The 72,089-nt window shown below is 43.3% G+C and overlaps 1 protein-coding gene across 2 annotated transcripts; it reads left to right on the top strand.

The window, feature by feature from the left end:
• Window positions 1-19,643: 19,643 nt before the first annotated feature.
• On the top strand, window positions 19,644-67,091 carry NAMPT (nicotinamide phosphoribosyltransferase). 2 transcript variants are annotated; one of them, XM_040343528.1, is made up of 12 exons: window positions 19,644-19,819; window positions 37,653-37,809; window positions 38,035-38,138; window positions 40,101-40,229; window positions 41,916-42,074; window positions 45,353-45,489; window positions 51,772-51,997; window positions 52,085-52,204; window positions 54,363-54,503; window positions 54,620-54,751; window positions 60,488-60,619; window positions 63,107-67,091. In XM_040343528.1, the coding sequence occupies exons 1-11, from the start codon at window positions 19,742-19,744 to the stop codon at window positions 60,599-60,601; spliced, it is 1,497 nt and encodes a 498-aa protein (XP_040199462.1). In that variant the 5' UTR covers window positions 19,644-19,741; the 3' UTR covers window positions 60,602-60,619; window positions 63,107-67,091. The 2 variants fall into 2 exon arrangements, with proteins under 2 accessions (XP_040199462.1, XP_040199461.1); XM_040343527.1 differs by having other exon boundaries at window positions 60,488-67,086.
• Window positions 67,092-72,089: the final 4,998 nt, after the last annotated feature.

Here is a 72,089-nt window from a genome sequence, read left to right as displayed (position 1 = left end):
TGGTCTACTTTTAGGCCCCATACACACGATAGAATTTATCCGCAGATACGGTTCAGCGGACCGTATCCGCGGATAAATCCTCTCTAAGATTTCAGAGGATTTCAATGCGATGGCGTGTACACACCATCGCATTGAAATCCGCGCTGAAATCCTCTGCCGATGACGTGTCGCGCCGTCGCCGCTATTATGACGCGGCGACGGGCGCGACGCTGTCATATAAGGAATTCCACGCATGCGTCTATTCATTACGGCGCGTGCGGGGAATCCCTTTGGACGGATGGATCCGGTAAGTCTGTACAGACGAGCGGATCCATCCGTTGGAATGGATTCCAGCAGATAGATATTCTGTGCATGTCGACAAATATTTATCTGCTGGAAATCCATTCCAGGGGAGATTTATCTGCGGATAGATATCCGACGGAGTGTACACACCATAGGATCTATCCGCAGAAACCCATTTGATGGGATTTATCTGCGGATAGATTCTATGGTGTGTATGGGGCCTTAAACATGTAAGCCAACAAAGTATACACTGGATCACCTCAGCTCTGTGTGAAGCCCAAAATGGGTTATTAAAGGGGACAACAATTATGCAAATGAGTCCACATGTGTCACCGACTGCTGAGCAGACTCTCCTTTTACTGTATATTTAATTATTAAAAAAAGATTTGTGGTTTTAATAGCACATCTACATAATTTTCACGATTGATCTCACCACAATTTTCAAAAAATGTCATAATTTGTAGGATTTAAAACACAATATTTAGTCGTTCCGAATGGACGTCCAGTTTGACGACAAATTATTGTGCCTAAAAAAATATTACAGTACAACCTGAAATAAAAAACACATGGCGCGGAACAAATCTTACAAAATATATAACAAACTTACTTCTTCTAATCACTCTCCTGATCCTCTTCATTTGTTCCGGCTCACGTTTCTTAAGGTCACACCACCTTTTCCGGATCTGCTCCTTGGACCTTTTCACTCCAAATTTGCGATGGAGACTCCTCCTCACCTTCTCCATTATTGCGGCCTTGACCTTGTTCGGGTACTTATATGGCCCATGCCTCCCATCGTAGTCCTCTGCTTTGAGGATGAGGACCATCTCCACCATTTCCTCAAAGGTCATGTTGGAGGCCTTACAACTGATTTGCCGTGCTGCCATATTCTCCAACATGTGCTTCCAACAAAAAAAAGATGGAAAAGGGGCGGGGAAAATACGATACCATGAACGTCAGGGGCGGGGAGACGTGCGTAAAGTCCCACATGCGCGTGTATAAAGGGCTACCACGTGAGTAAAAGGGGCGTTCACAGTTTGTGGAAGACGGCGGAGATAACGATCGGGTCAAAGACCGGTATGTAACTACATTTTACATGTTTTTCTTGATTGAATGATTTTGTGGCCTACATCTTAGGTTCAGAAATTACAACATAGCCAGTTTGAAATTTGAAGGTAATGGTCCGCTATAGTGCCGTCGTACGTAAACAACGCTTTGATTATGCATTTTGATCCAACTACTGTTGTGTGGGCAATCTCGGTTCTCATCAGGATGTCTTCTAAAAACAAGTCGGTTTAAACATGATGCAAATGGTCGCTTTTATGTCTTGACCAAACTATATCGGAGTGCTTTTATCTAACTAACGTTTCATACACAAATGAGGATGAGATCTGGCTTATTAGTTCGACACAACTGGTCATCTGTTTCCTAGGAACTGACCCAACATGATCTGCTGCCAATTCCACCTTGTCGTTTTTTGCGACGGAAGATAAGGGGCGGGGGGGGAAACATCAATTTTTTTTAAGCATGGGCGGATGTCGTGTGCGGAGTGTATATAAGGCTCGAACACATGTAGCGTCCATACGACCGGGTTGCGTAAGAAAGACGTTTGAACGACAAGCGTGTAGGTATGCTTCGAACTTGGGACAGCAGTGGCATATTCAGGAAAGACAGACATTTAAAGGAGCACTAAGCCAAAATTGTTTGGGGCAGAAATAACTAACTTTACATTATATCAGTCTTGATTTCATGTCCTCATTGTCCCTTTTTGCTTTTAAGCAGCTGTAATCATTTGCATAAATCATCACTTCCTGGTTCTGCTCCCTCTCAAATTTATCAGGGGAGCTTGTCACTGTGGTCTAAGCTGTGTGTTTAAAAATCAACCAAAACAATGCTAATAATTTTTGAAATTAAAATATGCCCTGCTTTTATTTTTTTTGGGTTCTGTGTGTCTCTTTACTTCACAGAAACAATAACTAAATTTAAAAACAAAAGTGAAACTAGAGGCACATTATATGTATGCACTTGTATGTCTCTAGACACTGTAAACAGTAATTTCCTCCAAAAATATAGTTATCCATTAGTGACCCTTTAAGGGCTAGCTTGTGAGAAAGAGTAATTGACTTTCTAGATTGTGTAGTGACATTATTTTTTTATCCTTGGTTTTGGACAGGAAAAGATGAATCTCTTTAACCGACCCGACTTCTTGGAGATCTTCATTGATAGGTGGCAAGAACTTCCTGTTCTGTGGGCCACCAAAGACCCCATCTCTAGAAATAGAGAATTGCGCAAAACTGCACTGGAGAGCCTGCTCCCACTTGTGCGGAGACAGGTGGGGTTTGATGTGACAACTGACCAGTTGGAGGTCAAAATTGGGACCTTGAGAGGCACCTACAGGAAGGCACGCAACAAGGTCTTGGCTTCGATGAGGTCTGGAGCTGGAGCAGGGCGGGTATTTAAACCCAAGTTGTGGTACTACAGCAAACTGAGCTTCCTGGATGAACACCTGGAGGTTAGGGAGTCACTTTCTAGCCTTCGCCCCAGAAGCCACAGAAGCTCCAGCCTTCCCTCCAGCCAACCTGCTGCTCCCTCTGCAGAAGAACCCTCTCAGCAGCCTTCCATCCTGGATGAAGATCCAGATTTGCCCAGCTGGAGCCAGGTATATAGTACTTTCAATGTGCAAATATGTGGTGTTCAAATGTTGTTAAAGAGATGTAAATTAAGATATTAAAGGTAAATAAAAATTAAATCTAAAAGTGTTATTCCTAAAATTTGTCAGTATTGGCCATGAATTTTTGTGGTGTGATTGACCATAAAACATGGGTCAGAATGATTGGCTTAGCTAAGTCGTGACCAAAAAAAATGCTACAGTCAGGAGCTTAAATAAATAAACCAAAAATTTTAAAAAATAGTAAAACTTTACTTTTTTTCCATACACAGGACGAGACCAGGCAGCAGGAGGATCAGGAAAATGCCAGGCAGGAGGAGGACAGGGTGAGTGGCTTGGAGGAGGCTGCAGGCCCAAGTATCTTGGACGTGTTGGCAGGCCCAAGTATCAGTAACGTGGTGGCAGGCCCAAGTGGAGCGGATGAGGTGGCAGGCCCAAGTGGGTTGCACGAGGTTGCTGGGCCAAGCACGAGATGCCAGGTGTCTCCTCTTCGTCTGCGTCCGAGAAGGCAGGTGAGGGATACAAGGGTGCGTGACGCCTCACTAGCCCTCATTCGGGATGCCCATGCAACCCTGCAACAGCCTCCCACTGCTCAGGAGGGATTTGTCACAGTGGTTTTGGCCAAAATGTCAGAAATGACATTAGACCAACGCCTCCTCTTTGAGGGCCTCCTCATCACCCTGGCAAATCAGGGGGTGAGGGGTCTTCTCACAGAGGACACTGTGATTTGCCGCCATCCCCATCCTCACACACCACATAACTCCCAAGCTCCCCCACCTTCTTCTTCTTCTCATGCTCCTTCTCAAGCTCCCCCACCTTCTTCTTCTTCTTCTTTTTCTCATGCTCCTTCTCAAGCTCCCCCACCTTCTTCTTCTTCTCATGCTCCTTCTCAAGCTCCCCCACCTTCTTCTTCTTCTTCTCCTGCTCCTTCTCAAGCTCCCCCACCTTCTTCTTCTTCTTCTTCTCCTGCTCCTTCTGAACATTCTTCTTCCTCTTCTTCTCCTGCTCCATCTGAACATTCTTCTTCCTCTTCTTCTCCTGCTCCATCTGAACATTCTTCTTCCTCTTCTTCTCCTGCTCCATCTGAACATTCTGCTTCCTCTTCTTCTTCTACTACTCCTCCTCCTTCTACTGCTCCTCCTCCTTCTACTGCTCCTCCTCCTTCTACTGCTCCTCCTCCTTCTACTCCTCCTCCTTCTACTCCTCCTCCTTCTACTGCTCCTCCTCCTTCTACTCCTCCTCCTTCTACTGCTCCTCCTCCTTCTACTCCTCCTTCTACTGCTCCTCCTCCTTCTACTCCTCCTCCTTCTACTGCTCCTCCTCCTTCTACTCCTCCTTCTACTGCTCCTCCTCCTCCTCCACCTCCTCCTCCACCACCGTCGGCTACTCATCCTCCACCACCTTCGTCTACTCCTCCTCCTGGCATGAGTACTACCCCTGTGGCACCACCTCCAGCCAGGCATAAGAGGAAGGCTGCTGAGAAGGCTGCAGAGAAGGTGAAAGAGCAGGCTGCAGGGAAGCCACCAAGGAAGGCCTTGAAGAAATCAAGAAAGTGACTCCCTTACTTCCATGTGGTGTACCAGAGTTCAGGCTGCTGTAGTACCACAACCTGGTGACATCTGCCTGCCCTGCTCCAGTTTCTGACCTCGGGGAGTCCAAGACCTTGATGCGTGACTTCCTGAATGAACCTCTCAAGTCCCCATTTTGGCCTCCAACTGATCACCAGTCACATCAGGCCACACCTGGCTGTGCACAAATGGCAGCAAGCTCTCCAGTGCTGACTTTTGCATATCAAATTTTTTTTTATTACCAAAATAAATGGTACATTTTTTTTTTACAGTTCATACTTGTCCTTGTATTTTTTTACATTTCAATTTTGCAAGTGAGAAGGCAGGTTCTTATTTTGTAAAAATTGGATATAAGGTGTAATTTGAAAGGGACACATGAGATAAGACAAAGCAATAAGGTTTCTATGGGGGGAACTTGACATTACAAAAAATAAAAGGATTAGCATTTTTTAAAAATTTAAAAATAAGGTGATTAAAAGCAGGATTTAAAACACACGACCAAAATAAGGTGACAATAAAAAAAAAAAAAAAATATTGAGTCCAGTAAGAAAAAGGTTCCACCTAATTTTAAGGAACTCTGTGTGAATATCGTAAAAAAAAAATTAGTATATTGCAGTTTTGTGCCCTTAGGAAAAATTGTGTAAAGCGCTGCAAATAAACGATTAAATAATGTTGGAAGCGACACGAATGTGCTATCTCCAATCCAAACGCTAGTTTTACCTATGTTGGTCTCCAGTGTCTAAGTTTTTGACAAGTTTCTTAGCATACACACGACCGAGTTTCTCGTTTAAAAAACAGCCCGATGAAGAACTCGTCGAGCCAAAATCCACTGCCATCGAGAAAATAGAGAACCTGCTCTCTATTTGCTCGACGAGTTCCTCGGCGGCTCCATCGGGCCAAAAATGTACACACGACCGAGTTTCTCGACAGAATCCGGCTCTTCACCGAGATTCTCGACGAATTCTGCCGAGAAACTCTGTCGTGTGTACGAGGCCTGAATGTAATCAAACATCTTTTTGTAAGTGAGGTCTCCACTCAACCCTGTACTTACAATACTGTACTCTGTCAGAGGATTTTTCCCTAGGTGCAATATTTTACATTTAGAAATGATAAACTGTTGTTTCCATTACTTTGACTAATCTTCCAGCAATGTCAAAGCATGTTCCATGTTACAGACACCTCCGGGAATATCCGTCCTATTGCACAATTTGTCATCAGCAAATAAAAAAAAAAGGGGTCAGTTTCTATTCCATTTTGCTGGGTGGAAGGGAGTCATGCAAGTGGTAGATTGCAGACAGTGTGCCTTGTGTCCTGAAGAGCATAGTCTATTTATTTCTAGTAAAAGGACTTTGCTCGGACTATCCACAGAGAAAGAAAATTCTATTAAAATTGTTGCTGAAAAGTCCAGCCCACTCTTTACTTCTACAAGGGCTCATAGTTCTGTAAGAGAAAGTTCAGTGTCCTCAAATCATTGCTAAGGGATACTGGAGTAGTCTACCATTTCCCACTACCTATCCAAGTTCTACAATAATGCAGCAGAACTAGCATACCCATATACTGGTTAAAGTGGAGTTCCACCCAAAAGTGGAACTTACGCTTATCTGATTCTTCCCCCCCTCGGGTGCCACATTTGGCATCATTTGGCCACTTCTGGGAGAAAGGACCACGGCGAATTACGTGAGCAGCTCGGCCCCCCTCCTCCTTCCTCCCCTTCTGCTGGGCCAGTGAGAGAGCGCATGTGCAGTAGGGACCCGACCGTGAAGCCGAAAAAGGCTACACTGACAGGTTGCCTTGCCCGCAATGCCGACGGCAGCACCTGAACAGGTGCCAACATCGCTGGACTCGGGGACAGGTAAGTGTCCTAATGTTAAAAGTAACAGTAGTTTTAATTTTTAAAGAGGCAGGCAGAACTCCGTTTAATGAGCCTGAAGAGTGATTGGAACTGTGTGTTGTACTGCAAGCATAGGCGTGCACACAGGGTGTGCCAGGTGTGCCTGGGCACACCCTAATCACCCTGTGCTGCGCAGAATTCCCCTGCTGCTTGGCTGCAAGGAAAAAGGACAGTCCTCAGTCCCTTTCTTTTCCTCCAAATTGAGACATCATGGGTCTGTTTAGACTCCTGATATTTCACCAAAGCCCTTCCAACGGGGCTCAGAAAAAAAAGTTGTAAAAATAATAATAATAATAATAAAAAAATGTAAAAAAAATAATAATAGTAATAAAAAAATGTAAAAAATAATAAATAAAAAATGTAAAAAATAAATAAATAATAATAATAATAAAAAAATTGTAATTGCCCTATGTATATTTACACACAGGCATGTATGTTTGAGCTTTGTGGTGCACACCCTAGACTCCTGATATTTCACCAAAGCCCTTCCAACGGGGCTCAGAATTTAAAAAAAAAAAATAATAATAATAATAATAATAATAAAAAAAATTAAAAATAATAATAAGAATAATAATAATAATAATAATAATAAAAAAATGTAAAAAATAATAAATAAAAAATGTAAAAAAAAATTAATAATAATAATAATAAAAACATTGTAATTGCCCTATGTATATTTACACACAGGCATGTATGTTTGAGCTTTGTGGTGCACACCCTAATGCAATAAGCTGTGCACACCTATGACTGCAAGAAAACTATTGGGAGAAGGATCAGGGAAATTTACTTAGCGGCTCCTACGAGAGTAGCACTACAGTATGCTCCTCACCAAAAACGTAAATGTATTTTATTGATATTTTATGTGAGAGACCAACACAAAGTGGCACATAATTGTGAAGTGGAAGGAAAATTTAAATGGTTTTCATTTTTTTTTACAAATACATATGTGAAAAGGGTGGCGTTCATTTTTATTCAGCCCCCTTTACTCTGATACCCCTAACTACCACAGGACAACTAAGGGCCAGATTTTCGTAGATCGTCGTATCTTTGTTCCGGCGTAGCGTATCCTATTTACGCTACGCCTCCGCAACTTAGTCGGGCAAGTGCTGTATTCTCAAAGCACTTGCCCCCTAAGTTGCGGCGGCGTAGCGTAAATAGGCCGGCGTAAGCCCGCCTAATTCAAATCTGGAACAGGGGGGCGTGTTTTATGTAAACCGACGTGATTGACGTTTTTCACGAATGGCGCATGCGCTGTCCATGGAATATCCCAGTGTGCATTGCTCCAAAGTACGCCGCAAGGACGTATTGGTTTTGACGTGACTGTAAATGACGTCCAGCCCCATTCACGGACGACTTACGCAAACGACGTAAAATATTCAAAATTCGACGCGGGAACCACGTCCATACTTAACATTGGTACGCCTCATGTACGCCACATTATAGCAGGGGTAACTTTACGCGGGAAAAGCCTAACGTAAACGGCGTATCTGTACTGCCTCGGCCGGGCGTACGTTTGTGAATTTGAGTATCTAGCTGATTTACATATTTCTAGTCGTAAATCAGCGTACACGCCCCTAGCGGCCAGCGTAAATATGCAGTTAAGATCCGACGGCGTAAGAGACTTACGCCGGTTGGATCTAATAGAAATCTATGCGTAACTGATTCTATGAATCAGGCGCACAGATACGACCACGCAACTCAGAGTTATGACCGCGTATCCGGAGATACGCCGACGTAACTCCGTTGTGAATCCGGGCCTATTAGTTGTGCACTCCACAAATCTGGCCTTTATGGAAGAGTGGCAAAAAGAAAGCCATTGTTGAAAGAAAGACATAAGAAGTCCCATTTGCAGTTTGCGAGAAGCCATGTGGGGGACACAGCAAACGTGGAAGGTGCTTTGGTCAGATGAGACCAAAATTTAACTTTTTGGCCTAAAAGCAAAACACTATGGGCTAGATTCAGATAGCCCGCCGTAACTTTGTGCGGGCGTAGCGTATCTGAGATACGCTACGCCGCAGTAACTTAGTGAGGCAGGGGCTGGATTCACAAAGAACCTGCACCCTAAGTTACAGTGGCGTAGCGTAAATCGGCCGGCGTAAGCGCGCCAAATTAAAATTTTGAAGAGGTGGGCGTGTTTTATGTAAATAAAACATGACCCCACGTAAATTACGTCTCTAACGAACGGCGCATGCGTCGTCCGTGAACGTATCCCAGTGCGCATGCTCCTAATCACGTCGCAAATAGTCAATGCTTTCGACGTGAACGTAATTTACGCTGTCCCGACATCCATACTTAACATTGGATATGCCTCATATAGCAGGGGTAACCTTACACCGGAAAAAGCCTAACGTAAACGACGTAAAAAAATGCGCTGGGCAGACGTACGTTTCTGAATTGGCGTATCTACCTAATTTGCATATTCCTTTGGTAAATCGACGAAAGCGCCACCTAGCGGCCAGCGTAAATATGCAACTAAATTACAACGGCGTAAGAGACTTACGCCAGTCGGATCTTAGCCAAATTCTGGTGTATCTTGTTTTCTGAATACAGAAAAAAAATACGCCGGAGCATCCTAGAAGTTATGCGGCGTATCAATAGATACGCCAGCGTAACTTCTTTATGAATCTACCCCTATGTGTAGCAGAGAACTAACACTGCACATCACCCTGAACACACCATCCCCACCGTGAAACCTGGTGGTGACAATATCATGTTGTGGGGATACTTTTCTTCAGCAAGGACAGGGAAGTTAGTCAGAGTCAATGGGAAGATGGATGGGGCCAAATACAGGGCAATCTTAGAAGAAAACCTGTTAGATTCTTGAAAACCTGTTAGACTTGAGACTGGGGCAGAGGTTCACCTTCCAGCAAGACGTCAACCCTATACATACAGCCAGAGCTACAATGGAATGGTTTAGATCAAAGCATATTCATGTCCAGACCTAAATCCAATTAAGAATCTGTAGCAGGAAAGTTTGCAGATGCTCTCCATCGAGTCTGACAGAGCTTGAGCTATTTTGCAAAGAAGAATGAGCAACAATATCACTCTCTAGATGTGCAAAGCTTGTAGAGACATACCCAAAAAGACTTGCAGCTGTAATTTCAGTGAAAGGTGGTTCTACAAAGTATTTAGGAGGGCTACAAAGTACAAATGCACGCCACACTTTTCCCATATTTATTTGTAAAAAAAAACTGAAAACCATTTATAATTTTCCTTCTACTTCACAATTATGTGCCACTTTGTGTTGGTCTATCACATAAAATCCCAATAAAATGCATTTACGTTTTTGGATGTAACATAACAAAATGTGGAAAATGTCAAGGGGTATAAATACTTTTTCAAATCTCATTGGCGCTAGGCCTCCCAAACATAATCCACCCCAAGAACTGCCTATTAGGCATTTTTGGCGAATTACACCTATCATCACATGCCAAGAGACTGCTCCGTATACTCTTCTTCTATGTTAAAAAAGCTATTTTACTGTCCTGGAAGGGCGCACAGACCTCTCTGAAATCCCTCTAGTTAAAACTTATTAATGACGCTATCCCACTGTATAAACGTACTTTTGAACTCCGGAAATGGAAAAAAAAACTTCCACAAAATTTGGGGTGATGGTTGGCTAGTCCGCTAACCCTCTCCCAGCACTGATTGTACTACTCTTGCTTGACCATTGATGGGCCGTGCCTCACGGATCTCTAATGTCTGGACCTCCGCTTTTGCTATATCCCGGTATTATACCTGATCCTTTTACCACTGTGCCTACTTTATATTGCATTGATTACAGTTTATTTTTCTATGTTTGAGTGTATTGCCTAACGTTTATGACCAGGTTGTCTGGTGGGTTTTTTTTGTATGTTTTTCTGTTTGTTGGTTTGTCTTAAGCCTAATAAAAATATCTTTAAAAAAAAAAAATACTTTTTCAAGGCACTGTAAAGAGCCAGATGCCAGGAATTATCCACTGCCTTCACATTATTTTTGGAGATTTTGTTTGTCATGAGTGTTATTCTTCCTAGGGAAGACTCCGTTTCCGTTGGCTGTGTCCTCGATTGAGGAATTGATGGAGATCTGAGAGATTCATGTCGAGAAGCAGGGGGGCTTGTACAGGGCCAGATTAAGAACATCATGGGCCTGGTGCTGAGGATTTTGGTGGGGCCTTTTAGGCTGCATTCACACCTCCGCGACAAGTAACGCCGCGTACGCGGCGTATTTTGCCGCGAATAGTGTAACTTTTTTTTTACAAATCCTTCCTATTGCTTTGTATGGCCGAACGCCAATGCCGCCTGAAAAAAAGGGTCTGGGACTTTTTTTCATGCCGCAGGTGTACGGCGTCTATGAGATGTGAACCATCTCATAGACAGCAATGGGAATTCTCTCCTCCAGCGGCACGAGCGGCCGGCGTTGGGCGTTTTGTCGCGGAGGTGTGAATGGGGTGTAATAAATAATAAATAAATGCCTGGGAATGACATGAACGCAGCCCAGCCAAGGCAAGTGACCAAAGGCACAGAACCCAGAAGGAAGACCGGGTGAAGATGGAAGTGTCCAGGCCCCGCCTGATTCATCGCCGCACTGGAGGGCTCAGTCTGAAAATTGAAGTGTACACTAATGTGCTAATATGCTGTGCATACTTGCGTACGTTGTGGCATAACCTACCCCAGGGCCTCTAAAAAGTAGTAATGTCAGGAAAGTTTACTACCGCTTTATTATCACAGGATCCCAGGAGCCTCTCATGGGGCCCCTACTGACCCGGTGGACGGTGGCCCTTGGGCAGTGCCTAAGTGCACAGTTCCCAACATTTAAAAAATATTTTCAGGGCCACTTTTTTATATAAGTGCTATATTTAGAGTAGCTGAGATCCCCGATGTTCCTCTATACATCATAGTAGTAATCACAAAATTAAATGAGTACTAATAATGGGGCAGAACAAATATGAGAACTGATATTTCCTTTAGTTGAACTAACAAAAGTGTGTCCATTCTAGAGCTGGTAACATTGAGGATATTCAGTATAATTTTAAAGAACTGTTTTTGTGGGTAAGCGACATAGGGGAGGAGTATGGACGGTATATAAGTGGGAAGTATGTGCAGGTGAGGGAGAGGAATGTGGAGGGTCTAACAGTGAGCACTATGTACAGGAGAGGAGTACAAAGGGTACGGAAAAAAGCACTATGTACAGGAGAGGAGTGTGAAGGGTATGACAATGGGCAGTATGTACAGGAAGAGTGAGGGGGTATGACAGAGGGTAGTACGTACCAGAGAGAAGTGTGGAGGGTATGATGGGGCAGTATGTACAGGAGAGGAGTGTGGAGGGTATGACAGTGGGCAGTATGTACAGGAGAGGAATGTAGACGGTATGATAGTGGGCTCTATGTATAGGAGAGGAGTGTGGAGGGTATGACAGTGAACACTATGTATAGGAGAGGAGTGTGGAGGGTATGACAGTGGGCACTATGTATAGGAGAGGAGTGTGGAGGGTATGACAGTGAGCAGTATGTACAGGAGAGGAGTGTGGAGGGTGCGACAGTGGGCACTAAGTACAGGAGAGAAGTGTATGACAGCAGGCACTATGTACAGGAGAGGAGTGTGAAGGGTATGACAGTGGGCGCTATGTATAGGAGAGGAGTGTGGAGGGTATGACAGTGGGCACTATGTACAGGAGAGGAGTGTGTAGGGTATGACAGTGGGTACTATGTATAGGAGAGAAGTGTGGAGAGTATGACAGTGGGCACTATGTACAGGAGAGGAGTGTGGAGAGTATGACAGTGAGCACTATGTACAGGAGTGGAAGGATATTTAGGGACTGCGTAGTGGTTAAGCGGGTCATACATGGATTGAAATTACGCCAATTATGCAGAGACCAGCATTGTCAATCTATGTATGGGCTAGCTGGTTTTACACAAGTCAATCTATTAATCAACTTGAGTACAACCAGCCTGTTTTTTTTTCTTAAAACAATCAGTGCTGCCAGCTAAAGTTAGCAACACTGATCATTGTACGCACTGGCAGAACACAATAACACTGCAGGAGTGATTCCCCCATCCACAGGTCAGCAGGTGAGAGGGTGTGTGGGGACAGGCTGGGGAGAGATACTAGTCAGTGGCTGGGTAGGCACTGTTAGTATCAGAGCCAGATACACACAGGTTACATACGCCACGATCGTTAGAGCGAGAACAATAATTCTAGTACTAGACCACCTCTGTAACTCTAAACATGTAACCTAAAAAAATGTAAAGCATCGCTTAGGATACCAAAAAAAATTGTGCTAACTTAACTAACTAACTTTTTTTTTAATGAATGAAACATTTTTTTCCAAAAAAAACATGTTTGAAAAATTGCTGCGCAAATACCGTGCTAGAGCTGCACAATTAATCGTTTAAAACATCGTGATCTCGATTCAACCCCCCTGACGATCTTCAATGCAGAGTTTGCTGATTCTTTCATATAACAAGTGGAGAGACTTTCAGCTGTCAAAAGAAAATATCTGGGCAGTCTGCCAAGTTTTTAACAGGAAACATTGTAACTGACACTTCCTTCTTAGATCAAAGGGATACACTTCTGTGTGTAAAGAACAAATCTGGGCAGTCTCCCAAGTTTGTAAACAAAATGAAACATTGTAACTAACTAACATTGTAACTAAATTTAACCACTTAAAGTCCAACACTTTCTTAAGTTAGAAAGCAATATTATTTGCTAGAAAATTACTTGGAACTGCCAAACATTATATACATTTTAGCAGAGACTCTAGGGAATACAATGGCTATTGCTGCAATATGTTATGTCACACTGCATTTTCCCACTTCAATGAATAATAAAAACCATAAAAACAAAACAGTGAAGTTAGCCCATTTTTTTTTTTTTTTTTTATGTGAAAGATGATGTTACGCCGCAACAATCGTGAGAGAATCGTGATCTATCTTCTAAGCAAAAAAATTGCAATTCTCATTTTAGCCAGAATCGTGCAGCTCTATACCATGCAACATAAAAAGTGCAAAGACCACCATAGAGTAATTTTCTAGCAAAAAACAAATGATGATTTTTACATGTAGTAGAGAAGTGTCAGAATTGGCCTGGGTGGCAAGGGGTTAATTACCATGAGTAATATACAAATAATTATTATAAGCACTGTGATCCTATCAGTCTGCTGCAGTGTGTCAGCTTGTATTTATATTGGCCGCTCTGAATGTAGCTTCTGACAGGCTGTGCAAGCAGCCCCGTATCTCTGGAACCATAAAGCATAGCCGTCCCATATTTTAACCAGTTGTGGGGTAGCTCTTCCCATGCCTACCCCCAAATGTAGGGTTTCTGTGACCTCTGGTCATCGAGCTACAACCCCCCAAATTCGATCTTAGAAAACAAAAATTCTTTAAAAAAAAAAAAAAAAAAAAAAAAAATTTTTTTTTTTTTTTTTGGGCAAATGGGCCTATCTTGAGAAAGGGGCCTGGAGCTGCAGCTCCATCAGCCCCATTGTTAATCCGGCCCTGGGCTTGTAAGCCAGTGATAGCAGGACTTCATGGCAAGCACATTACAGTTGGGACCTATAATCACATATAGCCAGATTCAGTAAGACCTGCCTAACGTTAGGCAGGCGTAGCGTATCTCGTATACGCTATGCCGCCGTAAGTTAGAGAGGCAAGTGCTGTATTCACAAAGCACTTGCGTCCTAAGTTACGGCGGCGTATCGTAAATAGGCCGGCCGGCCTAAGCCCGCCTAATTCAAATTGTGTTGAGGTGGGCGTGTTTTATGTAAATAAACCATGACCCCACGTAAATGACGTTTTGAACGAACGGCGCATGCGCTGTCCGTGGACGTATCCCAGTGCGCATGCGTCAGATAAAATGCCTAAGATACGTCAAACACTGCCTACTACGTGAACGTACCTTACGCACAGCCCTATTCGCGTCCGACTTACGCAAATGACGTAAAAAGATACGCTTGTTCCGACGTCCATACTTTGCATGGGCTGTGCCACCTAGAGACCAGCTTTATCTTTACGCCGGCGTATATCTTCCGTAAACGGCGTAACTAATTGCGACGGGCGTACGTACGTTCGTGAATCGGTGTATCTTGCTCATTTGCATTGTCGACGCGGAAAACAACGGCAGCGCCACCTAGCGGCCAGCGTAAATATGCACCCTAAGATACGACGGTGTAGGAGACTTACGCCGCTCGTATCTTAACCTAATTTAGGGGTATCTGGTTTCCAGAATACACTTAAATTTACAACGGCGTAGATTCAGAGTTACGACGGCGTATCTACTGATACGCCGGCGTAACTCTCTCTGAATCTAGCTAATAGTCACCATTGCCCATGAATTGCCAAAAGAGCAGGTTATTAGTGCTCTTGGTGAGCTTGAGTGCTCAGTGAATTTTGTGGACGAAGTAGCTTTTGTTGTTATCAATGTACCCCTAGGGCAGTGCTGTATTCAGTGACAACAAAGGGGGCTATAAGACCCAGTCCTTGGTCAACAAACCTGTCCTCAATTAGGGTGGTCATAAGTGCCTGTATGATGACAAGTTTTTCCATCTGACCAGAAGTTGGATGTGACTATACCAAGAGACTCACACCTGGATGTCCTTAGTTTGCTGTGCAGATGGATGGTGCTCGCAGTTGGTTCCTGATTGCCATATAACAGTGTTCAAGTTTCATAGAGCAGCACACATCCTTGGAATGTCGAACAATCTTTATTGGTCATGATTAAAAGTTACATGTACAAACGCTAAGCACTTTTCCAGGAGAAATCAGTGGTTAGTCTAGATTTCCTTTTCATAAGAGGTCATGGCTCCGGTGTGTTCTCTCTGCTAGTTTGGCCCACTTCACATTCTAGGATTCAAGATTAGAGTTGAGCGGTAAGGACTTTGGGTTTTTCCCGAACCCGGACCCGAATAATTGGAAAAAGTTTGGGTCCGGGATCGGAGTTCGGGAAAAAAAAATGCGCAGAGGTCCCCGCAAATTCAATAACCAGACCCTTTAGGTCTGGTATGGATATTAAGGGGAACCCCGCCGTCAATTTAAAAAAAAAATGACGTGCGGTTCCCCCTAAATATCCATAACCAGACCCTTCATCTCCCAGGAAGAGGGAAGACTGGGCTTACCCAGTGACGTAGCAGAGGGTACGTCAGAGGGTGTGGGGTCACGTGACGGGTGGCCCTGCCTCCCCTATATAAGTAATGTCACAGCTTCAGCGCGTCATTCGCTGGGCTGTGTCCAGGGGTGAGAGGAGGTCGGCGATGCTGCTCTCTGGATGGATGGATCTTCTCATCGCTGAATCACCCGCACCCGTCGCTGGATCAGGACAACGTTGGAGCAGTAAGCCCGGAACGAGTGGATTATCACCGCTGGAGTTTTTTTCTTTTTTTTTTATTAATAAAGGACTTTATTCTACAGTGTGTGTTTTTTTTTTTACAAGAATTTACACTTCCTTCGTGAAATGGTAGGGGTACAGTGTACCCCATTACCATTTCACACAGGGGGGGGTCAGGATCTGGGGGTCCCCTTTGTTAATGGGGTCTTCCAGATTCTGATAAGCCTCCCGCCCGCATACCCCCACAACCACCGGGCAAGGGTCGTGGGGATGAGACCCTTGTCCCCATCAACATGGGGACATCCTCCCCATGTTGAGGGCATGTGGCCTGGTGCGGTTCAGGAGAGGGGGGGGCCCGCACTCTGTCCCCCCCCTCTTGTCTGCGGCCGGCCAGGTCAACGTGCTCGGATAACGGGTCTGGTTATGGATATTTAGGGGGAACCGCACGTCATTTTTTTTTTTTAATTGACCGCGGGGTTCCCCATTAATATCCACACCAGACCTGAAGGGTCTGGTTATTGAATTTGCGGGGACCTCCGCGCATTTTTTTTTCTAAAAGTCCGTGTCCCATTGACTACAATGGGGTTCGAAGTTCGGGTTCGGGTTCCCGAACCCGACCTTTTTTTTTTAAAGTTCGGGTTCGGACCCGAACATCCAGGTGTCCGCTCAACTCTATTCAAGATCCTTTTTCAGAATGGAAAACTTCAAGAGCGGATGTAAAGGTATGCAAGGGCACCTTTCTGAAGAACGCACAGCCATTGTCCTTTTCAATCCCTTCATCCCCCTACAGAAGTTTTGTTGACGGGGAGACCCCCCCCCCCCCCACAGGCTAATGTGGTGGGTGCCAGGGTGGCTGACTGTGCGCACAGATGGTAAAAGACATTTTTGGGATCCGTGGGTGCCTTCAGCAGTAAAACTTGGTTGCTTTTGGTGGTTCAGGCATCTCCCTCTAGAACAGTGGTTCTCAACCTGTCTAGTGCCGTGACCCCTTGATAAAATTTCCCAAGTTGTGGGGACCCCTAACCGTAAAATTATTTTCCTATGGTGGGTTTTTGGCACCCAAGGCAAGATAAGTAATTTGCGCCCCTAACCTATAGACATTTAGCGCTCCCTGAGTCCCTTCCACTCATACAATATTAAAACCCCTTATAGTACATTTTAGGATGTACCACTCTTTCTCTTTGTTCTCCTTTCTTTCCCTTTTACCTCTCTCTATCCTAATTTCTTGTTTGTTATCCCCATCCCTCTCTAGACGTCTTTCTTGTTCTTTCTCTTATTCTTTCTCTCCCTTTTTCTTTGTTCCTCCCCCTCTTTTCCTCTCCCTTCCATATATTCTCTATTTTTATTCCTTCTCTTACTCCCTTGTGGGGAGTATGGGATCAGTGGCAATGCTGGCGGGGAGTTGGGATCAGTGGCAATGCTGGCGGGGAGTTGGGATCAGTGGCAGTGCTGCTGGGGAGTTGGGATCAGCCAACTTAGGTGCTCTTGATCAAGGTCATCTGCTGATCTGAGAACTGTAGTGGGGACTTTTAAAGGCAACTCTAATCACAGGTAGTGTTACTCACGGTGTCTCTGACTTTGTGGTTTCTCGTAGCAGTGCCACCTATGCTGAAATAAGCATATAGGGTCTCCCACAGCCCCTCCCACTTCACATTCCTCACCAGTCAGCTGACCTCTAGTCTCTGCCTCCCAGCTATGCCGTGAACTGAAGAGGCTCAGTGGGCAGCCGCAGGCTTCAGGAACAGCCCAGGTTTTGGGGACCCCTGGCAAATCCTCATTTGACCCCCAAGGGGGTCCCGACCCCCAGGTTGAGAACCACTGCTCTAGAACATTTATTCATCCTGACCACAATAGCATATTCCAATCAGGAGGTGTAAATTAAAATGGCAATTGGCCAGAATCATATACGGCGGCTTAAAGTTGTGCGGGCGTAGCGTATGTAATTTACGTTACGCCGCCGAAAGTTAGAGAGGCAAGTGCTGTATTCACAAAGCACTTGCGTCCTAAGTTACGGCGGCGTAGCGTAAATGTGCCGGCGTAAGCGTGCCTAATTCAAATTGTGAAGAGGTGGGCGTGTTTTATGTAAATAAAGCATGACCCCACGTAAATGACGTTTTGAACGAACGGCACATGCGCCGTCCATGGACGTATCCCAGTGCGCATGCTCCAAATCACGCCGCAAATAGTCAATGCTTTCAACGTGAACGTAACCTACACCCAGCCCTATTCTGAATCGACTTACGCAAACGACGTGAAATTCGACGGCGGTTCCGACGTCCATACTTAACATTGGCTGCGCCATCTCTTTGTTGGTTTATCTTTACTGCGACGGGCGAGCGTACGTTCGTGAATAGGAGTATCTCGCTGATTTACATATTCTAGGCGTAAATCAGCGTACACGCCTCTAGCGGGCAGCGTAAATAGACAGCTAAGATACGACGGCGTAGGAAGACTTACGCCGCTCGTATCTTAGCAACATTTAAGCGTATCTCAGTTTGAGCATACGCTTAAATGTAGGACGGCGCGGATTCAGAGTTACGACGGCGTATCTACTGATACACCGGCGTAACTATACCTGAATCTGCCTAAATGATTCTAGTTATTCCCTCAGAGAGATTTACAGGCTTTTATTCTCCCCTGTGTCTCGCACAAAGAAGATTAGACTGTCTTCAATGTATTCCTCCATAGCCTTTGTTTCAGTGCCCACAAGTGCCTGCAATCAGTGGCCATTAGTGATGCCACTCAGTGCCTGTGTAGTGTCACAGTTTGCTGCCTATCCTAGAATGCTGCGGAAGTCACGTGGCGGCCAACTGCGCATGCGCGATGCGTTCCAAACGCAAGTGCGATGCGTTCCAATGAATTTTCGACAGTACACACCAGCGAACCCGGCATTCAGGGCGACGTGGATTTAGAGGAAAGTGGCCAGTCGCTCGGCCTCCTGGCTCTTTTTTTAACATCCTCCAATCCACGGGGATGTTAAGGAAAGAGCCTGGATGCCGACCAAGGTTTCACTGGTGTGCACTGTCGTGAATGCATTGGAACGCATCGCATTTGCGTTTGGAACGCATCGCGCATGCACAGTTGGCCGTCACGTGACTTCCGGAGCATTCTAGGATAGGCAGCAAACTGTGACAATACACCGGCTATCAGAGCTGCCCATCACTGTTGTATATTATTGCCACCTATCAATGTCCATCAGTGCCGCCTATCAGTGCTCATCAGTGCCACATATCAGTGCGGCATATTAGTGCCTCCTCAACAGGGCCACCTAATCAGTGCCCATAAATGCCAGCTCATCAGTGCAGCCTATCATTGCCCATCAATGAAGGAGAAAAATTACTTATTTACAAAATGTACTGACAGAAACTAAGAAACTTTTTTTTATTTTAGGTCTTGTAAAGTGCGCCATATAAATTCTGTATAATAATATTTGCAGTGCCATTGCTTTATATTAGATGTGTACGTTTTCTTTGTGCCATCTTCACTTTCTTTGGGCCCTGGCTAGTAACTTTCTGTTTCTAATCCATGAGGTGGCTACATGCTGCACCCCGGTGATCTCCACCTGTCACTGCTGATACTTGTTGGACTAGCTCTGTTTCCTATCATGGGGTGTGGTTTATCACGTCTCCTGTACATGGAGGGAGAAATAAGGAGTAAGCATTATTAAAGGATCACACCACTTTCATTTCTTATTCTCCTCCGCCCGTTCTCTAAAACCGAAACTGACAGCAGGCAGACCTGGAGTGGGCGTGGCCTACACACGTGCTGCTAGGCGAACCCCGGTGTGTCGAGGACAGCCAATCAGCGATCAGTCCGGCTGCCGATTTGACGTCACCTTATTGTAAGCCCCCGCCCCCTACAAAAAAGAAGCCGCTCTCTTTCCGAGCATCGCTACTGTTGAATAGGTTCGGGATGGCGGCCCCTCCCCTCTAACGTCACGGCAGCCTCCCCGCCCCCCGGCCTGGCACAGGAGAAGGTATAGAAGAACGGAACGCCGCGCGGCTCAGTATTGTTCGGAGCACAGTGCCCGCGAAGCATGGTGACAGTACCCGGATCAGACATGGAGGTCGGGGAACCGCAGTTCAATATTCTGCTGGCCACCGACTCGTACAAGGTGAGAGGACACGGGAAGGTGACCATTGCCTGCCTTCACCTCAGCCAACCCGCCGGGGGTACGGCCTGTGTGAGGAGGGCGCTCCTCCGCCGAGGTGACCCGGGCACGGGGGGGGCGATGTGAAGGTCAGGCGGCCGGAGCTGAGCTGTGTATGGAAGGTGTCCGGTCATAGGAGGCCTCCCTAGTACAGGTATGGGGGGAGTGAAGGGCTCTTCTCACACACAGGATGTGAGGACTTCCTCTTCTACTGCTGTCACTGTTGGGTGCCCCCAGGGGGCGCTGGTGTCACTGTTGGGTGCCCCCAGGGGGCGCTGGTGTCACTACAGAGGGTGCTGGTGTCACTGTTGGGTGCCCCCAGGGGGCGCTGGTGTCACTACAGAGGGCGCTGGTGTCACTGTTGGGTGCCCCCAGGGGGCGCTGGTGTCACTACAGAGGGTGCTGGTGTCACTGTTGGGTGCCCCCAGGGGGCGCTGGTGTCACTACAGAGGGTGCTGGTGTCACTGTTGGGTGCCCCCAGGGGGCGCTGGTGTCACTACAGAGGGTGCTGGTGTCACTGTTGGGTGCCCCCAGGGGGCGCTGGTGTCACTACAGAGGGCGCTGGTGTCACTGTTGGGTGCCCCCAGGGGGCGCTGGTGTCACTACAGAGGGCGCTGGTGTCACTGTTGGGTGCCCCCAGGGGGCGCTGGTGTCACTGTTGGGTGCCCCCAGGGGGCACTGGTGTCACTACAGGGGGCGCTGGTGTCACTGTTGGGTGCCCCCAGGGGGCGCTGGTGTCACTACAGAGGGTGCTGCTGTCACGGTTGGGTGCCCCCAGGGGGCGCTGGTGTCACTACAGAGGGCGCTGGTGTCACTGTTGGGTGCCCCCAGGGGGCGCTGGTGTCACTGTTAGGTGCCCCCAGGGGGCGCTGGTGTCACTACAGGGGGCGCTGGTGTCACTGTTGGGTGCCCCCAGGGGGCGCTGGTGTCACTACAGAGGGTGCTGCTGTCACGGTTGGGTGCCCCCAGGGGGTGCTGGTGTCCCTACAGAGGGTGCTGCTGTCACTGTGGGGGTGCCCCCAGGGGGTGCTGGTGTCACTGTGGGGGTGCCCCCAGGGGGTGCTGGTGTCACTGTGGGGGTGCCCCCAGGGGGAGCTGGTGTCCCTACAGAGGATGCTGCTGTCACTGTGGGGGTGCCCCCAGGGGGCGCTGGTGTCACTGTGGGGGTGCTGGTGTCCCTACAGAGGGTGCTGCTGTCACTGTGGGGGTGCTGGTGTCACTGTGGGGGTGCCCCCCAGGGGGAGCTGGTGTCACTACAGAGGGTGCTGCTGAGACTGTGGGGTGCCCCCAGGGGGCGCTGTTGTCACTGTGGGGGTGCCCCCAGGGGGCGCTGGTGTCACTACAGAGGGTGCTGCTGTGACTGTGGGGTGCCCCCCCAGGGGGCGCTGCTGTCACTGCGGGGGGGGGGGTGCTGCTGTCACTGAGGGGGGTGCTGCTTTTACTGAGGGGTGCCTCCAGGGGGTGCTGGTGTCACTGTGGGGTGCTCGGGGCTCATTGAGCAATTTCTGCCTCTCGCGGGCATCACTGACGTCACACTCCTGTAGCAGGCATTGGATATAGCGTCCTTATTTGTAGGGCTTCCCAGACACCAGGAAGTGCTTTCCAGGGGTCCTCTGTGTTGATCTACACACATGGGGTGACCTCTGCTCTGGAGTACTGCGCCCCCCCATACATTGTACAACTCCAGTATATAACTAATCCTGAAAATGCCCCACTTCCTAATGCTTATACTGACCATCCTGTGTAAGAAGCATCTGTGTACTTCCCTTTTTTTCAGGCCATTTGATCTCCCCAGCCAGTGCCAGCTGCAGGGGAGAGGATGGGGCAACGGAGCCCTCTCCTCTCCTACAGCTGGCGCTGTCTGACGTAGGAGGTCTTGTGACTGGGTGAGCTGAAAATAGGCAAGCATACAGATCTGTCTTGGCCAAAGCTCACACATTTTGCTGGCCAGGAACTGATGCATAATTGCACTGGTTTCCAATCTTTAGAGAAAACGCACTGTTCTTTAGCAGGCGTGCAAAGATGCCATTCTTAGTGCCGCAGCACCATGCGGGTGTGTTTATAAAAAGGATCAAATCCCTTGTGTGCTTTCACAAATGCACCTGCACAGGACGGAGGTGTGACTGTAGCCTTAGGCAGGCCATACATGGTGGGAATTTCTTTCCTTCAGCCATTGATTGCAGGAAGATTTCTTCACGATTCCCCCATCAACACACCCAGTGCTGGCAGAGTTTTAAGGTTAATTATTTCCTGGAATTCTATTTTAAGGGCTGGATTGCTGCATCCCCTTCATAAAGAGATGTTGTGAATTGCTTTTCAGAGGTTGACTGGGAGGTAATATCTTGCCTTCCCGGCACCTGCTTTAATTAAAGGCGTGAATTCTTGTAATATAAGAATAAATATATAATTATACAGTATAAGAATAAAGAATACTCGCCTATGTTCCACCTGTACGGCACCTTCTCCCCAGCTTCTTCTAGGTTATGGATGGCAAATTGCACTTCACCTGAAATGTAGACAGAGCTGTGCAACTTTGTGTACATTTCAGGAAGGTAGGTTTATTTTATTTAACCCCCCGAAACACCCCCATTAAAGTGCAAGTAAACCCCCCCCCCCTATAGTGCCATCGTTGCCACTGTTTAATCTACAACTGCCATGATGCTGCACATGTGATCAGTAATGACAACAGTCATTGGATGGTTTGACAGTTTTGGTTTCCGGCACAACCAATGGGAGTGTTGCTTTTCCGGCACATGCGAGAAATGAAACTGTTTGTTGGATGGGCTTACTTCTGCTTTAAAGCGGAGGTTCACCCTAAAAAACAACTTTCTACCATGCCATCCAGCATACTAGCGTCAGTTACAGTATGCCTTTTATTTTAATTTTTTTGTGCTGTACTCAGTTTAATCTAATACTTTCGTTTCAGACTCCCGCGGGGAAAGGCGTTCCTATGAAGAGGGGAACATGATTTACGGCCGGCTATGGCGCGTGACGCTTTCCGAAAATAGCCGGAGTAGGACTCGGCTCTTCACGGCGCTATACGGCGCCTGCGCACAGACTAGGAGCTGACTGCGCATGAGCCGTATAGATCCTAGTCCTATTTTGGCTTTTTTCGAAACGCGTGACGCGCCATAGCCGGCCGTCAATCATGTTCCCCTCTTCATAGGAACGCCTACTCCCCGCGGGAGTCTGAAACTAAACTAATGGATTAAACTGTGAGTACAGCGCAAAAATAAATAAATAAAGGCATACTGTAGCTGACGCTAGTATGCTGGATGGCATGGTAGACAAAACATTTTTTTTTTTTTAGGGTGAACCCCCGCTTTAAGCTGCAAAGGCAGTGGACAGAGGTGTTCACACATCAAGATGTGTCAAAGTGTATCTCTTCTGTTGCGTTCTGTGGATGGTGCCGCTTGAACGTGATCTAGTCAATACACATGGTTGTGGTGCTTTAGTGCAACATTTGGGGAGGAGTCATAGCCCCCCCCCCCCCCCCCCCCCCAACTGTCAAACTCAAGCGATCTGAACGTGTGTGTGTTGTTGTGTGGTTTTTTTTTTGTTTTTTTTATTTTTTTTATATATATATAAATTCTTTATTTTTCATATGTTTTTTCACATGTTTCCAGTTAATCTTGCATGCAGGTCATTTTTTAGAGGCATGGCAGTCTTAATGTTTGCAGAGCAGCCAAGTTTGGTCAAAGGCGATGCAGCGGTGATACCATCTCACCTGAGTTTGACTGGCGTGCAGGGCCATGCACGCCAGTCTTTGCATGCCTGACAAACTTTGTACTGTCTCCCATCAGGAACTAAACAATATAAAAGTAATACTTCCTCCTTAAAGCGGGGGTTCACCCTTAGAGGGCACTTTTCCCCCTTCGCTTCCTGCTCGTTATTACTAGGGGAATCGGCTATTTATTTTAAAATATGTGCAGTACTTACCCGTTTACGAGACGCATCCTCTCCGTCGCTTCCGGGTATGGGCTTCGGGAATGGGCGTTCCTTCTTGATTGACAGGTTTCCGAGAGGCTTCCGACGGTCGCATCCATCGCGTCACGATTTTCCGAAAGAAGCCGAACGTCGGTGCGCAGGCGCAGTATAGAGCCGCACCGACGTTCGGCTTCTTTCGGCTACGAGTGACGCGATGGATGCGACCGTCGGAAGCCTCTCGGAAGAATGTCAATCAAGAAGGAACGCCCGCTCCCGAAGACCATACCCGGAAGCGACGGAAGAAGATGCAGCTCGAAAACGGGTAAGTACTGCACCTATTTTAATACAAATAGCCGATTCCCCTAGACCGAACGAGCAGGAATCTAGGGGAAGAAAAAAAAAAAATTTAGAAATGGGTGAACTCCCGCTTTAAGGGGATTTTCCACCTTGGTTGAAATCCTCGGTCTAGGGGCGGTGTCAGTGTAGGGGGCGGTGTCAGTGTAGGGGGCGGTGTCAGTGTAGGGGGCGGTGTCAGTGTAGGGGGCGGTGTCAGTGTAGGGGGCGGTGCCCAGTGGCTTGCTGATTTTTACAGTTCTTTTAAAGCAGGTTGTAATCTAGTGTTTTGCTGGAAACTTGAAGGTTATGATGCATGGTACCCATCCAGAGATTGTGGTACACCCCTAAGAAAGGGGCATTCTCCCATCAAATTTTGATTTGAGCTTATATGATGAGTGGTCATTCGTTTGGTCCTGAATGCTGGCTTCACTATGAACTCATTGGGCCATTTGTATTGAGGTTTTTTGTTGATTTGGATTGCCTTGTGGTATGTGCAGGACAGGACCACAGTAATCGGATTCTTGGGTAAGAATGGAATATTCTTTCCCAAATCTCGCACCTGACCCATGTATAGTAGTAAGCTTGGGATCTCAGAATGGGGATGTTTTATGATCTGTCCAGCACTGGCAGTTCATGGATAGCACATCCTAGTTCTGCTTGTACAGGGATTACTCCCTTTCACTTGTAGAGAACACCACAGCAGTGTTGTCATCTGATCTGTAGAATGAAGTCTGGGGCAGAGGGCTCCACCAAGGTCAATGTTAGAGAAGCATTTACACGTCTCTTTAGTTACTCTCCCCACTGAAGCTGTTTGTCAATGATTTCAGCTTCATAAACCTATTTTTCTAAACATTGTTTTGTTAAGCGGAGGATCAAGCAAGTGCTTTTCCATTCCTTAGGCTAGCTACACATGACTATACAATCTTTAGATTTGCCAAAACCATATAATATGAGGTCAAAACTGAACACTTTCCATTTGTATGCAATTGGACAGCCGTTGCACTACATAGTTGAAGGTAAATCTCTAAATGAAATTAAACAATTGTATAATATGTATCCAGCCTTGTGCTGGCCATACACTATACGAAAAATCATCTGAAATTCTGTCTTTTAGACAGTTCATATGTTTTTCGGGCAGTTAATGGGCACAAAATCAATAATCGCTGGGACGTTTTTGAGCCGAAAAAACGAAGGACAAGTTTGGAAATTTTCTGCCGCACAAGCGATAAATTAAAAGGTTAATGTGTTTCCTGTCCGAACTGTCTGCACTAGGTATATGTAAATAAAAACAAAACGTGCATTCATCTAAGTCCACTGAACGATTTATTGGCCATTACATGATGGCTCAAGGCCGAATGTTTATTTTTTGAAAATGGGTTCGGCCTATTTTTTCGTATAGTGCAGGGATATGCAATTAGCGGACCTCCAGCTGTTGCAAAACTACAAGTCCCATCATGCCTCTGTGTGTCATGCTTGTGGCTGACAGTCTTGCTATGACCCATGGGACTTGTAGTTGTGCAACAGCTTGAGGTCTGCTAATTGCATACCCCTGGTACAGTGTATGGCCAGCATTAGACATAAACGAGTAGTGAACCCTTGCAGTGCAGGTTCAGGGAGGAATTTCACCCTCACCCCACCCCTTCTTAGTTTTTATGTGGGGGTTATGCTCAAGAAGTACTCATCTGCCCAGCGACTCCAGGGCTCTGTAGGGCTTTACTGCGCTGCATGCCATGTCCTGCGCCAACATCTTCCTCTCCTACGTCACGGGGGGGGGGGGGGGGCATCCATCTTTTATAGGTTACAATTTTGGGGTATTTGTTGCTGAAACTTGTGTATTTCTCTCTTTTTAAAAAAAATCTTCAGTGCTTCTACCGTTTTTTGAGCAGTGATTTTCACTGTCGGTGGTTAGGCAGGGAGCTGTAGCTGAATAGTGTAAAGTTTTTCGTAAATCTGCATACCGTGGTGAACGTGAACACGGCTCTGTGTGGTGAACAGGAGACGTGCACTCTACAAATGTGTACATTTCCCGGCATGCTGTAAATCATCCTATGTTTTGAGATCTGTTGCTATTTGCCTCTGGCAATAGAAATGTCGTTTAACTATGACATTGCAGTTTTTGTGTTGGCTCTTCAGTACACATGAGGGAATATACTGTGAGAGATACGTTTACATTATGCCAACCAGGGCTTGTTACTACTTAGTCAGGAATACTAGTTTTATGTAGTAGGTTCAGTACATTTCCCGTTATGAAAGTTCTTTACTCAGAGTTTACAACTCGCTAATGATGAAGAGATGTCCGTGTATTGGCATGAAGCCTGACAATCTGAGGTATATCACTTTTTTTTTTTTTTTTTTTTTTATGTGCACCTTTAATACTGTTGACATGGCCTACAAAATATGAGGCCCTTTTGATTATAACCAATATAACTTCCATGTATATTAATAGAAGTCTTTTTGTTTGAAATATAAAACCTGAATTATGACCATATTGTGCGTAAAGGGGTTGTAAAGGTACAATTTTTTTTTTTTTTTTCCCTAAATAGCTTCCTTTGCCTCAGTGCAGTCCTCCTTCACTTACCTCATCCTTCCATTTTGCTTTTAAATGTCCTTATTTCTTCTGAGAAATCCTCACTTCCTGTTCTTTCTGTAACTCCACACAGTAATGCGAGGATTTCTCCCTGGTGTGGAGTGTCGTGCTCGTCCCCTCCCTTGGACTACAGGAGAGTCAGGACGCCCACTAACACACAGCTCCTTTTTCTATGTGCAACGTAGAGAGCGTCCTGACTCTCCTGTACCCCAAGGGAGGGGGCGAGCACGACACTCCACACCAGGGAGAAAGCCTTGCATTACTGTGTGGAGTTACAGAAAGAACAGGAAGTGAGGATTTCTCAGAAGAAATAAGGACATTTAAAAGCAAAATGGAAGGATGAGGTAAGTGAAGGAAGACTGCACTAAGGTAAAGCAAGCTATTTAGGGAAAAAAATTACGTTTACAACCCCTTTAATCTGCACCGGTTAAAGATAGGAAATAAGAGCCTTCTGTTATATATTTCCATGCACACCTATAAACGCTGATCATAACCCACTTAGTCATACACTGTCATATGAACATATTAGCTGGGCATTTAAGGACAAGTTATTGGCAAGGAGTTGCTCTGCAATTAGTCTTGAATAGGCTGACTTTGTAGATTGTTGGTGTACCAGTTTGTTTCTTGCTTATACACCTGAGTACTCTTGTTTGTGACTCACATGCATCACTATTTGCTAAAGCAGTTTTGCTTGATGCCTAAAAAAGATAAAGGTAATTTTTCTTTAATACCTTTCAACTTTCCTGAACATTATATGTACAAGGTCACCTGCACTTGTTACGGAATAAAAAGAGGGAGCGGGGGGGGGGGTGTTATCTGGGTGGTTTAAAGCAGTGGTTCTCTACCTCGGTGTTCAAGTACCTCCAACAGTCCATGTTTTGGGAACTTCCTTAAGCCCAGGTTCACACTGGGTACGATTTGGTACGATTTAAGATTTCACATGTCAAATCGCATCTCAAATCGGCGGCATTTGTCGGCAATGGCACCGTCCTAATCTGTGCGACGCCGCATCTGCGGCGCTGCACCGATTTCAAAAATTAGTTCCTGTACTACTTTTTTGCGATTTTGGGGCGCGATTTCAGCTGCACAGATGTCTCTTTAATCGCAGCCGAAATCGCTGTAAAATCACGATTTTTACTGCGATTTTGAATTCGCAGCAGTGTGAACCTAGCCTCAGAGATATTTTATCTAATCAATAACATGTCATTGATATCAATTTTTAAAGCAGATGTGCAAAGGAAAACATGCCACGTTGGGGGTACTTGAGGACTGAGGTTGAGAACCACTGGTTTTAAGGATAAAGTCATCTTTGGGGAAAATACATGTTCTACCCATTTTAAGGCTGGAACATGTGCCCACTGCTGAACCCCCCCCTCCCCCTCTAGTGACCGCAAACCAGTGATCTTCTCATGGAACCCACTGTTTTTTTTAAAGGAACAGTGCTGGGTTTGGCACACCCGGCCACGCCATTTATCCTGAGAGGAGAACTACAAGTGCCTTTTTGTGGCAGTCAGTTCTCGATGAACTCCCACGGTGATGTTGAATGCTCCAAGTAGTTTATTGCTTCTTCGTGTCATTGTTACTGCCTGCTAATATGAGGTACAAGCCGACAGCTTACACTGGAGGGCAATGATTTTCGGGCTCTTTTTTTATTTATTTTTTTACGTGCAAAGTGTGAGTGTTTGTTTTTGATTTTTGCTAAGGTTAACTTATCTATTAAGCCATAATGTGCATGTATGCACCACATACTAGCACATTGTGACAGACCTTCCCTAAAAAAAAGCCCTATAGCAGCGCACTGTCAATGCTGTCAGTGGTTTCATCTTCCCTTGGTCTTCCTTTCCGGGTTGCGCTCTCCGGCTGTTTAAATGGCTTTTGCATAAGTGTATAATATTTCCTAAACACCACAAGTTTAGGAGAAATTCACTGTACCTACAGGCAAGCTTTATTATAGGCTTACCTAAAGGTACAAGTTAAAAAGTGAAGTTTACTAACACTGAACATTCATTAATTTCTCTGCACTCAAAAAATGTGATGGAGTTTTACCACAATTTCAAGTTGTGTCAAGCTGCCAATCACAAATGGACAAAGCTAAATGATGGCGTTGTGGATTCTTGATGAAAAGGGCCTAAAGCAAACCGTTTTGTAGTAGGGAAGGTGGAGGGCTGCATCTAAATAAACTCTTCTGAATTGTTCCGCCTGTATGAAGCATCCAAGTCTTGTGCAGGGCTGGAAAAGAAGAGTCTTTTATATTTCATAATAAAACTAAAAAAGGCCATGTATATAATGGGGATAAGTCCTTCCAGGGGGGTCCTCTACTCACCTGCATACTGCTGCTTTATCCCCCCTCATCCCCTCTTGTCTGTGCTAGTAAAATAAGTCCTGTTGGCACTCAGTGGGAGCCAGAGTAAGCCCCATGTTGCTGCTGTCTCGCAGTTCTCTGGTGCCACTCTGCAGGCTGCCAGTAAGGCTCACCGTTCATGTATAGATTCTCTATCCACGCTTGGATTTTGTGCACAGCCCTAAATGTATACTGTCTGCATTCAGGGCCCTTTACCTGCGCAGCTGTAAAATTGGGCTGCAGAGGCTGTGTCCGGGCAGCCACTGCATCCCAAGTGACAGTAATGGAGCTCCCTGCACAGAGTTACACGGAACACCTGTGCATCCCCTTGCGGCAAACACGGCTCTTGCATGGGCGTACGCTGTTGTAATCCCATGTGGATGAAGGAATTTTTTCCCACTGGCTTTTGCATTCTGCCAGCCACAGAGCCTGCAGCTGTCAGAATACCTAAACAGTGGCTCCATCTGATTGGATAGTTACTGTTTGGCTGACTACTTCTACCTCGCTCCTTTGACAAATCGGCTTAAAAATGGCGGCCACACATGGCTTGAAATTCCTGCTGAATTGCCTGAAAATCAAGCAGCCTATTATAGGCCATAGACAGCTATGTTGTAACACGCAAACAAAATCGCAGGATGTGTGTTGCCCAGAAGAAGTTTCGGATCTTCTTTTGAGCGACATGCGTTCCCACGAGTTTGCAGTGATTTGTCGCGTCGAAAAATCTCATTGCGTTTTAGGGTGCTATTAAGAATTAATGACATGGCAAACGTGTCCCATGTTTTGCTGCAATTCTGAATCGCGGCCGTTCAAATAGCCCATGTTTGCTAAAGCACAGCTAACCCAGGCTTTTCGTGTGGGTTTGCTGCACTTCTCATATACTTCTATGACAGGGATATGCAATTAGCGGACCTCCAGCTGTTGCAAAACTACAAGTCCCATCATGCCTCTGCATCTGGGTGTCATGCTTGTGGCTGTCAGAGCCTTGCTATGCCTTATGGGAATTGTAGTTCTGCAACAGCTGGAGGTCCACTAATTGCATATCCCTGTTCTATGAGGTCCTGTAGTTTCAGAAAGCACATCAAAACTCCTGCATGCTGCATCATTTGTGTGCTTTGTGAAACTGCACTAAAACTGCAGGACATTATAGAAGTCTATGGAAAGGCAGAGCTAACTGATGAAACCAGTAAGTTAGTTGGGCTTGGCCCAAAGCTTCAGGCCCACACCAGGGCAATGTGAAGCCACCCCCAAATCTCCATTCCTACTTGTGCGACTTTGGACATCAGTTGTACCCCATGTTTTCCAATGAGTATCTTTAAATGTCCTTCATGCACTACTTTGGTTCGACTTTCATGCGACTTGAGAACTATAGACTTCAAAGTGTTACTAAACCCAGGACCTTGCATTATTATTATTATTATTATTATTATTATTATACAGGATTTATATAGCGCCAACAGTTTGCGCAGCGCTTTACATCAGGGGCATTCACTATATCTGGTCTCCCACAGTACACCACATAGAAATGCAATTATGTTAGTGCATATAAACTGCTAAATAACTTTTCTCATCAGTAGTACATAGCAGTCTTGTGACTTCTATCAGTGTCTGGCGAGCACTGGTTAAAGCTTGGAGTTTTCTCATTCTCGCCTAAGGCTCGATTCACACTAATGCATTTTGCAGAAATGCAGGGACATTTTTAAACATGGGTTCCTAATGGAACAGGATCACATCAATGCATTTTTGTGCCTCTGTTTTTGGAAAGGGTCATGGACTTTTTTTCCTGTAAAATGCAGTGCTTTACATGTAATAGAATTCAATAAATCTGCATCCAAAACGCAAGTACCGCGTTTAAACCGTGATTTTTGACCCGACTTGCGTTTTGCGTTTTTTTATTTTTTTAAACTGTATATAGCTGGTTGCTAAGAAGGGGGGGCCGGGAAGCCGGCTGCCGCGTCCTTAACAACTGATAAGTCATCAGCTGACATTAGTTTCTCCTGATTGTGTAACAGTTGTCCATTATCAGTGGTCAAAGTTGCGTCCTAGTTGCACTATAAACAAAAATAGAGCAACAATTTTGAGTATTTTTTTTTTTTCTTTTAACTTTTTGCTATAATAAATATCCCCCCCCCCCCCCCCCAAAAAAAATATTGTGTGTGTTTCTCTTTCTCTGTATACGTACACCACTTCAGTTTTTCTTCTGGAGTTCAAATGCTTAGCCTGAGGCTTCATGTACACGGGATGTTTTTACAACTGCTCCTAAATGACTAAACTTGACAGATGGTTTTAAAACGTCCGTATTGGCCGCGTTTGCATTTAGAAGCTTTTTTTTTTGTTTTTTAACGGCAAAAATGAAAAACGACTAAACGAAATGCTGCTAAACGTGGGTTACCGCATTTGGCGTGTTGCTGCTGTGTTGAAAAAAGCGTCCCACTCCCTCTAAACATATGTTTAGCAGCGTCCCGTGTCCATGGGGCTTAAGGCTGCATTCACATCTAGACGGACGAAATCGCGGCGTTTTGTCGCCGCAAATCGCGGTAAAAATAGCGGCGTTTTGTACCGCGATTTGCGGCGACAAAACGCCGGTATTGTCCGCCTAGATGTGCCCCAAGATGACCCCCTCTATGGAGATGATTGCCATCTCCTAGCCGAACGCTCGAAGACGCCTGAAAAAAAGGTCCGGGACCTTTTTTCACGCCGCAGGCGACAGGCGTCCGGCGTGGAGATGTGAACCATCTCCATAGAGGGACATCTGTTTTCAGCCCTCTGGCGGCAGCGGCGTAGCGCTACAGGCGTAAAAACGCCTAGATGTGAATGGGGTCTAAAAAGGCGTTGGTGTTAAAATGTTCTAGAAATTATGTTCTACGGGCAGCACTGGATTGTGCAATGGAGAACATGTAAGCGTTTGTATTTTACTAGTTTCCACACATATTTGAAATCATTTCTTCTGGCACTCCCTTCCCTGCTACTCTACTTTCAGTTTCTTTTTTCTAGAACTGAGTTTCCCCAAAATGTATCCTGTGACCAGAATGCTGAATCACTGTGTGCTGCTGATAGATTTACCCTATGGCCATGTTACAAAAACGATGAGACTTCACTAGCAGAAAATCACTGAAATTTGTCTCTTTAGCCCAGGTTCACACTGCTGCAACATTGAAATTTCATACCAGCATGTCAGTCCGACTTTGGGGGTGATTTCAGAGACGTCTGTGCGCGGTTCCTGCACAGATGTCTATTGAAATCGCACCCCTCAGCTTCCAGAAAGACTAGTAGGAAGGGGGGGGGGGGTAGTCTTGTATGGCGAGTATATCCCAAAACCAACATTTTTCCTGGAAAAATAGGGGGTCGTCTTATACGCCGGCAAATATGGTATGCTTTTTTACAGGGATAGAGAGGTTAGTGTTGGATCCATGGTGTCTATAGATGCACGGATTTTACATAGACTTAGGGCCACGTTTTTTTACATAGACTTAGATCCACGTAGCGCATCGTAATTTTAGGCAGGCGTAGCGTATCGTAGTATTCACAAAGCACTTGCCTCTAAAGTTACGGCGGCATAGCATAAATCTGCCGGTGTAAGGGCGCGGAATTCAAATGATAGATGTGGGTGTGTTTTATGTTAATTTGACTTGACCCGACGTAAATGAAGTTTTTTCTGAACGGCGCATGCGCCGTCCTAGGGGGTATCCCAGTGCGCATGCTCCAAATTAACCCGCAACAAGCCAATGCTTTTGACGTGAACGTCATTCTACGCATAGCCTTATTCGCGAACGTTTTCCGCAAACGACGGAAAATTCGACTCTGGACCGACGTCCATACTTAACATTGGCTACGCCTCATATAGCAGGGGTAACGTTGCGTCAAAAAAAGCCTTACAGAAACAACGTCAAAAAATGCGCCGTACGTACGTTTGTGGATTGGCGTATCTAGCTAATTTGCATAATCGAAGGAAGCGCCACCTAGCGGCCAGCGTAAATATGCACCTTGGATCCGACGGCGTACTAAGACGTACGCCAGTCGGATCTAGCCCAGCTTCAGGCGTATCTTGTTTTGTGGATACATAACAAAGATACGCCGGAGCAACCTAGAAGTTACGCGGCGTATCAATAGATACGCCAGCGTAACTGCTTCGTGGATCTGGCCCTTACACTTTAAGCCCTGTACATCTGCCGGTTCAAAAAAAAAAAGAAACATTCTGCCTGTGTATATCGGCAGGCCTGGATTTACTCCCTTTGCCGCCCCAGGGCTGGGTCCTTCAATGCCGCCCCCGCCTGCGCAGTACATGGGACTTTTTTGGCAGGACACTGGGAAGCAGGGGGGGGGGGGGGGTGCTGCTGCCAAATATGACATGGGGGGGGGGGGTGCTGCTGTCAAAAATTACATTGCCTCTCCATGTCATATTCGGCAGCAGCACACCCCCCCCCCCTGCTTCCCAGTGTCCTGCCGAAAAAGTCCCCCGGCAGATAATGTCCCCCCTGTACTGCGCAGGCGGGGGCCGCATTGAAGGACCCGGCCTTGGGGCGGCAAAGGGAGTAAATCCGGCAGGACACTGGGAAGCAGGGGGGCTGCTGCTGCCGAATATGACATTGAGAGGCGGGGGGGGGTGCTGCTGCCGAAAATTACATTGAGAACCGGGGGGGGGGGGGATGTTGCTGCCAAAAACGACATTGATCATTGGGGGGTGCTGCTGCCGAAAATTACATTGAGATGGCCTCCTCTTCCCTCTGTTTTCTCTCCTCTCACCATCCGTGACATGACGGGGGGGGATCCCGAAATTAAAGTGTCCTCTCCTCTCAGCTGCAGTGCCGCCCCTGCACCCACTGCCGCCCCGAGGCCTGGCCTTGTTGGCCTTGTCTAGAATCCGGCCCTGTATATCGGTCTGTCCAACAGAAGTGAGCTGTTCAGGCGGTTTCTCTCAGACATGCATGCTGGAAAACCAGCAGCCGACTGTCTCCCAATCAGCGCTCTTGGCATATGGCGCTGATCGGAGCGTTCTGGGGGGGGGGGGCATGCATCCCCCCTGTTAGAACACGACAGCTCAGTGGGAAATCTTGCTGGACTAACCTTGCATGATTAGTACAGGGGAGCTGATAGAACCTGCGGGGTTGCACGAAAAAGACTAGTGTATGCCTGGCTTTACAGTGCAGAGAGTCTCACTCAAGGATCATCCAACAGTTCAGTTGGAATTGCCTTTCATGTCATTTCTCTTGGCACATTATAACTTGTGAATCCAGTAAACCCTGTCCCAGTTTCCTAGGACTTGGCACAAATGTAGTTTTGTCAGTTGTTCTTGTGAATAAGATCCAATTCTGGGAAATGCTATTCTACAGAAAAGAAACTGAAAGTTTTGTGGAGCAGCAGGAAAAGGCGTGTCAGTGCGAAATCCCCACAGTGGAAGTTTCTCTAGGATGTCACACAGAATTCTTACTGCTATGTTACTATGTAGTGCTGTCTGTCAGATGTGATTTTCTAGGAAACCGTCCAACCTCTTCCCTTTTTCAGATGGACTCTGTGGAAAGTGGTGGTGTTCTTATAAATGTTTAATTCAACATACACACACAATAAAAGTATCACTGTAGTAGCGATGGCTTACGTGAAGATAAAGTTAGATTGCTGAGCTATTTCAAAGACCAAAAAAACCTTAAAGTGGTAATAAAACTTCCGTTCCTTGTTTGTTTAAAACAAAAAAAGTTACCTGCTCTGTTCAGTGGTTTTGCATAGAGCAGCTCTGATACACTTGGGTGCCCTGCTGGTGTTCCTGGCTCCTCGCCCCTCGAGCAGTGCCCCAGAGGGAAAGCATGACAGGTCCTCTTAAATATGAGGTCTGGGGTCAAAAAGACCTCCGATCTCATATTTACACTAAAATGCAAAAAAAAAATGTAAGAGCCAATGGTTACTGCTGTTGCCTCCATGCCCTGTGAGGAAAGAGAGCAGGGCTGCTGCTCTGGGGAACAGGCAAGCATTTTTTGGGAGGGGGGGGGGGGAAGGCTATGAGGGTGCCGATGTATAGAAGACTTTTTACCTGCAGACAATGCAAAACAAACTTTTGAAATCTCTTTAAATGTCTAGAGCAGTGAGTCTTTTGGGGGGGCATCACTGAAGAGGTGATTTTCAGCAAGAGCTTGGTTACTCAGGTTATGTTCTCTAAAGCTGGTCATATGTGAAGAAATGAGAAGTGAAAGTGATTAACCACTCTGATTGCCCAAGTCAAATAAAATTCCCCCAAAAGCCCTGTAGATATGTCATGAGTCTGATGTGTATGCACTGGCGTCTTGTACTTATCTGATAGGGAATGGGTTCTCCAGCTGTTGTGTACTGTGAAGGGAATGTTACCCTAAACATGCATCTCTTGGTTTACACTTTTGCTTTTTTTGAAATGTCCATAACCTTTCATTCACTTTCAAAACTGCAGGTAATCATTTTTTTTTTTTTTCTGTGCATTTACTTCTGAATAGCAGTGGACAGCTGTGGCCGCTGTCAGCCCATCATTGCTTTGTACAGTCTTCCTGGCTATGGCTGTCTGCACATACATGGACTCCTAGGCAGTTTTTTGCAACATACTTGCTGCACCATGGCTGATTTGACAACTTTCCTGGGGGAGTAGATACCTGTCTAATACAGGTAGTTTCTCCCACTTCGGCCAAGGGGCTCTGCAGAATCTGTGGCAAACGACGCAATGTCCAGCCCCTCCTCCGTCCCCCCGCTGTCTTCTGGGAGACACACAGGACCCAAAAGACGGTTTTCTGTCTTTGTATTTGTTTACAAAGGACAAGGCTAGATTGCGTGCTGTGGTAAGCACTTTACTACTACGACTGCAAGTTGACAATAAACAGTTGCTGTAATTCATATGTAATATATGTACTACACAAGTCAATAGTGAAAAAAACATACATGACACTTGCAGCATCTTCTTTTTGACCATCTTCTACTGTTAAATTCTCAGTACCCGCAGGCCAGCGCATTCCAGTATCACACAAGGGCTTTGTTCTTGTGGATGTTTTGCCCTCACACGATAATAGGCAGGAGTAGAGGAGTCAAGATGTTCTGACAGTTTTAAGCTTTTAAAATAACAGTTTAGCTAAACTTGCTGACTCCTAACCACCATATGTTTTGGATGAATGAAACTTATATTGTTTCATCAATTATAGTGTCTGAACATGTATGTTCTATCCAGCTTTGTGAATATTGGACATGAATGATGAAGGTTTTGTTATGAATTAAATGTTTACATAAAGCCAAAACCACAATGGAGGGTGGAATTTTCTGCATTTTTGCTAGCCAGTCATGCATGGCTTTTTATTTATTTATATCTATCTATATCTCCTATCTATATATCTCTATCTATCCTTATTTTAGGATTTTAATCCCAAAATTTCCTAATTTTTGGCATGTTCATCTGTATGCATTCTTATATATTCTAACATTAGCCAAGACATAAATGACATCTGCATGGTCAATGGTGTAGATGTAATTAAGAGAATAGTAGAGGGGGTATGTGTGTTGGCCTGGAGTTTTGTGGAGGGTTTTCAACCCAGTGATCCAATGATAGTACAGCGATCTCCCCCACTAAGCTGTTGTATTATGACAGGGGGATGGCCCCTCGCCAGAACACTCCAGTCGACGCTCTCCGCCATTGCCCGAAAGCGCTGATCGGGAGCCGGTTGGCTGCTGGTTTTCCAGCATGCTTGTCCGATAGAAGCTGGCTGGATCCTGTGGAACCGGCTGGCATACATATGGGTCGAATGTTTTTTTATTGAACCGGCCGATGTTGCCCAGCATTCGGCTTGTGTGTAGGGGGCTTTAAGTTTAAAATATATATCGTAGTTTGTAAACTGTATAGCTTTCACACCATCTAATGTGTGTTTGTTTTGTCTTGGTCTTTACCAAAGAAATTATAAACGAAGAACATTTTATAGAAATTCTTTGAGATTTTTTTTTTTTTTTTTATTCATATAGTAAAACAGGGCTTGACAACTTCCAACGCACACTAAATTGCATCCTGGCTCCTGGACCTTTGCCCATTCACTGTTTGCACCAGGCCCATCACCCGATGCCTGGACATGTAGTAGTTTTAACATTCAGACCTGCTGTGGGCAAGAGCTGGGTTTAATTATCAGAGATGGAAGCATTCGAGTGGTTCTGCTGCCACCCTGAATGCTTTTACCCACCCTGGGCACACCCCGCCCTCACCATGTATTCCTGGGCTCTGCTTGCCCATCTGTGGACTCAGGACTAGCATAGCGTGTGGAGTTGAGGGAGGAGACGTCTGATCTCCCCCCCCCCCCCCCCCCCCCCCCCCCTCTTGCTGCTGACCTGGAAGTGATGTGTATGACGTCATGTCTGGGTCTCCGTTGACCGTTCCTCTGGCCATCAAGGTTGGGAAAGAATGTAATGCAGTGCAATGTGCATTGCATTACATTCAGTTGAACACGGGACATATGCAGGGTCTTTTTAGACTCTGCATGTCTCATTAAAGAGAACCTGTCACCAAAAGAATCCTCACATAGGGGACTGTAAGAAATTTCAACTTGTTTATTTGATCGGACAGATTTCGATAAATGGCTGTGCGGTGGGTGATTTTGTATTTTATTTGTATTCCTCTTTTTCAGGTTACTCACTATAAACAGTATCCTCCAAACACAACCAAAGTATATTCCTACTTTGAGTGTCGGGAAAAGAAAACCGAAGAATCTAAATTTAGGAAGGTGAAATATGATGAAACGGTCTTTTATGGATTGCAGTATATTCTAAAGAAATATTTGAAAGGTAAACCTGACCACCTCCCTCTTCTCAAACAATACATCTGCTGTCTTTAGAGTTGCACATTTCTTCCTTACACCTGGCTTAAATTGAAGTAAATAACAAACTATTACCTCTTTACTGATATTTTATATTTGGTTATCCGTATGGAACTGGAGCTCACCTTGAAAACTGATATCTCCTTCATTTTGACATTTTGCATTATTGCACTACCTCTTTCTTCCCCAACAGGAAAGGTTGTGACCAAAGAGAAAATTCAAGAAGCCAAAGAGGTTTATAGAGAGCATTTCCAAGATGATGTTTTTAACGAGAAAGGATGGAATTACATCCTTGAGGTGAGAATAATTTTGTTATAGAGCTTCAGAAAGATACCTCAACATTTATACACACAGATAACACCATTGCCATGGAATATGTAGCCCTCGATTGTCGGAGTAGGTTGGAAGGTGTGAAGTTGTAGAACCTCCCTGATCTAGTTATATAATCTCTTCCTTGGTGTCAGGAAGTTTGCAAGCATGTTAAATCCCTCAATTAACATGGCTAAAGATGTGAATTGTTGCCAAGTTTACTGGGGTAGAAATGGAAGACTAGATGTACATGAAAACAAAAGCTGGTAAATCCACAACGCCCAAACAAAAATGATATAACTTGGTATGTTCAGTGTAGTGAATGCAAAGACCTGTACATTTTGAGAGACAAAACAAGCTCTCAAATGTTTTTTGGTTTTTCTGGTGGCCCCAAGTCAAAATGGCCTAAGCCAAAATGACCTGACCTTCAACCACAGCCCTCTGGGACACCCTTGTTGCATGTCCCAGGAGGCTACAGGAGTTCAATTTACAGAACAGCCACGGGGCCGAGCTGCTGCATCATTTAGGGCCAGAACCTGGAAGAGGCATCTAGCTAAAAGAACAGGACCAAGATGGTGGCGTAGGACATGGGTATGCTCAGCTGAACAGTGGATCGCTACAGGACAGTGTGTGTGGTGTTTTTATTTTTTATCTAGGATAACGGGTAAGTGAGGATAGGGTGGAGAAAAGGTAGGGGGCAAGTTCAATGAGGTCCGCTTCAAGGAAGGACACTCTTTCAAGGACCATGAAATGCACATTTTGAAAGGCGATGACGACGGGTGTACAAGAAGCAGGAAAGGGGCCATCTATAGCAGACTGGAACACTATCAAATCTCTACCCTGGTCGTTTGACAGAAATTTGCGCCTTTTAAGCCATGTAAATTAAAGCATTGCTGATGTGAAGGATGAGATTGTAACTAGAATAGGATTCACAACCTCCATCCTGTTCTTGGGTCAGTCCACATCTACACATTGCATGGTGATTGACTTTGGTAAGCCACACATTATGAAATTGTCTTTCAACTACTGCGATAATGTATTCTGACAGTGGGAGTTTTTTTCGCCCTCCAAGTCAATGAACATTCTTTACAGAACAGGTCCTGTTGAATGTGACCAAATTAAAACAAAGTGATTTTCCAATTCATACTTTACAGTCCATTTATTCTATATTATGTGAACTTTTCATAGCCTTTTGGTGTAAATACAAAATCTCCATAGCTGCTCGGTAACAAGCAAGGTGCGTGTACCCTTTATAAACCAGGACTATGTTTTTCCTGGAGTTCGGTAATCTGCCACCCACCTGTTTGTATAGAGTCTTTAACATGCACCCTGGGGGGGGGGTTTTGAAGGTGGAGGGAGTACAGCATGCTGCATTTTTCTTCACTTGACCGCGCACAAACACTTGTAAATGCAACTTGGTAAAGACAATAAATTGTAATGAAATAATGCACTACAAATGTGCAAGCAGAAACGCACAGTGGTGTAAGTAAGCCCTTAAAAAGAAATGACTGCCACTGCTGACCTCATCGGAACGCCCAAACTCTTGACGCAACGAACATTTTGACTTTAGGTCTGTTTTAATGCGGCTGCTTTTCTGTCGAGAGAAAAACGTTCAGAAGAGCATAGTGTGAATGAGGCCTAAGAGCAGTATAAATGTATAGACCACGGATTCCAGTAACTGTATATGTGATAACATTAAAAGGACTACATACACTTGTAAAGTTTCCATGCTATAGCATTTGTACCCTTTTTCTTGAACTTTGGCACATAGTGCTGTGTGTGGGACTGGAATTTTCAGCTTTCTGTGCTCTAGCATGAGAACACTATGTGAAGGCCAAGTGCTGTAAACAGTCCTAATTTAGTGATACAATTTCATTGTATTAAACTGCCATGTTTGTAATAAAAATGGCCCATTGCTCCTATGAACACATTGTTGCTTATGTTTTTTAGAAATATGATGGACATCTGCCTATTGAAGTGAAGGCTGTGGCTGAAGGTAGTGTTATCCCCAGGGGAAATGTCCTTTTCACAGTAGAAAATACAGATCCTGAATGCTACTGGCTTACAAACTGGATAGAGGTTTGTGACATTTAATTGTGTTTTGTGTGTTTTTTATTTTGCCTCGCATCTGATGGTATGTTGGCAACGCACATGCTGTGTATGCTTACAGTTGATCCACATTTTAGAGTCCTCCTCTGGAGCAGAGGTGTGCAAGAAGGTGGATTGTGCTACATTAGAGGCACTATGCGCTTCATTCTTGTCCTAGAACAGGGGCCTTCAAGCTTTTCAAATAAAGGGCCAGTTCACTGTCCTTCAGAATTTTAGGGGGGGTGGGGCGTGGATTGTGGCCAATGGGAGTAGAAAGTCCCAGACCCAGCATCGGTGAAAATAAACCTAGCCTCAGGCTTGATGGTTAGGGGGGAGGAGTAGTTCCCTATCACTGGTATTGGTGTAAGGAATATTACCCCATCATTAGTATTTGGAAGAAACTTTGCCCTGTTGTTGGTGTCAGCGGGAGGAACAGTGCCCCAAGGGCCCGATAAAGGTTGGCAAAGGGCTGCAGTTTGAAGGCCACTCTCTTGGGATACAGCAAGCAGCTTGCTCTGGGGGCACCTGAGTCAAGTCTCAGCTCCCTGTGTCCATTTAGACATGGACCACCGGGTCGGCCTGCCCCCTCTTTCTCCTGATTGGCTAACTGACTTTGACAGCAGTGGGAGCCAATTGCACCTTTTCTGAGCCAGTTGGGAGGAAAGTCCCATACGGCTGAGGAACTTGGGGACATCGCTGGAGAGAGATGGGGCTCAGTTAAGTATTAGGTGGTACTGAGTGGGGGCTGCTGCACACAAGGCTTTTTATCTTAATGCATTAAGATAAAAAACCTTCTGACTTTACAACCACTTTAAAGTCAGGTGATATTCGTTGCCATTTACCATTAAATGAAGGCCCAATTTGCCCTGAAAAAACGATTTTCCTCCATTTACGACGATTCGCATAGGAGTACCAGTGTGCCGCCATCAATTTGCGGCTGGCCGGCAAGCTGTTAAACATTCACAGTGCTGGGGGGAAAAGTAAGGAGACCCATAGACCAGGGGTGTCGGACTCAATTTCGTTGCGGGTCACATCGGCAGTACGGTTGCCCTCAAAAGGGCCAGATGTATCGAAGACTGTATTTTTATTTATTTTTTATTCAGGTGTGTTATTTACAGAGAGGAAAGTCCAGGAGTAAGTTATGTACAGGGTGCAGAGTTCAGGGGTGCGCTATGCAGTGTGCAACTTCAATGTCCCTCTTCCTCCAAAGCTTCCTTGCAGCTCTACTCTATCCTATCCCCGCTGTGAGGGGAGCTGTCCCATGTAAAAACGGAAGGCTTTTGTGTTTACAAGTGACAGCGGGGAGCAGGAGTGAAGGGTGAGAGCCCGAGGTGGCAGAATGGCGATCCGGCTGCAAAACTGGTGGATGAGTGCGCCTGTTGGGCCGTATTCGGCACACGGGCCTTGTGTTTGACATCTGTGCCATAGACCAATTAAACTAAAGCTAATTGAAGTCAGTAGTTTGCACACCTGGAGTCTAATAACATGAGTTTGAAGGTGTGGTTTAGAGTTACTTTGAGAAGACCTCAAACATTTTAAGATTGTTATTTATAAGACGCAAGCTGATGTGAATCGTTCTTCACAATAAGGTGCTCTCTGAAGATCTATAATCAAGTGTGTTAGATGTTTGTATGCCAGCAGTTAATTGAATCAAGTTATTTTGCTCTCTTCTTTTAGACAATCCTTGTTCAAACATGGTATCCCATCACTGTAGCAACTAACTCAAGAGAACAGAAGAAAATTCTGGCAAAGTATTTGCTGGAAACATCTGGTAGCCTGACAGGACTCGAGTATAAATTACATGACTTTGGCTACAGAGGAGTTTCCTCACAAGAGGTAAAACATTTACTGTTTTTTTTTTTTTTAAATATGATACAAGTTTCCTAGTGTTGTCATTGAGTTTTTTTTTTTTATGTATTGTCCTCACTGACATTGTGTCACTGAAGACATAAGGTGGAGCTGCCATTTTTTTTTTTACCTACTTGTTAAAACGGTTCTAAACCATGTCAGTAAAGGAATTCATTGCATACTAGCACGATATGAAATGCTTACCTTAGAACGAAGCCCTCCAGCGGCACGCTGTCACCCCTGACAGGGCTTCCATCTTCCCCAGTCTTTCTTCCAGGTTCGTGGGCTCCCGCTGTATGAGTGGCTGGAGCCATGATGACGTTGTCTCCGACACAAAGCTCTGAAGGTCTATCATGGTATCCCAGAACTTTAGAGCGCATGCGACGGTGTTGTCACTGGCTGCATCCAGTGTGAATATCTCCTTAATGATGCATGTTCAGGAGATATTAATCTTGCCTACTTACTTTAGGTAAGCCTTATTACAGGCTTAGCTGTGGGTAAAAATCACCAGTGGACTGCTTTTAGTGTCTTGCCAGTTATTCTGACTCACTGGCGTTGCTAGGTACTGACCTGGTACAAGTATGCAGATGGGAAAAGTCAAAGCAAGAGGTCTATATCAACGTAGTTTTTCCAGGTCAATAACTTAAAACAATTTTAGAGGTATTGGTAGTGGACAGATTTTAGTGGTCTCCTATTTGGAAATGTGGCGTTTTTGAAGGGTTGAGATGGCTCAGAAGAGAGTACTTGCCTTCATTCGAATAGCGACTAGGGTGGTTCTAAAGTTAAAATGTTTACCTTAATGCATTCCCTGCACTGAAGAGGAGCTCCAGTCTTCTTTAATAAAACCTACTCGCTTGTCCCACGATCCAGCGATTGGTTCACCTTAGCTGTTGTCCCCTCCTGTCTGGCGCCAGCATCTTAACGGTGGCCACCTAGCTGTGACAACTTGCGGCTCCATAGCAGGGTGCCCAGTGCGCATGCATGAGCTGCGCATTGTGAATGGTCTTGCAGTCTTCTGGGCCACTCGGTCAGAGCTGTCCTGTGAGTAAAGCAGCTGTCTGCTAATCTATTTATAGTGCCCTACATCTACCTCTTTTACAGCCTCTGTTTTGGTATTGAGCTCTGTTCTGTAAGTATACAAAAAAGAAGGTGCAATCAGCGCAAAAACAAAATCAATAATAAATAAACCCCCAAAATGCAAGCTAGACACGAAGAATTAACACAAAAATGATAATTGTATGAATAAAAATAAAAGAATACATTTTATTCATATAATTATCATTATTGGTTATTAACCTTTGATGTCCTTTATTTACACATTTGCGCTGCACTGTTTTCTGTTCTGTAAGTGTTTTCATAAAAAAAAAAAGCAAAAATAAAAATGTTCCTTCATTTATTTTTATTTTAACCACTTCTCTACTTTGGGTGTTTTTCAGATTTGGTGTTTACAAGACTAAAACAGTTTTTTTTTTTTGCTAGAAAATTACTTAAAACCCACAAACATTATATATTTATTTTTTTCTAATACCCTAGAGAATAAAATGGCGATCATTGCAATACTTTTTGTCACACCATATTTGCGCAGCGGTCCTACAAGCGCACTTTTTTTGGAAAAAAATCACTTTTTTGAATTAAAAAATAAGACAGCAATACATTTGGCCCAATTTTTTTATATATTGTGAAAGATAATGTTACGCCGAGTAAAATGGTACCCAACATGTCACGCTTACAAATTGCGCCCGCTCGTGGCATGGCGTCAAACTTTTACCCTTAATCTCGATAGGCGACGTTTAAAAAATTCTATAGGTTGCATTTTTTGAGTTAGAGTAGGCCTAGGGCTATAATTATTGCTCTCGCTCTAACGATCGCGGCGATACCTCACTTGTGTCGTTTGAACACCGTTTTCATATGCGGGCGCTACTCACGTATGCGTTCGCTTCTGCGCACGAGCTCGTCGGGACGGGGCGCTTTAAAAAAAAAAAATTTTTTTTTTCTTTTTTTTTTTTTACACTGAAAAAAATAAAAATAAAAAAATGATCACTTTTATTCCTATTACAAGGAATGTAAACATCCCTTGTAATAGAAAAAAGCATGACAGGTCCTCTTAAATATGAGATCTGGGGTCAAAAAGACCTCAGATCTTATATTTAGACTAAAATGCAAAAAAAAAATTGGAAAATGTCATTTTTTCAAATGACAAAAAAAAAAAATGTTTCTTTAAGAGGCTGGGCGGGACTGACATTTTGACGTCACTTCCGCCCAGCAGAGCTATGGGGACGGGCGAAGGAGATTTTTCCTTCAGTCTCGTCCCCGCTCAGCTCCCGAACGGTCGCGATCTCCTCCGCCGCTACCGACGGCTCCGGCAAGCGGCGGGAGGGGGGGCCCCTCTCCCGCCACCGATAGCGGCGAATCCGCCGCGGAGACCGCCGTTATCGTTACCAGAACCGCTGACAGTAAAGATAGATACCTCGGTTGTGGCAGCAGCTGCTGCTGTTACCGAGATATGTATCTTTAAAGTTAGGCCGTATATAGTCGTACAGCGGTCTGGAAGTGGTTAAGAAAGGTTTAATATTTTGGGTCAAAGTGGGTGAATTGCACAGTAATTGGCGCACATCACCGCCCCTCATTACTGTATTTCAGAGTTGGCTAAAAAAAGGCAGAAATTTTGCTCTTGCAGAAGAGATCCTGAATGGCAGTTCCCATGATTGCCTCATAACCAGGCTTTTTAACATAGTAGCATGCAAAAATAGTACTTGTAAAATTGTTACATTTATTTATCTGCTAAACTAGACATTTTTAAGATCTACTGTAATTGTTTTCATAGCAGTAGACCTAACCAGATTCCCCTGTGTTCTATTTGATGAATGTCTTCCTAAATACTCTCATCACATCATTGCACATTTTACAAGTAAAATCTAGTTTATGTGAAAAATGTTTTATTGTGATGTTTTCTGTTTATTGTATGTAATATGGCTGCCCATCCGGTATAAAACGACTTGTGAGGATAGAGACTTGCAGCCTTTGTTTTTTTTATATGTAATCAATTTCCATGAACTGTTATACTGTATAATAGCTGCAAATCGGTGAAGAGGTGGATATTTGTAGGGTCAATCAATCCACCCATCTCTTTTGAACCTTGGGCTCTACTCAATTTGTATTGCATTAAAATGAAAAGTGGGGTTATTGATGCAATAACTTTGTCCTGGTGTGTTTTTTTTTTTTTTTTTTTTTTTTTTTTTTTTTTTTTTTTTTTTTTTCTCCTCCAGACTGCTGGGATTGGAGCATCAGCTCATTTGGTGAACTTTAAAGGAACAGATACTGTAGCTGGTATTTGTTTAATAAAGCGATACTATGGAACAAAAGACCCAGTTCCAGGCTTTTCTGTGCCAGCTGCTGAACACAGGTAAGTAAACATTGGATATGTTTTTTTGTGACGCTTCACTTTTTTTTTTTTTTTTACATTAATGCTTAATTTTTTTTTTTTCTTCCAGTATACTACGGCTTATTTTTAAAGGTTTGTTTTTTATTTTTTAAATAGGTTCCTTTAAGCTACTGCATTGTTGGTTTACTTTTTTTCTTCTCTCCCCCCCCCCCCCCCCTTTCTAAATGTTTTTTTTTTTTTTTTTGTATTTGTCTGAATTTCTCACTTCCTGTTCCTCGGTAAGCTTTTCTATCTGACTAAACACCGCTTGGATGTGAAGTTTACTGAGGAGATGCAGGAAGTTAGAAATTCAGACAAAGAAAAAGAGCATTTAGAAGGGAATTAGAAGGAAAAGGTAAGTGAACCAACAATGCACTAGCTTAAAGGAACCTATTTACAAAATAAACTAACCTTTACAACCCCTTTAAGTCTCTTACCATTGTTTTTTCATGTTTCGTTTTTTCCTGTGAGCATTCCTGATCCTCCACCTAGTATAGAACAAGTAGTTCTTATTTCGATTGCATGCTCTGCGTACTATAATCCCCATGGCTTTCTGGGCTATAGCAAGCCACTGTGCATGCATCAAAGTAAAAATTACAAATTCAGGTCCATCTTGGGAGCAAAGTAGTAAAGGGCGGCTATGTTCACATACACAAGACTGGGGCATGGAGAACAAACTTGGTCTGAAAACACCAGAGTAAGGCTTGCATTTCAGAGCATAAATGAAAGAAGGAAGAGGTTCCTATTATAGATATATCTATCTATCAGTACAGACCAAAAGTTTGGACACACGTTCTCATTCAAAGAGTTTTCTTTATTTTCATGACTATGAAAATTGTAGATTCACACTCAAGGCATCAAAACTATGAATTAACACATGTGGAATTAAACATAACAAAAAAGTGTGAAACAACTGAAAATATATTTCATATTCTAGGTTCTTCCTTTTGCAGCAGACACATCTCTAGAACTGTTAGGAGGAGACTGTGTGAATCAGGCCTTCATGGTAGAATATCTGCTAGGAAACCACTGCTAAAGAAAGGCAACAAGCAGAAGAGACTTGTTTGGGCTAAAGAACACAAGGAATGGACATTAGACCAGCGGAAATCTGTGCTTTGGTCTGATGAGTCCAAACTTGAGATGTTTGGTTCCAACCCTGTGTCTTTGTGCGACGCAGAAAAGGTGAACGGATGGACTCTACATGCCTGGTTCCCACTGTGAAGCATGGAGGAGGTGTGATGGTGTGGGGGTGCTTTGCTGGTGACACTGTTGGGGATTTATTCAAAATTGAAGGCATACTGAACCAGCATGGCTACCACAGCATCTTGCAGCGGCATGCTATTCCATCTGGTTTGCGTTTAGTTGGACCATCATTTATTTTTCAACAGGACAATGACCCCAAACACACCTCCAGGCTGTGTAAGGGCTATTTGACCAAGAAGGAGAGTGATGGGGTGCTGCGCCAGATGACTACCTCTTGAAGCTCATCAAGAGTGTGCCAAGCAGTAATCAAAGCAAAAGGTGGCTACTTTGAAGAACCTAGAATATGAAATATATTTTCAGTCGTTTCACACTTTTTTGTTATGTATAATTCCACATGTGTTAATTCATAGTTTTGATGCCTTCAGTGTGAATCTGCAATATTCATAGTCATGAAAATAAAGAAAACTCTTTGAATGAGAAGGTGTGTTCAAACTTTTGGTCTGTTCTGTACTGTGTGTGTGTGTGTGTGTGTGTGTGTGTATGTGTGTGTGTGTATGTATGTATATGTGTGTGTGTGTATATATATATATATATATATATATATATATATATTAAATTGTGCATGTTTAGTGGCACATTGAGTTGTGCACAGCTAAAAATAAAAACGGTAACTGTCCTAGTGCATATTTTTGCCCTGCGCATTTTCAAGTAGCTTGACATACAATAGTTTTTGGTTGTGTTGGTTAACAGAACAATGAAATGTTGAAGTGTAAAAAAATTCAAAAGTAAACTTTTTTTTTTTTTTTTTTTTTTTAATTACATTGCAGTTTGCTAGTTCTTGGCTGTGATGGGTGTATTGGTCTTTCTTCTATTTTCATCTGGTAATTCAGCCCACTCTACAGCAGAATGCATCAGTTACAGGGATGAGACAAACCACTTACTGCCAGAGGGGATTTAAAATGATCAATTTTTATTAATTTACGGACAATTTTATTCCAAAAGGAACAAAAAAGTTAGCCAATGGCTTAAAGTGTGAGCTGGAGTTTGGGTTAAATGTATTGGCAGATTTAAATACACTAAATAATTAAACACTCCCCCCAACCACCCCGACAGTGCTGCTGTCTTCTGTGCTTTCTGTGCTCATTTCTCACTAATGCAGGAGGTGTTACTGGCCATTAATGCAGGTGAAAACAGAGGGGGGAAAAGGCAAAGAAAACTGATGCAGCCATCACATCTGATGATTGGTAAGCTGCAATATATTAAATTAGTGGTTTTGTTTTAATACCGCTTTGATCATTGGACATCTAGTGTGTCCAAAAATGAATTCTGTGCAGGTGATGTTATTCCTGCACTTGCATTGTTGCTGCTATATGCCTGTGGGATATATATATAATATATATAATATATATAATATAATATAATATATATATATATATATATATATATATATATATATATATATATATATATATTAAATATTAGTGTGTGTATGTATATGTGTTCCCCCTTCAATTGTATATAGTAAAAAAAAAATACTGCTATTTTGAGACATTTTTGGCAGTATACTTTTTTTTTTTTTTTTTTTTTACAGCCATTAAACTCTCCATGTTATCCTATGTACCGCTATTGCAAAAACTTTTAAAATCTCACTGCAAAGCTACTGATGTTTTTATAACTTTATTCTAATATCCAGTGTACATGAGGCCTTAAAGTTAAAGCGGTATGAAACCCTAAACCAAATATGTAATGCATTGCAGCTTACCAATCCTTAGGTGTGATGGCTGTATTGGTATTCACTTTTTTTTCTTAATTTTTTTCTTGGGTTTTCACTTTGTGTTCTGGCCAGTAACACACCATCTGTATTCTACAGCCACCCCTGTGAATAAAGGAGAACACAGGGCAGATTTGGACAGGAGCATTGTTAGTCTGGGGGAAGGGGAGTGTTAGATGGGACTAGCAGGTTTTAAATACAGTAACAAATTGAAGCCAAACTCCCACTAAGGCATGGTTCGCACAACTGCGACCTGAAAGTTGCACCTTTGCCAGGCAACTTCCTGGCAACGTGGGTACTTTTTTTGGTGCAACTTTTGGGAATGCCTTGGTAATCTTCCTGGAATGTCGGCTCCAGATCGCATCAATATATGAGGACCATGTAACTTCCATTAAAGTCTATGGGCACAAGTCGGATAGAAATTGGCTTGAAGTAGTACAGGAACCTTTTCTAAAGTCGGAGCGACTTCAGTACTACTTAAGACAGTTCTCATTGACTAACATGGGATTTCAAATGCTACTTGGCGAAGGAAGGATTTCTGGACAGCCGCACTCCAAAACTTGTTGCTTTTATTGTAAAATGGAAAAACACAGGATACATCCCACAGCAAACGGTGTTCAAGCTGACGCGTTTAGTGTGAAACTTTAGTGTGAAACTCATCCGCTTGTAACCCTGTTTGCTGTGGCATGTATCCTGTGTCTTTCATTTTACAATAAAAACAAGTTTTGGAGTGCGGCTGTCCAGAAATCCTACCTTCATTTTGCATTATCCTATGCATTGCCAGCACCTATGGCTTCGGATTTGGTGACGAGACTCCTAATTGGTATCCTTGAGCGGCGATTCTTTCTCCCTCATGCGACTTGGGGGTCTCGCTTCAGATCCCAAGTTGCTGCAGTGCAAACCAAGCCTAATACAGAAAACGGGGTTTTTTTTTTTTTTTGGGGGGGGGGGGGGTGTAAAGGTTTTACAGAATGGCTAAATCTTTTAAGCCCCCCCCCCTGTCGGTGTTAATGGTTTTGTCTTATTTCTGTAAGGGCCAGTTCTTACTGCTGCAATTTCGGACATCGCATGTGATTCGCACTGCTGTGCAAAACACATGTGATGTCTGTGCAATGCATGTCATGGCATTCAGACCAAACTTGCACATGACCCTTTTTTTGATCCGCACCAGAATTTCTGTACGAATTGACAGTTTGCACTGCGATATGCGAACCAATCTGGGTCTAACTTTGTATTGACTCTCCCAGCGGTTCGCATAGGACAGTGTGAACTGCCTGTGAGTTGTATGTGATGCTGGAACCTGCATTGGTTTCACAGGGTTCTCGCATCGCAGCGGTGTGAACCGAGCCTAACTGCTACATCTACAAGAGCTTTTTCTGTTGAAAAGCAGACTTGCTTGGCTGGGTCACCAGATGAAGACCTGATAAAGCCTAAAAGAAAAAACTAATGCAGCCATCACATCTAAGGACTGGTAAGCTGCAATATGTTTTATTTTGGGTTTAATTCTGCTTTAAAGTGCAATTAATCTTGAGTTCTAAAATGTTCTATGCCTCGCCTGGATAAGTATACATTTTTAGGTGTTTATCTAAAATGATATCCAAGATGAATGAGCTGTATAAAAGCTTTCAAGACGGAGATGGTTTCCTGAACAATTAAAGTAATAGAGAAGGAAATGTGTAGACATCAGTTGCTTTGTTCCTGTTTTAGTTACCTGCAATAATTTGGTTTGTAATGAGCTTGTCAAAAAAGATGGTGTGCAAACCGACCTCCTTAACAGACACAAATATAATAAAGGGCTGTCAGTGTTTTTCTTTGTACAGAAATGTATAGGTTTTGTGTGACGTCTGTTACCAGTAACTGGTTTACATACTATGGGCCAGATTCTCGTATAATGGCCTAAAGTTGTGGCAGCGTAACGTATCTCATTTACGTTACGCTGCCGCAAGTTTTACGGGCAAGTGCTTGATTCACAAAGCACTTGCCTGTAAAGTTGCGGCGGCGTAGCGTAAATCCTCCAGCGCAAGCCCGCCTAATACAAATGATCCGGGTGGGGGGCGTGGATCATTTAAATTGGGCGCGATCCCGTGCCGAACGTACTGCGCATGCGCTGTCTCTAAAGTTTCCTGACGTGCATTGTGCTCAATGACGTCGCAAGGACGTCATTGGTTTCGACGTGAATGTAAATGGCGTCCAGCCCTATTCACGGACGACTTACGCAAATGACGTAAATTTTTAAATTTCGACGCGGGAACGACGGCCATACTTAACATTGGCTGCGCCTCATATAGCAGGGGAAACTTTACGCGTCGCAAATCTTATGTAAACGTCGTAACTTCACTGCGTCGGTCGGGCGTACGTTCGGGAATTTGCGTATTTTGCTAATTTGCATACTCGATCGGGAAAACGACGTCTGCGACACCTAGCGACGAAAAAAAAATTGCATTTAAGATCCGACCGCGTAAGAGCCTTACGTCTGTCGGATCTAATGGTTATCTATGCGTAACTGATTCTATGAATCGGGCGCATAGATACGACGGGCGGACTCAGAGATACGACGGCATATCAGGCGATACGCCGGCGTATCTCTTTTGAGAATCTGGCCTATGAATAGTATTTATACCTTTTTGCTGTTGCTTTTATGAGCTATGTTCCAGTGCCATTGAATGATAGTTCTCTTCATAGTTGAGGATTGCAGGATAAGGTTACTGGGGAAAAGGGAGGCTGCCAGCTCTGATCTTTTGAAAACGTTAGTTGCCTTGCTGTCTTACTGACTAATGCTTGAGCCTGAGCAAGAATATACCAAATAAAAGCAGAACTCTGTTTGCATGCTTGCTCCTTGTCAGTGACTTGTGACTCTTCAGAATGAGAGCCAGGGGCCTAGCATTTTCAGAAATGGTGGTCAGCCATGACCGGCTACATATATTTTCTTTGCACAGATTACATTAGAATTGAGCCGTCTATATAGACTAGATGAAAACCAAAAATGGCGCAAATGACTGTGCTATCATTTAGTAGTGTTTTTTTTTTTTTTTTTTTTTTTAAAAACAGATGTTGAGTCCGGTTCTACACGAAAGTAGCATGTCGCAGCTCACACACTGATGCGAAAAACTATCGATCGACAATATTTTCTTTTGGTTTTCAATGGCTAGCTCTGCTCTGTTTTATGAATAATCCTTGTGGGAACATCCACCCCCCCCCCCCTTTTTTTTTTTTTATTAATATTTAAAACTTGTGTTTTATCTTCCGTAAATACAATAATCCTGATTTACCTTTTTTGCTCTTCTGTTCAGTACAATCACAGCCTGGGGTAAAGACCATGAGACGGATGCATTTAGGCATATTGTGACCCAGTTTTCTTCAGTACCTGTTTCAGTCGTTAGTGACAGTTATGACATTTACAATGCATGTGAGAAAATCTGGGGGGAAGATTTAAGAAGTTTGATTGTATCAAGAAGTGCAGATGCCCCTTTAATAGTTCGGCCAGATTCTGGAGATCCTCTGGACACCGTTTTAAAGGTAAAAAAATAACCCTTTGTACTGTATATTTCCTGGAAGCCATATAATATGCTGTAAATGTTGCTTATAATAATTTGTGATTTGCAGGTTCTGGAGATTTTAGGAAGGAAATTCCCTGTGCAAGAAAACTCTAGAGGTTACAAGGTCCTGCCTCCTTATCTTCGTGTAATACAGGGAGATGGTGTGGATATAAATACTCTGCAAGAGGCAAGTTTGTGTGTTTTTTTTGTTTTTTGTGTGTGTGTGTATGTATGTATGTGTATGTGTGTGTGTGTGTGTATATATATATATATATATATATATATATATATATATATATATATATATATATATATAATTTGTTGCTGTAACCACTTCCTGCTATAGTATTGTAATACGATCGGATAGGTGCTTTAATGCATGACCGCTTGCCTACTACTGTGATAGATCCCAGCGCTCACATGGTACAGGGCCGTTCACAGCAGCCTGTACCATGTGATGGCTGTAGCCAATCGCCGCAATCAAAATGGTAGGCAAGCTGTCAGGAATGAAAGACAATTAAAGGAATTTCTGATTGTCACTAACAAGCGATCGTGTAATAAATCCAGATCACCTTCCCTACTTTCCAAAAAAGTCATTTGGGTAGCATTTGTACTATCTTCTATATATCCATACAATCTTTTCATACAGGCTGAATCTACATTGATTTGGGTTATTGCTACCAAAGAAATGTAGCAGATTATATTTTGGCAGAAATTTTATGAAGAAAGATTTGTGGTGTTTTTGAAAGGGGAAAAAATTAAATAAAAATTTCATATAGGGCTATGCAATATTCTTCTTTGGTGTTATGTAATTCTGAATGTTAAATATTAGGCCCTGTTTTCCATGTGAGGTTTAGGCTCGGTTCACACTGCAGCAATGTGGGAACCGTGCGAATCCACCGCAGGTTCCCGCATCGCATGTCTCCTGGTGGCAGTTCATACTGCCCTCTGCGAACTGCTGGGAGTGTCAATTGAAACTTTAAATGATACCCCAAATCAGTTGGAAGTGTGAACTGCAAATCCGGACAGGTATCGGATTGCATGGGTGTGAACACCCATGCAATCCGGGTCTGCAGCGGACCAAAAAAAGGGTCCTGTGCGATGTTGGTCTGCATGCGATGCAAATTCAGCCATACTATCTGTATGGCAGAGATTGCATGTGATTTACACTGTAGTGATATGCAAATCACATCCGCTGTCAGACATCGCACCAGTGGGAACTGGTCCTTATTGTTTCAGCCATGTAAAGTTAGTAAAAAAAAATACATTGTATTTTTAATTGGGAATTCAAATGGCTATCTGTCCTAATGACCAGGATTTCCTACAAGTCTTTTTGATTAGTGCGGAAGGCGCATCTTTTTAAGATCTGAAGAAATTGACGGTTGCCTTATGTCCTCCTTTTTTTTTTTTTTTTTTTTTTTTTTGATTGCCAAGTTGGAGGCTCTGCCTTTTTTGATAGACCGGTGTAGTAAAAGGAAAATGTCATCCCTTTAGGTGTCGAACCTTTTAGTATCTTGCCTAAAATCTTCACCTATTGGAGTATGTGATTTGATTTCAGTCTTTATTTTTTCCAGGAGTCTGCATTATGTGCAAAATTTACAAGCAGGCATTTAGATTTATAGTGGAGATTTATACACATCCAGTGTAAATGGCCCCCAGGTTGCTTTATTGCCACACATGAATGTAGACAAATATAGCACATGTAGACTAAAATAATTTTTATTTTTTCATTTTTTTTCATTTTCTGAAATGTAAATGACATGCAATTGTGATTCTTGACCACACATTGTCTTTTTGTTTGATCAGATAAAGCTTTTTTTTAATATGTTTCTAAAATAAGAATTGACCAACCTTATCTGCATTAAATAGAAGTGGAGTTTTTGCCCATTCAGTGTTTGTTTTTTGTTTTTTATTCTGGATAAGTCTGGCTTTTAGACCTGATTATTTTTTTTTATTTTTTTCTCAGTAATAGCATCATAATTGTCACAGTAGTCTGTTCAATTGATGTTGAACATTTCTGAATTATCCCCATTATTCAATGCAGCAACACTGCTTAATTTCTCAATTTACGCAAAGATCAATACACCACTCTAGATGAGCTACTTGCTCTACTGCAACTCCTGCATATCAATGTAGAAAATTTATCACTTTATTCCAGGCTTCAAAAAATAATAATAATTTAGGATGGCAGCAGGAATATAGTTATTTACATGTGTTGTGCTGAACAACTTTCTGCAAGTGCAAGACGCAGAAGAGCTGGATCCCTGTTGTCCTAAAAGACCACAAAGTATGTGTGAAGACTTGGTTCTGTAATAAAGGCTTCCTTTTTTCTTTTTCTTTTTTAGATTGTAGAAGGCATGAAAAAGCATAAGTGGAGCATTGAGAATATTGCATTTGGATCTGGAGGGGCCCTGCTGCAGAAACTGACAAGAGACTTGTTAAACTGTTCATTTAAATGTAGCTATGTGGTGACGAATGGCCTTGGGGTATGTGTACATGATTATGACACTTTAACACAACCTGTATTGTGTGTAGTTTTTGCTGCCTTTCTTATGACTGAATGTATTTAAAAAACATTATTTTTATTTTTTTTAACTTTCAGGTAAATGTATTTAAAGATCCTGTGGCAGACCCAAACAAAAGATCAAAGAAAGGGCGATTATCTATTCATAAAACTGCAAATTCATTTGTGACCCTTGAAGAAGGGAAGGGAGATCTAGAGGAATATGGCCCAGTAAGTACATTACAAATATTTGAGCCTATAAGATTTGCATACTTTTTATGGTATGTTCCATTCAGTAAGAACACCGATGTACAATATGTTCAATATGTCTTTATTACCAGAAGTGGTAATCTGTTATTCATATAAATCGTGTATATCATGGTACAGTGTGTTTTTTTTTTTTTTTTTTTTTTTATTATTATTATTTATTCCCCACTAAGTACCTTATTCCTGCTGTGGTGTGGGGATCTTTCACTGTTCTTTTAGCATCTGCAAGGAAAGATCTTTGGGAGGGTCTTCTATTGCTCTGCTGATGCATGCTCTCTACTGACTGTATCTGTTTGGCCCTTAATGGTGGTGTGGCAGTCGCATGATCACATGACTAAAAAAAAGTTTCAGAAGAGCAAATTGGATTTTAAATGTCTAACGGTTTTACAGCTACCAATAAATCTTTATTGAACACGTATGCACAAAAATACATTAACATTGTGTGAAGGGGTAGTCAAAGATGATTGACACAAACTTTCATTTTGTTCAGACCGCATCATCTGCATCAAAGGATTTAGTGCGTGTGTTTTTTTTTTTTTTTTTTTTTTTTTCCAGGTATTGCCAATTACATTTGATATATGCTTAGCAAGATTGTTGCATAGGGGCTTGGTGAGTCCTATTAAGGGGGTCTCCCTTCTGAGGTGTTTTTAATACTACACCCAAGTACTCTTTTTGTGGCTAGTAAATGTCTTCAAAAAGAGTGGGACTAACACTACAGGGAAGGAAGGGCACACCTATGTCGTCATTTCCTGATGAACCTAGTTGTATCTCCTGAAAGACCAGAGGCTTCCGGGCAATCAGATCCGCTGTGCCTATCTGGTATGGTGCCTACAGTCAACTCTGCTGCTTCACCCTTTTATCAAGGATAAACTGTCCTCGGCCTTACCCGGGTTAGAGCACAGGATTGCTGGCATGATTGCCTCCATCCCGCAGGGTGGCAAGAAGCGTGACAGACCCCACCCCCCTTCGATGAGTCTCCTAGTCTGGAGCAGGAATGGGTTGAGGATGGAGAAGAGCTTAAAGCTCAGGATTCAGTGGAGTGCTGGGCATACAAGTCTGCTTCCGAGCAATCTGGACAAGATAATATCCAGTTGATGTCTGCCTCTCGGAGGCTTTTGATCCTGACTCTGACCGATATGGTTCATTCTGCGTTTAAGTTGCCTCTTGCAAAGGTGACTAAGCCCCCTGGTCCTTTTTTTTGGGATCCCTGAGGCCTCTTCTCTGTTGGAACAGGCGGTGTATGCTGATTGGGAACATCCTGACAAGATTTTTGTTCCTCCGAAGAGGCTTTCCCTTTTTATATCCCATGGATGAAAAGTTCATTAAAAATGGAGCATGCCAGCTGTAGATGCAGCAGTCTCTTTTCTTTAAACAAGGACTTGTCTGGTAGATAACGCACAGGGCTTAAAAGACATTTTAAAAAGTCATTATTAAAGGCTTCCTTTTCTTTTGCCAAGTTCAGCTATTCAGCCAGCTGTTGCAGCAATTGGTATCTACCAGTCCATAAAGGATCAGGTCAGACGGCCTGATGGGCCTAACCAGGAGGATGATCTGCCTGAAAGTAAGACTGATTCCTCGAGCGCTGTGTTTTTGCCGTTGATGCCTTAAAGGATTCAATACAGCAGGTTTCTCGTTTTGGCTCTCTTGTCTGTACATATGCGCAGACTTTTGTGGCTTAAGAACTGGTCAGCCGAGCTTCCTTGTAAAAAGTTATTGGCAGGTTTCCCTTTTCATGGGGAATGTTTATTTGGTGATCATTTGGACAAATATATCCAAAAGATTTCCGGAGGGAAGAGTTCTCTAGGTCTTGTAAAGAAAAGCACAAGACGTCCCTCGTTTAAAACCTCAGGTACTGCTTCTTCAAATCTCTCAGCATCAAGTCTGTTCCGCCGCCAACCTTGCGCCAGGGCCAGAAACAGCCCTGGGTCCAAAATTCTTCTAAACCCAGCACCAAGCCCTCCTTTTTGAGGTGGGGGGGGGAGGCTGCTGTATTTTGCAGACATTTGGAAAACAATAATTCAGGACGAGTGGGTCACCTCAGTTATATCTCGTGGTTACAAGCTGGAGTTATGGGGAGTTTCCCCCCTCAGGTTTTTATGATCCACCGTTCCCTCGGGTCCTCCAAAACGAAACTTATTGCTTCAGGCACTACATCTAGTGCATTAAGGAGTGATTGTAGAGGTTCCAGTAGCAGAAAGGGGCACAGTGTTTTGCTCAAACCTGTTTAAGGACACAACGCCCATTTTGGACCTAGGATTCCTGAACAAGTATCTATTGATAGTCATTTCAGATGGAGTCTGTCCGCTCAGTGGTAGCCTCATTCCAGAGGGGGGAGACTTTCTAGCCTCCATCGATATAAGACACGTACCTATCTTTCAGCCTCATCGGAGGGACATACGTTTTGCAGTAGAGAACGTCATTTTCAGTTTGTGGCTCTACCCTTCGGGCTTGCTACAGCTCACCGGGTGTTCACAAAGGTCCTGGCACCAGTACACTTAAGCCTAAACTGGTGATTCCAGGATCAAAACCTGCTAAAGGGAAAATAGAAGGGCTCACGGCTCAGGGGAAATGGTCAGGGACAGAACAGATCCTGCCCATCAATGTCCTGGTATTACGGGCAGTACGTCTGGCAATACAGTCCTGGATGGTGGAGCTTCAGGACTGTCCTATAAGGGTTCAGTCCGCCAATGCCACTGCAGTGGCATATATAAACACCAAGTCGGTACCAGGAGTCGTTCAGCTTTGAAGGAGGTGAACCACATACTAGCCTGGGCAGATGGACATGTGCCAATTTTTATTGGCAGTCTATATCCTGGGAGTAGAGAACTGGAAGGCAGATTATCTCAGCCGCCAGCAGATCTGCCCAGGGGAATGGTCCCTACACCCAGGGGTGTTCCAGGAAATTGAGAAGAGAGAGGATCACCGCTCCAGGTGGGTCACTATATAGAATTGGACTGACTCAGGATACCGTGGGTGCTGGCAATGCACTGACCATGCATAGGATACGAAGAAAGGAAATGGATAGCCGCACTCCGATGACCAAAAAGGTTGTCTTTTATTCAAACGAACAGCAAGTACATCACTTCACAGGTTACAGCAAAGGAACAGGGGAACAGCCGACTCGTTTCGCACTGGACTAGGAAATTCCAGGAAATTGGCCAACGTTGGGGATCCAAGTTCAACAACAAACTACAGCAGCTTGTGTCCCAAACAAGAGATCCTCTGGCAATCGGAGCAGATGCTCTGGTAGTTCCATTGAGCCAGTACTCCCTGGTCTAAGCTTTCCCTCCAATCCCTCTCATTTCACTTTTTTTTTTTTTTTTTTTTTGTGCAGGATTCGGAGAGAGGGAGCTTCAGTCATTCTGGTGGCACCAGCCTGGCCCAGAAGGCCCTCGTTCCTGGAGATTGTGAGACTGGCAATAGACAGGCTATGGACACTTCCACGGTGCCCCGATCTACTTTCTCAAGGTCCTATATCCTACCCCAATTTAGTTTCTAAATTTGACGGCATGGCTATTGAAGCCAGGCTGCTGAAGGACCGTGGCATCTCGGGACCAGTAGTGTCTACCCTAGTGAATGATAGAAAAGGTGTCAGGAAGATTTATAATAAGGTCTGGAAGCTTGTATTGCTTGGTGTAAAGCCAGAAAATGGCATCCTTGGAAATATGTGATTGGGAGAATTCTCTTTTCTACAGTCAGGTGTGAAAATCAAATTGGCTTTGAGTACAATCAGAGGTCAGATTTCGGCTTTCTCAGTATTCTTCCAAAGGCCTTAAGCATCCCATTCGTTAATCTGAACATTTATAACTTGTTTGCTTCCCCCCCCCCCCCCCATTGGGTCACCTATGTGTCCTTGGGACTTGAACTTGGTGCTTTCTGTTGCAGAAACAACCATTTGAACCCATCAAGGAAATTCCATAGACTTGCTGTCATGCAAGCTAGCCTTCCTGATGGCTATCACCTCGGCTAGAAGGATGTCAGATTTGGCGGCCCTTTCATGCAGGGAACCGCACTTGATCCTTTACCGTGTTACGACCTGTTCCATCTTCTTTCTTTTTTTTTTTTTTTTTTTTTTTTTTTTACCAAAGGTGGCGTCGGCCTTTCATTTTAAATCTGGACATTAGGTATCTGTGTCTCAGATTTGTAAGGCTGCTACCTGGTCTTCAGTGCATACGTTCACACAATTTTATCAAGTGGATGTTTGAGCAGCTAAGGATTCGACTTTCGGCCAGTGTACTGTGGGCTGCCTTATAAGTTCTGATGACCATTGTTTGGCAGGGTGTCCCTCCCCTCAAGGGTATTGCTCTGGGACCTCCCAGCAGGCACTGAATATTAGCCTCACTCTGTGTCCGATGATGTATGAAACAAAATAGGATTTTTTTTTTATTTTTTTTTTGTCATACTTGTAAAATCCTTTTATTTGAGTACATCATGGGACACAGAGGTCCCTCCCCTCTTTTTGAGGATTCAGAGCTTGCTACAAAACTGAAGTACTTCCTGTATGGGAGGGGTTGTATAAGGGATCACTTCCTGTCTAAAGACCTTTTTGGTCTACCCGTGTCTATTCACCTATAGATGCAGTATAACCCAGCAGGTAATGAATATTTGCCTGCCTGTATCCCATGATGACAATATTTTTTTATTTTGTATTTATTTGTAGTTTGAGGAAGTGGAGTGACATCCAGGCTGATATGTCTGTTAGTAAATTAGTGATGCTTGAGACTGTGAGCTGAGTTTGGTGTCATCCATGTAGAATTGGTATTGGAAGCCATGGGAGGCTGCCAGCTGACCCAGGGAGGATGTGTAGATTGAGAACAGGAGAAGTCCAAGAACAGAACCTTGGGGGACCCAACAGAGAAAGGAAGAGGAGTTTAAGTGGAATTATAAGTAATGCTAAAGGTGCGATTGGCTAAGTAGGATGAATACCAGAGAGGAGTACAGTTAGAGACCAAAAGTGTGGAGTTTTTTTTTTAGGCTGAGGGAGTGGTCCACTGTCGAAGGCTGCAAAGAGGTCCAGGAGTAGAGTACAGAATAATGTCCATTGGGTTTTAGCCTTTAGTAGATGGTTTGTGAGTTTTAGCAGCAGTTTCTGTGGCGTGTTGAGGGCGAAATCCAGACTGAAAGGGATTGAAAAGATTGTCCGTGAGGTGGTCGCTCAGTCAGCTATAGACTAGACGTTTGAATAAAGGGAGCAATTTTGTTGGTTGTTGGGGTCCAATGAGGGCTTTTAAGTATGGGAGTGACTAGTGCATTTTTTAGAGGGTTGAGTAAGATGCTAATAGAGAGGGAGTGATTGAAGATGTGAGTTAGGGAGTAAAGACACTAAATGAGAGCGAAGTGTATTAAATGAAGCTTAAAGACAGCCGTAGCTGAATCGGATTATCTGAATCCTGTAAGAAGAGACACATTCTAACATAATCAACTTGGAGCTTGTTTTTTTGTTTTTGATTTAGCTTTAGGCTTTAACCATCTGTGGCTGCAGCAATCCACATACTATGATTTATTGAATGAACAGATACAAATAAAACCCTGAAGAACAAGTATATGTGTCTTGCATATTTCTTTGTGTACGAAGACTACAACCAATGTGTGTAGTCTGGCTCTTTTTGTTCAAAAAATCTCTGTTGTTCAAATTGTGCTTAACTGCCAAGTTTTTGCTGTATGAAAGATGTCCTATTAACACTGATGGTTTTTAAACAGGATCTTCTCCACACTGTGTTCAAAAACGGGAAGGTAATTACATGTTACTCGTTTGATGATGTAAGAAGCAACGCAGGGCTGAAGAACCGAGAGCTGGAAGAAGAGATTCACTAGAGATTATGTCTATCATTTGTATGTAAATCGTAAACCTGTTTCACTGTACAAAGCTGTGTGTTTGTTTATTTTTGTGTTGCCATTTTTAATACCAATTTAATCAACGCTTTTAACTGAAATCATTTGTTCTGGATGCCAATATTAGAGCATTTTGGGGACATGCACCAAATGAAGTTTTCAGATGGGCTTCACATTCTCCATATATACTATACATGCATACTTTTTATACAATGGGAAAACTAAGCTATATTTAATCTTGATGGTTACAGGTCTGTGCTTGCCTTTGCAAGCACAGATTTAGAAAATGCTGCTTGGAAAACTGGTTTATTGTGTTTTTTCATTTTAATCAGATGGATCCAAGTCAGAGTGAGAATGGAAATTCTTTTATATATTTCTATCATCTCATTTAAATATATTTTATAAACTATTCTAACTGTATCCAGATGCAAGATGGGTTTTATCATTTGCCTTATATCGCTAGCACTAATTTCCAAGTGTTTCTTATGAAAGCAAATTTTGGCCTTTGTGTGGAAAATATTAAACATTCTATTACTGTATACTCGGTGTATAGTAGAACGCTCTTTGCGTCATGTACATCACCAAAAGAACAATGTATCGGTAGAGGATATTGGATAAGTTACTTCTGTTCAGTGTAGTTCAGGCTTCATGGATTTGGCATTCAGCTACCTGCTACTCGTTGGCATTGTGAAGTATTATACTGTACCATTTGTCATAGTGAGTTGTTTTACTGCAAAAGCCAAAGACTAATTTTCAATACAATTGTCAAGTGAAATGTTAAATTCTGCTAAACAATTTGCGTTTTAAAGTGAACATGTCAGAATTTGAAATATGGTTGTTGCCATTTTTTGTTTGCAAGTTCTGAGGCCCTTATTTTTATTTTGCTTTATTCTTTGTCTGCTTTGCTTATTGGAAAATCAATTTTGCAGAAAAAGTATTCAGGTTGTGAGTCTAGATAGCAAAATAAGCATAAAGATGACTGTTCTGATGATTGCACCTTTCTGCACTCTTTCTAGAGGCAGGGCTTTGCTTCTTTCTGCCTCCACTCTCCCATATGACTGGTGGGGTAATGATCGAGAGGTGGAGAAGGCGTAGGCCCACAGAACAAATCAATCAGAAGTATGGAGCTTTTCGCGTTCATTCTTTGAACACTTGAAAGGCACTGTTGTGACTACATTTCATGTTGCAACCTATATATGGGGTGTAATGTGGGACATGGTCGCATGCTCCAAACATCCCCCCCCCCTTATCTGAATTGTAGGGCGAGTATCCCTGGAGTATTCTGTTTTTGAATTTGGTACGGCTCAATTCCGATTTTACCGGCACGATTGTCATGTCGGTGCACTTGTTCCATCTGAATACCCATAACAGCAGGTCTGCACCTCCTGTATGGTTCTGAGAATGGGATGTAAACCACAAAGGAACCTGTGCATTACACCTGCAGTGGACTATGCTCTGCAGGATTCAATGGAAATGAATAAATGCACCCACATTCATAAAATAAAATCACACATTAAATGTTTTGAGGGCACAAAAAGGACTGTCTTGAAAACCCACGTTCACATCGGGCCGATTTGGCATGTGATTTGCCATGCCAAATCGACGCTTATTGCCAGCAATGGCATTGTCCAAATCGGTGCAGCGCCACACAGATTCCTAAAAGTAGTTCCTGTACTACTTTTGGCAAATTCGGGGGTGTTTTTTAAATGGACATCTGTGCCGCAACCTGCACAGATGTCTGGCAAATCGCCCCTGAAGTCGGACTGCATTGCCGGTTTAAAGTTGAGTTCAGCTGAACTTGCACGATTTCTAACCAGCAGCCGGTGTGAACCTCGGCTAACCCTCTTGCTGCCACTGATGTAAAGCTTATATTGGGAGCAGCACAGACTTTTAGCCCTCTATGTGATAGCAATAAAGTTAAGGGGGGAATTTTTTTTACGTAAAGGTAACACGAGCCAAAGGGGAGGAAGGTAAAGCTCCCGCACGTACAGGCAAATATGTACGTAAGAAAACCTCTTCAGGTTTACCCACGTACAAAAACAATGCTTGTGCTACAGATGAGGCATTTTCACACATCCTGGAGCAAGAGCATAATTTCTATGGCCACCATACATATTTAACTCTACACAGGATGACTCTTTTAAAGGCTTGGTGTCGCCTTTGGACAAATTTATGTACCAAAGTTGGTCACTGTTTCACAGGTGCACGCAATTTTAGATATAACCAAAAAAAAATAGCGCTCTGTATTAATATGCACAACAAAACCAATCAATAACTTATCAATGCAGAAGTGTAACATACTGTATATAAAGTGTAGGGTTATAAAAGTGCATATTTTAAGGCTTGATGTTTTTTGTTATCTATTTACACAAAGCATTTTCTTCCCTTTTTTTTTTTTTTTTCTTCTTTTTTTCTTTTTTTTTTTGTGCTAATATAACGCAACATAAAAATTGCAACTGCCACAAATTATATTTTACCTGCTTTCAGGAATTGGGGAGTTTTGACAAATATTTGGACCTAAAATATGCATTTTGAAGAGTTGAATCCAGAAATTTCACCAGGCAAAATGACATTGAAAAATTTGTTCTTTGGCTCCCCTAATGCCACAGGAATCTTCTGGAATTTGTACAGAATTTCAACTCTAACCTTTGAATCTGCATCTAGTATAATGTGTATGTCGTGTGCAAATGCAAGTCACCTTAAAAAACTAGTTCTAGTCATGGGTCCATATTCTCAAAAACAGACTTGCAGAGGCTGGTTTAGACTTATGGGATCTGTTTGAGATATAGAGCTATATTAAACAGTACACTTTTCTTCCTTGGAATAAGCAATGTTACCTCAATAGAACTCTTCTCTGAATAATTGTTTTCATTCAACTTGAGAATATGGACTTTGGACTTCAGTCATAAATAATGGTAAATGTTTTTGTGTGTGCTTTTATTCTATGTTTTTGGCAATTTGATATACATTTTTTTTTTTTCTATTAAAATAGATTATATTTTTCTTTGTTTAATTTAATGGACTTCTTGTATTTTTCTTCTAAGTGTGAGCGGAAGCGAGCTTCTTCAGTGTCTTTAGATGCTTGCTGTAGCATCTATAGCAATCATTTTGGAAGAGGGTAAATAGATTTTATGAAATTAGGTGATTGACAGAAACACAGCTCTCTTGTAAGGCGTACAACCATATAACCTACTAACTGTGCTAAGTAGTGTGTGTGGTTTTTTTCGTTTATTTTTTTTGGATGGTCCACTAAATTGTCGGTAAAGATCTTGTTTTCTTGTAAAGTGAGAACTATTTATTTGGTGCTGCCACCTTGGGATGCAGTAATCTAGGTTCCTATTTTAATACCAGTGCTTCCACTGTAAATTGTAGTATTGGGTGAGAATGGCATTACCTTTCTAAAGCCTAGTACACAGGGACCTATTGTTGGGCGAAATCAATGTACTGCTGCTGATCCGTCAAGCTGAAAAAGGTCCGCTGACCAGAGTGTTCTGGTGGGAGGCTGCTCTCCTGTCAGAACAGAATAGCACAGCAGGAGAGAGCGATGTACTAACATCGGATTGTTGTACAGCGGCTCTGACCTGAGCTGTCTTTTTATTTATTTTTTTATTTTTTTTTTCATTTAAACTGCTGTGTTGAATGGGGGGGAAAAAAGTGGTGCGTACGAGGCTTAAGCATCTGGTTATGTGACTGCAAGCAGCAGGTAAAGGCACAGCTCAACTACATAGATGGAAGTGGTTTTACCTTTCAATGAATATTTATTTCTGTCCAGAGCCCCAATAGTTGCACAGCTGCTTTACACAACCAAGTGGATGACAACACTTAAAATAGAGCGATCTTCTCTCCACCCTCAGCCTACTAACGGACAGGGAAAAGGCAGCAACAGACTAGTGTGCGCATCTGAAAGGCTCATGGCTCCTCCATTTCAGCGTCTGAGCTCTGCTGTAGAGAGGATTGCAAAAGACTGCTCTGAAGTCAACTTCAAATGATGTTGGAAAAAAATTTAATAAAGTAATATTTTTAGATCTGCTGGTATTTGCAAGGAAATGGGGATAGGCACAGTAGGCAATGGCATATTGGGACAAAATACCACTTTAGATCATGACTGCACATACTGTTATCTCACTATAGCTTTCTTCAAACCAATGCTGTTTCTTATGAATTTCAATCATATGAGGGTAAACATTTTAAAAGGGCAACTCGACGTCTGTAAAATTGGTATGATTTGTTAATGCACAAATCATTTTGTAATTTTAGTGTTCATGTCTCCCGTCCTGGCTCTGCCCCAGCTGTTCCTGTTTAAAAACCGACAAGCAATATTAAAGTGACTTTCTTGTCTAGAGGCGTTCTCTAAACAGTTGGTGCACCAACAGTCTGTCACCTTAACGTAATTTTACGATTCCAGTCTGCAGCTAGATATCATTTCCTAGAATTGCTAAACAACTCATATGTCACATATATTTGTATACGAAGTACAATGTCTTAATCATGCAATTTGTAATAAGGAAAAATACTGGGAAAAACAGTTCAACACTGGGAACTGACCATGTGACTGTAACAGGCATACCTCCCTCATTATGACCCAGGGGATCTAAATCCAATGTAATGTGAGTTTCTACTAAGTGGGAGTCTACAGTGAGGTTTGATCAAATCCTTGCAATATAACACAAATTTAGCAATCTCCTTTTATGACCTATTGGAGTCGGTTCACACAGGGGTGGCTTCAAAGTCACCTGATGCTGAAGCTGCCTTGTTCAGCATGACTTGCAAAACAACTTCTGTATAGAAGTCAATGCAAGCCGCTCTGAAGTCAGAACCTTTTTCCCAAGTCTGAGCAACTTGAGTCGCTCCTAATAGAACGGTTCCATTGTAAAGAATGGCGGGCGACTTGTCGGGCGGCTAAGTCACCTGACAGGTCACCCCTGTGTGAACAGTGTCTTAGAGGTGGTGTTGTAGTGGCAGCATCATTTGCAAGTCTAGCCTTTTTTATGTTCTCCAAAGTGTTTTGGAATGCAAAGGTTGGCATTCACTTGCAGCTTACACGGGTAAACCCACGCAATGTCTGTTAGGTTTAAATTGCTGGGACTGCATTTTAATGTGGTCGTGGAAATGAAAAGTATGACTAAGCTTTTTCAACAGGACAGCCACACTTTCTGGGGCTCAAGAGAGACCTTTGGGTAACTATGGGACATTTTCAGCCAATTTGTTTTTGGGCCTTTGTCAACAGGCTTTTGTTTGTGTCAGATGGGTCTTGCATTCACATACAAGTTTATGGGAATGCAAAACCTGGTTGAAGCAGGTCAAACGCCACCAGTCAATCAGTTCTGTCATCAACACAAACCCAAAGCTTCTTGACACTCATAAGAAAATGAGTAAGATATGAGGAGTTGTGAGTGGGTGCCTGCCGTGTACACATGTGAATATTTAGTGGGGACTTTTTTTAATTTTTTTTTACCAGTCTGTTTCCTATCTGATAACCATCTAATATACCTATTTTACTGCCGATTTGACCAACTTTTTTTTGGACTTTGGAATATCCCCTGCATTGGTGAATTTTAGTCATGGGTTCCTTGTAGAGCTTGTATACTGCCAAGTTGTAAAAAAGATAAATGATAAATTCCCTTTATGATATTTTTATATGTAAAACCATATAAATTGTAGTAGAAGTGCACTGCTTCTCCTTTTATGTATCATTTAAATGATTCATTCACTTGTCTAGATACAGGCACGTACTGAAGGTTGTGTACATAATGTATTTTAAATCTGGTTTCCTTTTCATGTTCATGGCACTTTTGTGTTTTTTGGTGCATCTAGGGGGTAGTGTTTTATCTGTTCATTTTTGCCATGTCCATAAAGTGTCATTTACTTTGTAAACGTTTACAAAATCAATATTTTAAGTCGTATATATCGGAGCTGGGCAGCCAGAGACTTGCAGGTTACCAGCATGTTCTGCCTTTCTGCCTCTGATGTGTATGATTTGCACACTGAAAGATGTTTGCAATGTTTAAATCTCTTCTGAATAGAAGCGGGCCTTCATATGCAGACATCGTTGTTTTTCTCTTTTTATTACCTATAGTTTTTCATAATTTATATCAATATATTTCTACTAAATAAAATAGATTGGACTGCAAGACTTGTATGTGTGTTGAGATTTCCAATAATTTATTTGTAATCTATGTAGTGTTCGAAATGCATTTTATATATATTTTTCCTGATCTGCACTGTTATTAGGACATTGATGCAAATACTTTTTTTTTTTCGTATGTCTCGGAGGAAATGGAAAGCTATGTGCCCTGTTATTTCTATTCAAGAGGATAAACTTCCAGGTTTTACATTCCTAAAAGGCTGTATGTGGAATGTGATGTTTCAACACTTTTATCCTTCGTTGGTTTTACCTTTTAATGTAATAAAGGCTATACAGAGCTCCTGTATTAAATATGAAGGGTAATAAAAACTGTACCTTCCAATTGTACAATTCTGTTTGTGCATGTTTAATTCTAGCTAACTATGTTACATAAGCAATAACAAACCCTCTGCCACTAGGGGGATTCAGTCCACATCACTCCCAGAGCAACACTACAGTGGAACCTTGGCTTACGAGCATAATCTGTTCCAGTAGAATGCTTGTAATCCAAAGCACTCTCATATCAAAGCGTTTCCCCATAGTCAATGGAAACAAAGATAATTTGTTCCGCGTTGACTTCGATGGCATGCAATACCGCATGTGGCCAGAGGTGGGGGTTGCCGGAGAGCTTTGGAAATACTCAGGGACAGCTCGGCTGATCTTGGTAATGGAGTTTTTCTGAACGGCTCCAAACCATTCGGAGTCACCGGTGCCCCCCGCACCTCTGGCCAAATGTGGTACTGCACACCCTATTAGCTTGCATTCTGCTTGTTTTGTGAGACAACACTCACAAACCGAGTCAGGATTCAGAAGAAAAAAAAGTTGTTTGTCTTTTAAAAAGCTTGTTAACCTTGTTACTTGTAAACCAAGGTTCCATTGTACAGCCGTTCCACGCTGACTCAGCTTGTGAGCCAATGCAGAACATCCTGAAACTCTGAGGTTTAACAGACCTAAACAATCCTAAAATACTGTGACATGTTTCATGCTTGGCTAAATGCTACAGTTCACAATGTGTTGACATATTAGACTGTTGGCTACATATATGGTTGTTAAACCTCCCAGTTTCTGGATGTGCAGCACAGACTTGCATTTTATCAGCTACTGTAGTTGTAGGTAACCAGCACTCCAGCAAGAAGTTGCAAGTGTGCCACTAGGGCAATGTTGATGAGCGGTGCAGCAACTCTGGATATTCCCACCCACCTCCACTGGAAGTGGCAATACAAGTCTGACAGAAGTGCTACCTTCCCTAATTCACTAAAGTGTGAAGACTGATATTCCAAAAAAGTGTGAACGCTGCGTAAAATCATAAACGTACATGAAAACAAAACACAATGATTATGTATTCACAATAAAAAACAAATATTTTGTTTTAAGAAAATAAGGTAATTTTGAAATTGATGGCAACAACATGTCAAAGTTGGGACAGGGCAACAAAAAGTGGCTTAACTAGAACCTTCAGGGCCCTGGTACAAGAAACCATGAAGGGCCCTTCCCCCTGAGCCTGGTGGTGGAATGCCAGGGCCCTGTCCCAAGTGCAAAGTTTGTATAGTAGTTCTGCCACTGGTGTTGGTTTGAGATAGAGATATATTGTGTGTGTGTGTGTATATAATATATATATATATATATATATATATATATATATTACTCACACACACACACACGGGTCAAGTCATGGGGAAAAACAGTGTGGGTACTCCCACCCAAGATCCACTCCCCCACCAAAAAAAAAAAAAAAAGATACGCTCATATGCATAATTACTAAACTGCATGTTTTATTTATTTTTTCGAACCCTTGTACCTTCGTAATGCTTTGTTACTGGCCGCTTCCTGTATATGGATTCATCGGGTAGTGTGCGGGTATTCCGTCACTTCCTTCGATGCCACAATGTCTCCTGGGAGCTTTTGTCATTGTTCCCGGGAGACATTGCGGCATCGAGGAAGTGACAGAATACCTGCACACTACCCGATGAATCCATATACAGGAAGTGGCCAGTAACCAAGGATTACTAAGGTTCGCCTGCCCCTGACAGTAACGCAAGCTGGGCATCGCCGCTTAGTGAAGGATTGGCTCGGCTTTTTTTTTTTTTTTTTTTTTTAAATAACAAACATGTTATACTTACCTCCACTGTGCAGCTCGTTTTGCACAGAGTGGCCCCGAATCCGGTCTTTTGGGGTCCCTCGGCGGCTGTCTCGGCTCCTCCTCGTAAAAGCTTTCCACCTTTATGCGAGCAAGCTTGCATGGTGGAAAGCTTTTGCGAGCATGATACAGTGGCTGGCATAGCCGCCGACTGTATCACTTGGCCCCGCGTCATCCGCTGTGATTGACAGCAGCGCCAGCCAATGGTTCAGGTAAGTAAAACGGGGGTTCGGGGGCGGTACCATCGGTTGTTTTTTTCACCTTAATGCATAAAGGTGAAAAAACATTTTACCTTTACAACCCCTTTAACTCTATGCTTTCTAGTTTCAATTCTGCTGTGTCATTGAGCTTACCATACAGTCACACAACAAATCTTAAAAGGCATATTCTCTCTTTTTGCTTCCGTGAACACAATATACAACTGTTACATGACATCCATATATAAAGTCACAGTAAATAACAACTGCTTTTATCTCTCGCATATGAACTGTATTAAGGTCATTGGCAGTTCTAGCTGTATATGCATGCAAGTCATTTTAGCAACCTAGGACAGGTCTTAGCTGGCCAGCTACAACTATATCCCATACTCTATTATTACTTTAGGCTAGGTTCACACTTGTGCAGGTGTGGGACAGCATGTAAATCGCACCTGTTCCCGCACCCATAACCACCTTCAGCTCCATTTTTCCTGCATGAGACGCAGGCACAGCAGCCCACGAAAGCACAGCTTGCAGAGCCACTTAGTAGTTAATCTAGCCTGAAGTGGAAGAAACATGGAGGTTGCCACAGCTTTCCTTTTAGAAAAGGTAAATTGCGTAAATGTACACTATATACCCAAAAGTATTGTGGCGCTTGCCTTTACATGCACATGAACTGTAGGGTTCAATATTGAGTTGGCCCACTGTTTGCAGCTAGAACTCTTCTGGGAAGGCTGCCCACAAGGTTTAGGGGAATGTTTAACCATTCTTCCAGAAGTGCATTTGTGAGATCAGACACTAATGTTGGAGAGAAGGTCTGACTGGCGGTCTCCGCTTGAATTCATCCCAACGTGTTCTATCAGGTTGAGGTCATGATTCCCTGCAGGCCAGTTATGTTCCTTGTAGTCATGTTGGCACAGGAAGGGCCAACCCCAAACTGTTGCACAAAGTTGGGGGCATGAAATTGTCCAAAATGTCTTGGTATGCTGATGCCTTTAAGACTTCCCTTCACTGGAACTGGGGAAATCATAATCCCCCCCCCCCCCCTGATTTGGACCAGTGCAAAAAGCAAGGTCATAAAGACATGAATGAGTGAGTTTTGGGTGGAGGAATTTGACTGGCTAAACAGTACTGACTTCAACCCAATAGAACACCTTTGGGATGAATTAGAGCGGAGACTGCGAGCCAGGCCGTCTTGTCCACATCAGTACGCTTCTGGAAGAATGGTCAAACATTCCCCCAGACACGCTCAGTACTGTGAAGCCAAACAAGTCTTAATAACTCCCAATTAATTAGTCTTTTCAGTAGGAGGTTAGCAGTGTTATCCCCACATGTCCTTGCATGTTTAGCTACTGTAACTTAGGCTAGATGCAAAACACCCTGGATGTGGATATTTTGCAGGTATCCGACCCAGTACAGCTTAGTCTAAGCAGTGGACAAAAAAAATAGAAGCAAGCAATCGCCGTAGCTGTACACGGCCGCTTTAAGGGCTATATGGTGCATGTGCGACCCCGGAGCGGATGTCCACCGGCCACCCGCGATTGCTCCACAGAGAGCCATAACAGGGATCTGTGAATATAAACAGACAGATCCCCATTCTGAGTAGAAAGATCTGCTGTTCCTAGTGGTTAGGAACAGCGATTTCTCTCCTCCTCCAGTTAGTACACTCTTCCCACAGTTAGAAACACCTCCCTAGGGAACACTTAACCCCTTGATCGCCCCCTAGTGTTAACCCCTTCCCTGCCAGTGACATTTATACAGTAATTGGTGGTTATTTTTTTAGCTCTGAACGCTGTATAAATGTCAATGGTCCCAAAAAGAGTGTTCAATTTGTCCACCGCAATGTTGCAGTCCTGCTTAAAATCACAGATCACCACCATTGCTAGTAAAAAAAAATAATAATAATGAAAATGTAAATCTTTCCCCTATTTTGTAAACGCAATAACTTTTGCGCAAACCAATCAATATGTGCTTATTGCAACAAAAATTTTTTTTATCATTTATTTTTTTTACCAAAAATATGTAGAAGAATATTGGCCTAAACGGATGAAGAATTTTTTTTTTTTTTTGGATATTTATTATAGCAGAGAGTAAAACATATTTTTTTCCCAAAATTGTCACTCTTTTTTTGGTTTATAGTGCAAAAAATAAAAGCCGCAGAGGTGATTAAATACCACCAAAAGAAAGCTCAATTTTTGGGGAAAAAGGGACATCAATTTTGTTTGGGTACAGTGTCGCATGACCGCGCAATTGACAGTTAAAGTGATGCAGTGCTGTATCGCCAAAAATGGCCTGGTCATTAAAGGGTCACTAAAGGAATTTTTTTTTTTAGCTGAAATGACTGTTTACAGGGCATAGAGACATAATAGTTAACTGATTCCTTTTAAAAATGATTAAAAATTTATAAAAAAAACAATCATATAATGTGCCTGCAGTGTAGTTTCGTTTTTGCTGTTGTTTGCTGGTTCTCTGATGTACAGAGAGCCACTAGAGGGCAGTCAGCCAATAGAGAGCAGTGATACTTTGTCTAAAACTCCTCAGCACCAATCCAGTTTCGTTTTACACACAGTAATCACACCTCCTTGATTAGTGACCACCGTGAGAAATCTCCCAGTACTGTGGTTATCAGGAAACAGGCAACCAGGAAGTGTCCAAAACAGAGAGGATTTACAGCAACATCAAAGCAAAAACGAACAATGAGGACATGAAACCAGGACTGCAGCAAGGTAAAGGAAGCTATTTAGCTAAAAAAAAAAATTCCTTTAGTGACCCTTTAAGGGGGCAAGTTCTTCCAGTCCTTAAATGGTTAAAGACATTATACACTTTCAATTGTTTTTATTATTTTAACTAAGTATTTGTAATTGCATTCCTTGGCTGCATTTTGTAGTGTTATGGCCGATTGATTGCGATATATCCAAGTATTGCTGCAAGTAGCCTGTCCCTAGTCACCAGAGGGACAGGGAACCTATTCCAGGTCACACAGCATCCCAGTGCAGCAGATGACACTATGAA

Source organism: Rana temporaria, chromosome 3, assembly GCF_905171775.1.
Source record: "Rana temporaria chromosome 3, aRanTem1.1, whole genome shotgun sequence".
Lineage (NCBI taxonomy): Eukaryota > Metazoa > Chordata > Amphibia > Anura > Ranidae > Rana > Rana temporaria.
This window is presented reverse-complemented; position numbering and strand designations above follow the sequence as displayed.

Bases quoted from the DNA above. Each gene is read 5' to 3' on its own strand.
- NAMPT (XM_040343528.1), top strand. From the start codon at position 19,742: ATGGTGACAGTACCCGGATCAGACATGGAGGTCGGGGAACCGCAGTTC. The intron at 54,504-54,619 runs GTATGTGTACAT...TTTAACTTTCAG, and splicing joins TGGTGACGAATGGCCTTGGG to GTAAATGTATTTAAAGATCC. The intron at 54,752-60,487 runs GTAAGTACATTA...GTTTTTAAACAG, and splicing joins ATCTAGAGGAATATGGCCCA to GATCTTCTCCACACTGTGTT.